General features: G+C 48.8%; 2 protein-coding genes across 2 annotated transcripts; one reads left to right on the forward strand and one right to left on the reverse strand.

Annotated features, from left to right (window-relative positions):
• Positions 1 to 2900: 2900 nt before the first annotated feature.
• Positions 2901 to 43614, reverse strand: tbkbp1 (TBK1 binding protein 1). The gene is made up of 10 exons (XM_088906467.1): positions 43422 to 43614; positions 28457 to 28697; positions 27680 to 27805; positions 26557 to 26661; positions 25548 to 25698; positions 20681 to 20883; positions 20531 to 20592; positions 7833 to 7948; positions 4608 to 5356; positions 2901 to 4216 (listed from the first exon to the last, which is right to left on the reverse strand). Exons 2-10 carry the CDS (start codon positions 28676 to 28678, stop codon positions 4088 to 4090), a joined length of 1863 nt encoding a protein of 620 aa, XP_088762593.1. The 5' UTR covers positions 28679 to 28697; positions 43422 to 43614; the 3' UTR covers positions 2901 to 4087.
• A 12415-nt stretch (positions 43615 to 56029) lies between these two features.
• On the forward strand, positions 56030 to 69015 carry pdk2a (pyruvate dehydrogenase kinase 2a). Its single transcript, XM_088906052.1, has 11 exons — positions 56030 to 56298; positions 58874 to 59015; positions 61463 to 61534; positions 61817 to 62001; positions 62739 to 62828; positions 63111 to 63188; positions 64179 to 64255; positions 64352 to 64450; positions 65381 to 65488; positions 66044 to 66157; positions 66588 to 69015. Exons 1-11 carry the CDS (start codon positions 56181 to 56183, stop codon positions 66729 to 66731), a joined length of 1227 nt encoding a protein of 408 aa, XP_088762178.1. The 5' UTR covers positions 56030 to 56180; the 3' UTR covers positions 66732 to 69015.
• Positions 69016 to 71175: the final 2160 nt, after the last annotated feature.

Raw genomic sequence — 71175 nt, forward strand, 5'->3', positions numbered from 1 at the left:
GATTCTTCAGAAGAATACAGTGACGATATTAAACTAATACCTGCACGGGGCTTTCCGGATCTTCACGACTTCGTTTGCTTTTTACAAACGGAAGATAAATACCGATGTCACAGGTGGAGATGTGGCAACCACATAACATAACACTCTAATGCAGTGGAATTCATTGACGCAGTCTGTACAAACTTATTATCTGTGCGCTCCTGGAAACTTCAAACCCAGAAATCCCATATAGTTCTCTTTGGGTTTTGGGGTTTATTGCGGACGTTAATTGAAAGCAACAGGCCGCTTCAAAAGCTATTGAGGAAGGCCGTCTTGTTTTCGCTGTAAATAACAACAGGTCACTGTTTTATATTGTACGGATAAACTAGACGGGTTTCACGGGGATCTCAGGGCGAGACTGCAGCCCTGAAACTCTGCCGTCCTGAATTCTCACCGCAGCCGAGGCGATCAGGAGGTGCTACATTGGAGCTCAAATCCACGTTAATTAATTCTCATTAATTATACAAGCGAGGCGATTCATATTAGCACCCTTGTCCGCGAAACTGTCAGTTCGCACTTCTTGTCGGTAGCGAGCTTCGTACTTGCCACCTCTGGGACTGTCTTCACAGGAGGAGGTGGTCAGGCTCCGGGGGTCAGGCGATGGTGGTGGTGGGGGGGGGGGACAGTTTCACTCACAGTGGTCACCCCCGGACAAGGCGCGTGATTCCCGTCTTCTATAGGTGTCGAAGGCCTTTGTTGTCAACCAGAAAACGGGTAAAAACAACCAATCTTGATTTGAGAGACATAAAAGTACCAGAAGCGCCTGTTCAGTTAGCATCTCCGGACTCTTACACAATCAGTGTCTTAGAAAGCCCGTCGACACTGGGAAACTACCCGCTAGCCCTCACCCGACCTCACCTACACATTTTAATTTTAAGTCATGAAGCATTTCTTTCAAAACTGAACAATAAAATCTTTTTCTAAATTCGTTCCAGCAAATGCCTGAACGCATTTTACGCAGCTAGCAAGGTGCTAAGTTTTGGGAATGATGAAAAATATCAGAAAGGATTTACATTTTGGCTGTACCCCCGCCTCGATGTCTGCGGGCATGGATGAGACTTAATTTAATAGCACACTACCGGTACTGGCTACCACTGCGCCACGTTTACATGAAATTTCTGAAGTTACATTTGTCCTCAAGTCTGTGGGCTGCCGTTGCAGTTCTTAAGGTGTTGCTACACTACACATACTGTGCAAACATCTTGGAAAATGTACATTCACGTAAAACCAATGAGAACGCATGTATGAAAAAAACCCCATCTCGTGTTGAATACAAACGCGAGCTAGACAAGATAAGTGTTTCCCCACGTCAGAAGAAAAAAAAGGAAACTCGCTTAGGAAGCTTCTGCGCGCCACGTGTACTACAAGACCTAGTTCAGCGGGCTGAATCCTCTGCGAAATGACCCGAACCGAGCCGGTCCCGTAGTGTAGAAACCACAAGCGTTTCCCTTTGCAAAGACACGCTCTGCGAGTCGAGCCACGAGTTTATTACCTTTACAGTACAGTCCGGTAGGAAAATAGCTCTCGTGCATGTGAGGCAGCTCAGTGCAAGTTATAACAGTATTTACAACATAATTACAAGCTTTTTTTTATATATACATGTTTTATATTACAAAATAGTTGTACTGTTCTTTTGAGCATTATTGTAGTCAAACCACGACATGGTCCCTTTGGGGTTTCACATCCCTTCTGAAAGAGAGGAGCCACATTCACAAAGCTTTTCCCCTGAGTTATTTAAGCGCAGAGCGTTAATTGGTACACGCAGCGTGACTTCTATTATTTTAACACGCTCTGCTTTTTGTCAGGCGTTGTAATCTGACATTGTTTCTAGGGCCGTTAAAACAGGAGCCTGTTTTTTGTTTTGCTTATTAGGAACAAGTAAAGGTTTATTCCACGCTGAAAAGAGAAGAAGAAGGCTCCACGGCCGAAACGTTGCGTTTCTTTTCTCCTCTTTCCAGCGCGGAATAAACCTTCACTCGTTCCTTTGCAGCCCACGCACGCTGACGCGGCTGCCTACTCGAACCCCTTTTTCATTACTGGCGCGTGAAGGTCCGGCTGCCGTGAAGAAGTCGTCGGAGAAAAGGCGGTCGTTAAATAACTCCTGAGTGGACTCGGTGAATAGTGGCAGCGGCGCCTCTCCGAGCGCGCGGGTGGGTTTGCTCGTGGGGGGGGGGGGGATGGCTGATGCGCGCGAGCGCGGCGCCACGGGAGACAGATTTCCCGGAGGCTCACGGGAGACGGGACGCGTCCCTTCCCGACTGCAAGGACCAGTCAATGTTAGTGAGAGCCATCTCTCAAAACGCCCCGGGTGTGAAACCTCGTCTAAGCAGAGACCAGCGCTCAACGGAAACGGGAAGACTCGCTTATTCCAAACAGCTCCTGTCTGGCTCACACCGGCTTCTTAATATCACTCTTCTGTTAAGCATGCTGTACTATATTACTTTACCGTGGTAACAAAAAAAAAAAAACTTCAATCCTTTTTTGATATCCCACAAAAAGTGACATTTTCCAGCCTTTAGAAGACTACAAACAAAATACTACAAACGTTTACAATGCAGCGCTTCTTTAAGATTCGCGTTGCGGTAAAAGGCGCACAGATCACCCTCACATTCCTCGGCAGGGCCCCCAAAAGAAATATGTCTAGACCGAAAGCTGGCTTTTTTGGATCATCCTGGATATTTAGTCGACGTACTTTTTTATCAGTTTGAAATGCTTTTTGTATTTATACCGCTACGGACCCGATCGATGTATTGAACAGATTTTCACATTCAACGCGGTATTTCGCTTGACCGTATACTTGCCAAATACAAATCCACGCCTTCGAGGGAAGACGAGGCCGAGCGAGCAACATCAAAGTGAAGAATTCTAAACGCGGGCCTTTAATCATTTCGATTTCCATGTGTCTCATTAGCAGGAGAACTAGACGAGAGGGCAGCCCTGGAGGAGGTGGAGGTCAAGTACAACAGGGCTTTTATAAACTGCTGGACAGGCGTGTGTCCACTGGTGTGTCCTCTGAATAGGTCCACAGGGTGTGTCCTCTGACAGCTGAGTGTGTGTCCACTGGTGTGTTCTCATAATCTGTCCATTGGTGTGTCCACTGGTGTTTCTTCATAATGTGTCCATTGGTGTGTCCACTGAGTGTGTCCATTGGTGTGTCCACTGAGTGTGTCCACTGGTGTTTCTTCATAATGTGTCCATTGGTGTGCCCACTGGAGTTTCTTCATAATGCGTCCACTGGATGTGTCCTTGGGTGTGTCCACTGGGTGTGTCCAATGGCTGTGTCCACTGGGTGTGTCGTCTGGATGTGTCCCCTGGCTGCGTCCATTGGGTGTGTCCACTGGCTGTGTCCACTGGGTGGGTCTGTTGGGTGTGTCCATTGGGTGGGTCTGTTGGGTGGGTCCACTGGGTGTGTCCACTGGGTGTGTCCACTGGGTGGGTCGTCTGGATGGGTTCTTTCTCATGCCAGCTCCTTGCCTCCCCGGCTCCAGTACCACCCCCCCCAGCCAGTGAAACCCAGAGTCACAGAGTCCAGCCCCAGGGCAAACACAGGGAACACGCGGGGACAGAAGCCAGCCGCCTGTGCAGCTTCCCCGTTTCCAAGAAGTCAGCTTCCCTCTGCATCATCCGCGCCAGTCCCAGGACTCCGGGAGACACGCCGACGGCACGACACGGAACGATCTGATTGCATGTTACATGCCTGCTAGACATATTTCAGGTCGCCCTGCTGGTTGCCAAACTGTATCAACCCAGTTCGGGCCTTTTTTTAAAAAAAAAACACACATAGCAAAGCTGTTTAAAAAAAAACACACACGTTCGTTAGTGAAATGCATCAACGGACTGCTTTTTCCAGCCTGCGCTGTCGACCCTCTCTGTTCCTGTCAGGGCCCGCTGTGGCAGAACACGTCTCGGGTCTTAAGGTAGGCGCAAGGACAGATGGAAATGAAAGTCCTGTTCAGCGTTCATCCTGCTTCTCGCCTTTTAGTCCGCCTGGATTTCCGGCGCTATTCAGTTCCCCGATGATCCCGTGACCGGGGTAGGGCAGCGACCGTCAGATCTTGCTGTTCTCCAGGTGGGTGTCGATGTGCTTGATCAGGGCGTCGTCGGGATAGCCGATGGGGAAGGCCAGCTGGCACAGCGGGCAGCTCCGGATGTCGTTGTCCTCGGTCTCCATCCACAGCTGCGGCCAATCAAAACAACAGGACCGAAAGTTAGCCAAGCGCCCGGCGGAGTGTCTCACAGCACCGGCAGCCCGGTACCGCAAAAACCTCGACTGAAAAGTTTCTCTAGTCTCACGTTGTTGCAGCAGAGCACTCTCGCACTGTGGAGGATGTGGTAAAAAAAGAAAAATACCGAATTATTGCTTGTTGGGGTTCATATGGCGCCACAGGCTAACACTGTCGGCCAGAGCAGATGTACTGTAGGAGCAGGAATAAGCTGCAGGTAACTGGGCCAGTGTGAAAACTGCCAGCTCCGCTGGGATACAACTGCATCCCCCTACTGCAGGATTAGGATTCAGCAATAAGAACAACAGTAGTGTCCCCTGTGACAGCCGGGAGGGGGGTACTCACGTTGATGGAGGGCCAGGACTGGGCGTGCTCAGCCTGCAGGTACCCGGGGGCGTGGCAGCTGAGGGCGCCGGGGCCGGCGGGGATGGGGAAGGCGGCGCAGGTCGAGGTCCCCCGGACGACGGCGGCGGCTCCGGCCCCGGCTCCCAGCGAGCCCGGGGGCGTCTCGGGGGGGCACACCCACTCCTCCTCGTCCTCGGAGGACTGGGGGGCCGGGGCGGGCGCGGGCGGCCCGGCCTGCTCGAAGCGCAGGTGCGGGACCTCGGAGAGCGGGAAGGGCACCTCCCTGGCGTGCCGCGGGCTGCCGCCCCCCCCGGGTCCCGGCAGGGCCGGGGGGCTCTGGTGAGGAGGCGGCGGCGGCGGTGGGGGTGGCAGCGGGGACGGCGGCGGCTGCTGCTGCTGCTGCTGCTGCTGCTTGAGGTAGCCCTCCCCGTACGGGCGCGGCTTGGGCAGCGTGGACACCGGGTCCGGCGGGAACCGGGCCGGCCGCTGGTAGGCCGACGGGTCGCTGACCTCGGAGTAGCTGCGCCGCCCCTGGAAGCTGGCGCGCAGGTGGTGGCTGGCGGGGCGGCAGGAGTAGGAGGCGGGGCCGTCGCTGATCTCGGGCAGCGGCGAGCGGCGGTGCACGTCCGGCGACAGGCGCTGCGGTACCGGCGATCGCCTCTGGGGGGCGGGAGAGTGCCGCTGGGGGACAGGGGAGTGGCGCTGGGGGACAGGGGAGTGGCGCTGGGGGACAGGAGAGTGGCGCTGGACTAAGAAGGAAGAGAGAGGAGATTACTGGCTAGTTCTGGGTAAGAAAAAGCTACTTCAAAAGAGAAGCAAAAAGCCCTGCCTATTCCCTCCCTGGTTTGCTCATCGATTGCAGTTTCCCCTGTTAAAGCACGGTTGTGAGATCCCACTCATGGTGAAAAACTTCTCTCTATAAAATACAACCACTGGATGCAGTGATCCACTGGAGCATCCAGGGAGACAGAAAAAATCAATCCAGTTGGGGAGTCTGCCTTAAATAATAATAATAATAAACTTTATTTTATATAGCGCCTTTAAAGGTGGCTTCTCAAAGCGCTTTACAGGATGACAATAACAATAAATAAGAAGACTACAACAATAAATAAGAAGATTTCACAAGATAGGAGACAATTATAATTACAACAATACAACAATAACAATAGAGGAGACCGTGGAAGGTGGTATTAAGAAGAGCAGAGGGGTGAAGAATGGAACCAGTTAGGTAAAGGCTTTTCTGAAGAAGAAGGTTTTGAGTCTGGATTTGAAGGAGTTTAGAGAAGGTGACTCTCTAATATCCTTGGGCAAAGAGTTCCAGAGCTTGGGGGCACAGCAGGAGAAGGCCCTGTCGCCCATACAATGTAGACGGGCTTGGGGGACAGTAAGGAGGGCAGAATTTGAAGAGCGGAGGTTGCGAGGTGGGGAGTAGGGCGATAAAAGTTCAGACAGGTATTGAGGTGCCAAGCCATGTAAAGCCTTATAGGTGAGCATGAGGATTTTAAAGTGTACGCGGAATTTGACCGGAAGCCAGTGCAAGGACTCCAGGATAGGAGTAATGTGAACACTTGCACTAGACCTAAAGAATTAAAGAATTCTTGCTGCAGCCCCTGGCCCACAGTCTTGTTCTGATGCCCTTCAAGCCGTCTGTTTTAAAGAGAAAGAACGATTCGAGCTCAGAAACGTTTCCCTTTTTCCAACAGTTTGCACACTGTCTGGGGAGTGAGGTCTGCCTGTCTGGAGTTAAAAGCAGAGAGTTGCACAATGCACGTTGAAAAACTCAAATCATGTGCTCTGGTGTCTCGTTTTCGTGATGCGTACCCGTCCGATGTTTTGTCTTTAATTGTTGTGCGTTAGAATGTGTAATTTTGCTCGCAATGCTCCAGTTTGGGTAGTTCCATGAAAACGGTTCGAAGCACAGAACCTGGCTGTCGGAGCCGTTTGCACAGAATCGCAGCTCTGCTGCCCTACATCCTGCTTCTGCCAGGTCCTCCTTTTCATTAACCCGACAAAAGATTTAAAGAGTTTCATCTGCGAGGCCTGAATCTTTATAGCCCTATTCATTTTGGGTGTGCACAAACGGACCTGTAATGTCAGGTTATTTGCAAGCACAAACTCACCCAGTTAAAAAAAACAAACAAAAAACAATTGATCTTCAGCAATAAGTTCCGAAGGCCCAAGCTTTTGCAGAGCAGACTGCTGTGTGCGTGCTTTCAGAGTACTGTCACACTGCAGCTCAACACAGCACACTGAATGCATGTCCAGGCTTATTGTACCATCAACACAGCAGAACATGGGAAGTCATGGAGAGGAAGCTACAGTAAAAAAACTGTTAAGTTTCCATGCAGTTTTAGTGTTACAGGGGCTCGGTGTGGAATTACCAGTGGTTTTGAGATGGGGCTTTACAGTGACAACCTCACTTCACGGGTGACAGAGGACAGACGCACATGAGCCTGTCTTGTGCTGAGACGCTGTCAGCTCCACAGCTCTGAGAGGACAGTGCGTCTCTCACTGGGCAGTGGCAAGCTTGCAGGCAGCTAGCTGATACCCACCCTGTGCCAGCACAGCTTCCCTGCTAGAGGAATCTAGGTCACAGTGGGCTAATGATGAGGACCCCGACCTGTGAGTGCTAGAGCTCCACCCGCAATCCCAGCTGAGCGCCTTATTCAGGGTGCTTGCTCTTTTCCCCTAAACAACTGAACTCGCAAACTGGAAATGCACTCTTAACACAGGCAGATTTCAGTTTGACTGCCTTGGCCCCTTCCTGCCACCCAGACAACTGCTGTCTCAAATGCATGTGGATCACGACTGTTCAGGAGGCTTGCTTCAGCAACACGCAGTTAGGTTGTGTGTTAGTTTGGTTTAACACCAGTATATTTGTGTGTAGTGAACTTCTTTTGCTCAGCATTATTATGATGTTATGATTTCTATACTTTTTCCGAACTTCTCCAGGTCTGGAAATCAGTCATTCTTAATTCCCGACCTTTCCCGACCTTTCCAGACCTGTGCACGCACCCCTTTATTGGTTTAGACACTCGGGGACCCCTTCAGAAATGTACTGTGCGGTAATGCTGTGGTCGTGCCACTGAGACGATTGGGACTCTATAAAACACAACCACTGAACTGAATGCATTGATCAACTGGAGCATCCAGGGACAAAGGAGTTCAAATGAATCCAGTGTGGGCTGCTCTCTGCCCGGCTCTCAGGGGTGTTGGGGAGCTCACCTGGGCTGCTCTGCTCCTGGGACACCCTCCTCAGGATCTCCGTCTGCCTGGCGCACAAAGTCTGCAGGCGACACAGCTCCTCCGTCAGCTCTGTGTAGGCCAGCGCCAGGTTCACCCTGACGGGAAGCAATAGCACACAGTTAAACGAGAGGGGGGGGTGGGTCTAATTCGGGAGAGACGCGGGTCGCAGCAAGGCACAGTGGTTAATGGCTTCACAGCCCCTTGCAGAAGCTGCTGCTGAGCTCTTCTGCAAACTACCCCACCTGGGTCACGCCAAGCATGGCCCTATCCTGTATATAAATTAGTACAAGCACTGGTGACCCAGCCAGAGAGCCCTATACAGGACACTGATTGTTCCAAACTCCAGCCTGAGAGCAAAGGTTGGGCCTAACGACTAGGAATGAAATGAGCGAGACAGGCCTGACACTCTTGAGACAAGTCCCACACTGACATTTTCCTTGCCAAGCCCTCACTTGATTAAGCTGATCTATGGATTTAGTGCAAAAAAAACATGTCCAGGTACAGTACGCACATGAGAGCCTGGTGATCTCAACATACTGTTAACTGAAGTTCAGGTGAGCAAACCGTCTGCAAATTCACAAGCCCTGAAAGTAGATCCCAACCGATTGGCTGCAAATCTGTAAAACATCACCCTAGTCTCTGCAACAGATACGCTGCTGAAGAGGGAGGAATGATGGGCAAAGGCTGGTGTTGAGTGGGAAGATGTTGCTGCTGTTGGAAGAAAGAGTGGAAAATGTAGTGAAATGCTGTAGTGAGCACACCCACATGTTGCAAGGGCGCTCAAATGGAATGCAAGAGGCTACAGACAGAAAATGGGAGGCAGTTCTTTACACAAAGCGGGGCAGGAGTCTGGAACAAGCTGCCCGGTCATGTTGTGGAAGATGATGTCCTGGAATTCGTCATAAACAGCTGGATGACAGTCTGCCTAGGTCAATAAACTGTCACGCTCGTAAACCCCTGCTCTTAAGGATGCTCCAGCCCTTCCTTGTTTGGTGTTTATCTCCTGCAGCTGCCCCCTGTGCTATAAAAGCCAGGCGTTCCTGCCAATCTGGGCTCAGCCTTGGAAGATGGACACCCGGAAGCCCACCTACCCGCGAGTCCAGGAGCGACTCGACGGCATCGGCTTCACCACGGCCTCCTGACCATCTGGGTCCGGGGCTGGAAGCGCCTGGTCCCGTTCCCCCCTTTTATTTCCCAGACCCTCTGCCGGATCCCACTCCGGCTTTTAACTCTGTTTGTGTCTGGATGGATCTCCCGGTTTTGGACATCGGATCATTCTTGGATTTGCTACGGACTCCCTTGGACTTGTTTGCCTCAGACATCCCCCCCCTGAGTCCTTTCTTTCTAATGCACCACTAACTTAAACCAGGTGTTTCAAATTTAAAATCAGTATGCTATTAAGAATCTGGAAGACTGTAAAGGCATTTGGAGTTTTACTTCAATTGTGTTTGAACTCTTGCATTTCTAGGATGTTTAATTTGAACAGTTTATAATTGTTCTTGTACACTCTGATGGTTTTACAGCAGTATGAGACGAGTGTGGAACACACAATATAAATATCGTTGTTGCTGCTCAAGTTCCAAACTGCTTCTAATTCTAGGATTCTTATATGAGGAATCCTGTGAAGATTGAGATCAGACTTCATACACTTGATCTGGATCCTTCATTTTCATCAGAACAATATGTCCTTGCTATGAAAATGTTTTTGAAGCTCGTAAAGGATGCTTAGAGCTAATCCCATAACTGTATTTGAATATGCATGAATATATGAGCAGAGGCAGGGAAATTTACAGTTTAAAGTAACATGTTAATTTAAAGTAAAAGTATTCCACTGCAGCTACAAGTTACTTGTGTAAACAATTACTTTAAAATTAAAATAAGTAATATATTGTTTCACATGGTAATTACATATACTTCATACTGTAGATCACTATATTTAAAAATCCCCCTTACACAAGTAACTACAATTAATTATTTTTTTAAAGTAGCTTTTACCAAATTTCTATTTAAAATTGTGGAGAAAAAATGTTCTATTTAAAATAATGGAAGAACCCACTTTATGTCGTATCAGAAAGGCAGATTATTGTTGTTCGGACGGGTTTTCATAATCCCTGTGCAGGACATGTTAGAGTATGTTCAGGCCTGGGTATGAGGAATTCATGGGTTTGAGAACAAACACCAAGCTTCTAAAAACTGGCATGTTGATTGTTTAAAAGCAAACTGCTATCCAACAGGGCACAGCGGCAACACAGGTAAATTAACCATCAAGCCAAATAAGTGTGAAAAGAGTAAAGACCATTACCATTTTTTAGATGTTGTCAAGAACTGTGATAAGGTGCTGTCTGCTATTCAACCCAGTTAACGCATCTGTTAAAGATACGAAACAAGGTGATGTTTTTAATAACCTTTAACGCTAGCATGATACCCTCTGTCTTTAAGCGTCACTCCCAAAGCACAGAGCAGGCCTTAAAGGACGGAGCCAGTGAGGATGTAACTGGCTCAAAACCTGGCGTTGCCTGCAGTCCCAGTTCAGATGCACAGTCCCAGCTGAACCTCGCACCCACCCTTGAAGAAACCCACTTCTAAAAACGGACAAAGCTGAGAACGAGCCGAGTTAGAATCGGCACAGCCGTGTTCAAGTGAGCTGTTTTAGTTTTCCCAAATGTACCAGCTACCTAAAGATCAAATCACACACAAAACGGGAATATCTGAAACTGGATATGTGCCAGGCTGTAAGAAAACACTGAATCATTTTCTGTTCTTGGGGAATCATTCGTGTGCCTGTTCACAGTGTGTGCTGGAATTGTGGACAGGACAGGAGAGACCTTAAAATGTCAATTCCTGGTGTGCCGATCATGCAAGCAAGTAATCTGTTCAATTAGGAGATAACCTATAAACCCTGCAGGACTGGAGCTACTGAACACCCAGGGGGTTCATCCCTGATTTAAAGAATCCGATAAAATAAAAATATAAAAATACAACACACCAGTGAAGACATAATTCCCTACCCTGTTTTCAATTTGAAAGCATGCAAAACCAGTGATCTTAATTTTTGCACCAGGACACGTTTATTGAATTAAAAAAAAATAAAATTTAAGAAATGTTTCAAATTTGTATTTTATTTTGGAAGTTTATTTATTTTTTATTTCTTCATCACACGAGGCAGCCATTAATGCTCACGGAAAAAGCTGCTAGATTCCCCGACTCTTCAGTGCCCCCAAGTCCTCTCTGCCCTTAAGGTCTTTAGTTTTGCAATGTAGTCAGGTGTAATGCAAGCTGTGCAGAAAACCAGACATGGCTAATTACAGCTTCCACTAGTTTAATTCTGACTAATCTTTTCCTGTGCACCATGTCCCTCCTAACAAGTAAAAGTGATTTTTACTTGTAACTATTCTTAAATGAAGAATATTTGCACACGTTTACACAAAAGGCATGTTTTGCTGCCATTTCATGATTCAAAATGATCACTCATCTAATTTTTTTTTCTCTTTTGCAAATGATGAGGCAAGTCCGCTATCAGTCTATCTGTGGAGGGAGACAGAGGTAGGTGGAATGCGTGATAGAGACAAGCACACCGATAATGACTTGCTCAGCCTCGATAAGCACTTTCTTATCTGATCGCTCAAACCAATTTCAGAAAACATGCTTGTATTTTATTATAACCTGACTCAATCTGCCTAATTGTGCCTCTGAAACCAAGATATTTCACTCGATAAGGACAGCGAGCAGCCAAGCGTCGCCTGAAAATGGAATAAAAACATATCGTGATGTCTCGTTACAAAAACCACCGCTGGATTTTACATGAAAAAAAGAGCGAGAGAGGGGAAAAAGTGCCTGGAGTAGGCAGTCTATCTCCGTTTGTATATGCCCTTACAAAACACACATACCGCTGATTCATCCTGAACACTTTTGGGCCAAGAGAGAAAATTGCTCAGATATCATACTTGATTTAAAATAAGGAGACAAACTCCTGGATCAGCTACATCAGTAAGAGAAAATGACACAAAGAGAAGTTCTCCGATTTGGACAGCATTTCTTTTTGAGAAACAAGGATGAGATGTCCAGTAAATCCTCCAGATAATGATTTATTTCTACTCTCCTGGTTGAATTTAAGGGAAACATTATCCCTTGCTATTATTTTTACTTAATAACAGGTAAATGTTTTGTAACAGCATGATGAATGCCTGCCGCCTCGATCTTGGGATGTTATCGAAAGCCCCTGATTGATCAGACTGAGGAAGAGTGTAGTTAGAGAGGGCAGACCAACGTCCTCCACGAGTATATCCGCCCAGGGGTCAGTCTCATCATCTGAGACATTTTCAAGTCTCAGCTTTATTCAGGAAGCAAAACCTTGAAAACCAATAAACACCTCTAAAGCTACTGAAAATGAACGACTGGTGTTATAAATAAATTCAGAAATGTACCCAGCCCTCTTTTTTTAAGCAAAGCACGTGCCTTGCTCAATTTAGTGTCTTTAAAAGAAATTGACCTTTGTGTCCTCGTCGTCTGTGTGCTGTGAATAAGTGCAATATTTTCATTAAATTCACCTTACAGTAAATCTAAATAATTAAGACCTTGACTCTGGCATGTCTTATTTACTGGGTTTCTAAATATTTAAACAATATTTGTATTCACATATGCAAAAAAAAGAACAATCCTAACAGCAATCACAAAATAAACGTTATAAAGACGATAAAATGCACACAGGGCACTGAACTGCTCATGGGTCTGCTCAAGCATGACGGTCTTATTGACAGTCTGGGAAAGATTGCAGACAAGTACTGCAGGAAACAATCAGAAAAGAATATAGAACACAAAACACTTGGATTATCTTCAAAATGAACCAAGATGTTGTCCCAGCTTGAGGATTACATTGCCTGTAACTCTCAAGAACAAGGGCTGGTTTCGAAGTGTGAATGATGGGGTCTTGGTTCTGACGTACCGGTTCGGGGGAAGCAGGTCCTTTTTGGAGGACGGGCACCGCTCAGCGGGCCGAGCCGAAGCGTCTGTGAACTGCAGAGCCTCCCCTTTCGCTGTGAGGACTGAGTGTGCACCACAGCGGCAGATCTGCTGGCTTCTCCGGGCTCAGCAGGCGAGAGACGAGCCCCACTCCGACACCCAGCGCATCAGCGGGGAGGCCGCGGGTGTGCGGGAGTGCGCGGCGCGGGGGCGAGCGCGCCGGAGAGGGAGGTATGGAGCGTGTGCGCGCAGACGCGAGCCAGAGAGGGCTGAAGCCGGCTTCAAATACACAGCAATCACAAAATAAACGTTACAGGAATTTTATGGCAAAATGGCAAAATGCTGTTTTTTTTGTAAGGGATAAACATTCAGATCAGATGAATCACAGCTTTGTTGTTGTTTTTTTCCACGCTCACAAAGCGCCACAGGAGGAAGCGTCTTCGAGGGCTGAGCTCGGTTATGACACATCTCTGTAACGGATTTAAGAAAGCCGCGACTCGGTATTGCTGATGAGATTCATTCTGCTGTTATTTCTCCGCGTTCTTTTTTTTCTGCATTGACTGCCGGGGTGACTGAATCATCAACAGCCTACTCTGAAAAAACACCCCCCACAACCACCAAAAAAAAAGTTCATTTATATGCGAATTGCAGAAATTAGGCGCGCTATAAACTCTGGATCTCTCCTGCTTCTCTGTTGCAAACGGCCCAGCCTTTCTCCCTTTCTCCCCCACGAACACCAGCACCACTCGCTGACCGATCCACCCGGGAACCCCGTGGAGACAAACGGCAGCTGTGAGCTTTCCTCCCGTTTTCCTGCTCCATCCGGAACGTCAGAGCTGAGCCAAGCCGTGCTGATGGGACAGTCACAGGCAGAATACAGCCCTTTTACTGAAAACACCACATCTGCATTTGTGCGAACTAAAGAACAGATGTATCACCTTTTATTAGTATTCTAATTATTTTTGAATTAGGCATGCCAATCGGCTCAATTGCACTGCTCACACAGAGTTCTCCGATTCCCCGTCTACAATAATTGATCACACTATTTCCTAGTATTTTTTTTTAAAACAACTTGGGGACTGGATTCCTGTTTGTCACACTTGAGTAAAGCCAGATTACTCATGACTGTAAGCAAATGAGCAAGATCAACCACAATACTGCATCTTCAAATGAACTTTGCCTGCCAAGAAATATTTTAATCTTTGCCAAAACATGTAGAGGAAACTGCACAATCTTTCAGAGCAGCACATTAACCCTGATATGTTTCCTAACACACAAGGCTCTTTCTTCTGTCTTGCAACATTTGCTTCAGGTTGCTGATGTATTAGATGTATTCAAAATCAGCCAGGTGTTACCAAGAAAAACGTTAACAATATGCCCCAGGTTTAAGCAAAGCCAGCTCTATATTAAATACTATTAGCACAGGAAAGGCTGAAGTATTACAGGCATTTATTAAAAGCACTTGAGACAATTCTCCTCAGCCTGATGGTCTTCAACTGGTTGCAGTTAAGAAAACAAGAGACGTTATCTTTAGGCTAAAAGAGGTCTTCCAAAAAAGGTGTAATAACCCACTGACTGCAAAATTGCTCATGTACTTCCCATCTACAAAAATACTGAAGTAAAGTCATTAGTGACCTATAAGTATCACTTCCTTTATATGTAATGTTATAAAGGAATGATTAAATGAGAAGATCTGTAGGGGTATAATTAACTAACTTGTTTGATCACCCCAACAAGCAGTAACGGGTACAAACAGAGCATGCGATGTACAGTGATGTACTGATTCAATCAGAAGGTTACAGGATGAAGGCCCTCATAAAGGATTCATTTTCCAATTGCATTCAAGGTAAGGCATGTTTCGGGATTGAGAACTGGTTAATGGACAGGAAACAGTAGAGATAATGGGTATATGATCTGGTATAGATGTAAGACTGGTGAAGTTTGCTTACAGCCAGGTGGACCAACTGGGGTAAAGTACCTGACTCAAGGTACAGCTGCAGGGACTCGAACCCGCAACCCACCAGCTATGGGTCCAGAGCCTTACCCACTTGTCCTAATGAACTACATACACGGGCCAAAGGGCCTCCTCTCCTTTAAAACGGCTTTTGTTCTTCTATTCAGTTTGCCTCTCTAGACAACATCCATCCAGAATTGCAAAGCCAGCCACCCAAGTGTTGTGTACAGACTATAAATTTGCATCTTTAGCCTTATGGTTATTTTAAGAGAATTAGTTTAGCACTTCTCAATGGGCTAAGCTGTTGCTGGTAAACAGAGCCCTTGGCACAACTCAAACAAACCACACACTCAAATGCCCTGTAAAAATAAAATTATTGACAGTTTTTGAAGTGCAAATGAGTATGTGGTTTGCTCTCCGCTACCACCAGTTTGACTGCAGAGCAAGAGAACTGCACAGGAAAATTACTGCTGATAGAGACGGTAATTCGCTTTCTGCTAGATCATACTATCACACTGTTTTTGATCAATCCCTAACCTAACAGGACAAGAACACACAATGCCCTGATAGGAAACAACATCAAAGAAAACTACCCGACGAGAAACGCGACTATTCATCTATCTGTTCTGAATTTAAAAGTGGAGAATGACAGTTTCTCTTAACAAGTTCCCAGCTCCAATATGAGCCTCCATTATGATTCCAAAGGACCAATTCATACACAATTCAGAAATTCCCCCATTGTGATTTATACATTCTGTGCTTGAGATAACAGTAACGTAGATCAAAATCACAAAGCCATTTATTCTTCTAAACTGGAAACACAACAAAAAAAAACATTGCTGAAACATTTCTCGGAAAAAAAGAATGACAGAATTGTCGGTCGATCAGTTATATACGATTTAATGGACCAAACTACAATATCTTAATCAGATCAGTCTCTGTACAGTCAGCGAGTTATTTATATACGCAATGACGTGTACATTTTCTGGAACGTACTGAGATTATTTCACTTTTCTGGAGAGAATCACATACAGCAACACAGCTAATATGCCCCCTTTAAAAAAACAGACTCAGTGCTCAATTATTTCATGGACGTTTGTAGGAGAAATTATGTAATGCAGACAGGTCTTCCATTGAAACGAAGATGCCTTGGTCTGGAAAAGATATTCAGCACACAGCGTCTGTTGTCATTTCTCTGAAAGGAGTGTCAGACTATCAGGTGGAATTCCAAACTGTGCTCCTATTTAAGGTTTCCCTGAAAGCAGTTTTGTTTCAAATGAGGTATGGAGAAAGTGGATTTTTGTTTTTAAACATGGAGCAAGTGGAGCAACAGGGTGAAGGAAGCTGTCCCGTTGTCCTGTAAGTGCTGTGTGCTGTAATTACAGCCTTTCATTTATTCAACTGTAATCGGTTCTCCAAAAATTCAGTCTACATCCTGTTTCTGCCGATTTTGTCTCCTTTAACACATTTCGATGAGCTCGCCAATTTGCAAACCCCTAATTCTTCCTGAGCAGCACTATCAGAGCCACTCCTACATCCCTGCAGGCTCTCCAGCACACAGTTTCTAGAAGTGCAGCGTGCTTCCTGGGCAAAGTCACCCCTAGGCTATGCACAAGCACCCCTGACACGGGGCTTCAGCACAAACCCAGTGCTGCCGCCTCCCACAGCAAAAGACAAGAGCACCCCTGCCCCTGGTCGCCCCCGGTCGCCCCCGTCCCCGAAGAGGAGCAGTGGCAAGCTGGTTTCCCTTGCTCGGCCCTGTCGCGCATCCCGCCACTGTCGCTCTGCCCCTCCCCCTCGCCTGCCACCAGCACGGCTCGAGACACTGGTTCGCTGTTCCTGGAAAAGCCGCCTCTCCAACTCGCACCATCTCCGCACGTTCCATGTGAAAACAGACACGCACCACCATCTGTACTTACAGCTCAGCGCCCCTGGGTCCGTAGCTGGCGCAGAGAGAGAGGAGCAGGCCTGTGCCCCCCCTGCCCTCTTAATCGGGGTAACCAAACCACTGCAGGAGCAGGAGGTCTCTTGCCTGTCCTACCCAGGGAGCGTTTGCACTCTCAGCCCGAGTGGAGTTCAGGGAGACAGTTTTAACTCTGAGCCTGCTCGGTGCTGCTATTTATTGACCAGATGTTTGAGCTGTCAACTGTTCATTTTCACACTTCTCTTCTCACCCCCCACCAACACTCCCTAAAAGATCCTGATTGAGCAACACCGAATGCTATGTACTGCACTCTGCATTATATCACACGTGTGAACACCTATTCTGAGCGTGTTACTGCCTGCTAGCACACACCTTCCGCTGGGGAGCAGAGAGCTAGGCAGCCTTCCTCCTGCTGATCAATTGCTGCAACGACCCGGGGAGGCTGTCGCACTCTTCAGTGTGTGTGTGTGATTCAAGCACGTGAAAGAGATGTCCTTGTGCTGGGCAAAGGTTATAGAAGGGGAGGAATGGGTTACCTTGAAGGAAGGGAGATGATAGCATTGCTCACTTCAGATGCAAGCGCTCTTGCGTTTGTTTTGCACTGGTTCAGCAGTGAGGTTTGCACAGCTGGCCTGGTGCTACACATCAGTCATCAGTGCACAAAGCTGCCGTCACACTGCCTTCAATAACTCTCCGTTCCCTGAGCCTGCTGTAACACTGCTCATCGGGTTACAAGTGGGTGACACAGCGACTGTACAGCAACAGATCTTTCAAGAGACCTACAATGCTCGCAGGAAGGCTGTGCTCAATAATCACACCATGGATCGGGCTTCTTCATTGACTTCCTGAACCCGAACCCCTTTCCTGAACCAGCCGAGAGCCAGGCCTGCTCTGTGTCATTCTCCTGGCACGTCAGAAAGCCTTCACGCAGAGCAGCCCACACACGCTCGCAGGCATTATTGTGTCTGGGTGACGGGCGCGGAGTCTCGTGACCACCTGCACTGTACCCAGCAGCGTTTTCGCATTCGACCACAGAGCCACCACGAACTGGCAAGGCAGTGGCAGGGACTGTGACAGGGCACTGAGCTAGACCCAGGGCTGACTGATCGCCTGCCATTTCTTATCTCGCGGTGGGGAGGTATGTAATATAGCAACCGAAAAACAACTCATGAGCCAGTCAAAATCTGGGTGCTCATCCCACGTGTCTGACACCTCAATGCCAGTGGTGCCAATTTAAAAAAAAGAAAGCAAAGTTCTCAAAACTGAACTGAGAAACACAAATGGAACAAACCAATTTTTTTTTTAAAAAGCGGCTCTTACTCTCCAGTCAAAGGCTCAAATAAAGACCGATGTTTGTCTGATAGACTGGTTGAGAGTGAAACTTACAGGGCTTTCTTTTTTGCAGAAAATCAATACGATTTAATTTTGATCTCCCTGCTATCTCTCCTTCCCTTTATGAGGTCTTGATGGCTTATCACAACTACCTCCTAAACAAATACAGTTCTTTCAAGAACATACAAAGAAGAGGAGGCTATCCAACCCATTGAGCCCATTCGGTTGCTAGTAGCTTACTGACCTGATGGTGCCATCTAGCTGTTTCTTCAATGTTACAGCTGACACCCTGCGGACAACATGGTTTGGCAACTTGTTCCCGACACCTACCACCCTTTGCGTAAATAAGTGCTGCCAGTTTGCCTTTTTCCCCACTTGTGTCCATATGTTCTTATTTTACCCCTGGGTTCTGGGTTTTTCCAGTCAATTGTGTTGGCAAAAATACAAAAAACACCAGGGAGATACTGAAAAAGGCAAGTCCTCTCAATCAATGCACGCTCAATACCGAGGAGCCTCAGTTTCTTTAACCTATGTGCATGACATTCCTGTTTGACTTGGAATCATACTGGCTGATCCTTTTTGAAAGTGTAATAGCAAAGAGATAGTCGTTTTGATAATGTTGGGATCAAAACAGCACACGATATTCTAACCAAGGTCTATCGAGTGCTCTGTATGACCTTAACATTACTTTTGCAATATTACATTACTTTTTCTGTTGTCTATAAGGGGGTGACAAACTGAATGCTGGGATACTTTCTAAAAGACAACCTAACCAGTAGTAGAGTCCACCTCTTCAATCCTCTACAAACTCAAAAGCTCTAAATGCCGGCAAGACAACTGCTTGAAAGAGAAAGACATACGTCAGAACCCGCATCTCCATTCAGAGCCCCACGCATTCTGACAGAGCTCCACTCCCTACCGTGGAGCATTTTCCTCTCCTCACTGCTATCATTCACTTCTAAAAAACGACCGTGCTTACAAGAACTGCAAAACAACAATAAAAACGCTCAGACAGAAAACACAAAGTCAGGGGGAGGGGAACTAGCCAGTTTCCTCCTCAAATAAAAAATGACTCACTTCTGGAAAGAGTGATTGTCTGAGTGCAGCCCGAACAAGGATATGTGGCGTGTTTCATTGCGTCAGATCGCTCAGTCTACGACTTCTAGACTTTTTTTTTTGCATGGGGCTTTTAAGCCCACCCCCCAATCTCTTTCTCCACATTTTTGTCTTCTGTCTGTAAGCCACAAGGAACTGGATGTGCCACCTGATAAGCAAAAAGTTCAGTGACAGTACGATAGCAGAGGTGTCATTTCCTCCTTCCCATGAGAACCGAAGTCTCACCAGTACCGGTCGGCTCTCCTTCACACACAGAGAGCCGTGCATCGTGGGACTGCACTGTAAAAGCAAAAAAAAATCTCAGCCAGGCACTCCTTTTCACACATTCAGGTGCCGACTAAACCGAGCCACAGAGGAAAAGCTCAGCAAAGCACTGCGTCAAGGTGCGTTTTGATGTGTACAACGGGCTACTTTTCACAGACCCTAGTTGCCAGAGTCTTTAAGACTTCGCTCATCTAAGCCAGCCTTAGGTGGTCCAAGATGAGGGATGATGTGGAAGTCAAAGTCCAGCTGTCAGAAATAATGTTTCAAAATGTCCAAAGACTGAACGCACTCTAGTTCTAAAACCAAAAACGCATCACAAACGAGAGGAGGCAACTGGTAACTGAAGGGCCGGAGGACCTCATCCAGCTGTCTTTAACTGAAAGATTCCCGGATATCGGATTCTATCAAATGGCTTGTTCCAGACTCCCACACCCCTTTGTGTAAAGAAACGGCTCTTGTTTTCAGTCTTCCTCTTGATTCCCCCTAGTTTACACCTGTGCCCGCTGGTCCGTACATCACTTCTGATCCAGACGACGTCCTCTGTGTTAACGTTGACAGCAATATCAAGGAGCTTGAGCATCAGAGTCAGGTAGCCTAACTGTTCAAGGTCATAGACTAGAGGAACAGGCTGAGCCCTGTGACCCAGATGTTGCCTCTCTGAGCCAGAACTGTATCCCTTCCCTAGCAGTCATATACTAATGGGAACAGAGCTGCTGTTATACGACGGATCACAGCCGGCCCGGGTTGCTGAGCTTGCAGTGCATCAAAAAACGAACAGCTCAGATAGGTGGGTATGTCAGGGGGGTGTCAGCAGACCCTCAATCTCCCTCTGCAGTGCATAGGGTGGATATTCAACAGTAATTGACGAGTCCAAATTTATTTGAAATGACTGGCTGTATGCAAGCAAGATGAGGTGTGTTTACTTTACAGATTCGTGGCCTTAAAAGGGTCTGAGCTACAGAGTTGGGCTCTCACACATCTCCCTGTTAAAACCGGGCAGGAAAACCAACGAGCTGAATGCTGAAGAATGTTTCTCGGGGGCTGCGGTCTGGGGAGAGCCTGCCGCACGTGCGCTAACTACAGGGGGTCTGCAAGGTGGTGGAAGAGTGGGGTTTTTTTTCCACTTACTGCTCATCTCCAGCTTTCTTTATCCACTCCACATCGCACTGCTCGCACGGGCCCGCCAGCTCCTGCAGGGACAGCACAAGGCAAGCCGAGGTTGCGGTCCCATCCCGCCTACGACGGTGGCCGGCGGCGGAGACGCTCCCCGGGTCTCACCTGCTGCCTCTGCGCCTCCTGCAGGCGCCGGAGCTCCTCCTGCAGCCGCTCGCACTCCGCCTTCAGCTCCGCCTCCCGCCGGCACGCCCCCTGCGCCTCGTGCCGCGCCCCCTCCAGCTCCGCCTCCAGGCGCTGCAGCTTCAGGTCCGAGAGGGCGTCCAGGCTGCGGGAGGTCTGCAGCATCAGGGACGGGCAGTCGAGCACTGAGGACACACCCAGCAGCGCCACACGGCTCAGAACCCGCGCTCAAGGGAGTCACGCGACGGCGACCACACGCGGAGATTAACCATCTGGGCTGGGCGGCACGGTGGGGCAGTGGTTAGCCCTGCTGCCTTGCAGAGCCAGGGCCCTGGGTTCAATTGAGGACGCGGGGTACTGTCTGTGTGGAGTTTGCATGTTCTCCCCAGGTTCAAGTAGGTTTCCTCGAGGCGCTCTGGTTTCCTCCCACAGCCCAAATAATACGCTGGCCTGGTGAATTGGCTGTGGTGTGTCTGTGTCTGGGTGTGCCCTGCGATGAAGTGGCGTCCTGTCCAGGGTGTGCCCTGCCTAGTGCTCTTCGCTTGCTGGGATAGGCTCCGTCTCCTCTGCCACCTTGGATTCGATGACATGCTTAGAAAACGGCTGTTTCCATACCACCAAACAACTGATGAAACCTCCAACGAGCTGCAGTTCTTGTGAAAAACAAGTGTATGTTTTGACGCGTGCAACCCTGCTGTCACCTGAACCCATTCTGTTCCTGAGCAAATGGCTATCCCTGTCTGCACCAAGCATTTAAGACAGAGTTTTTACACAGCGGGTAGGCAAGGCTGTTTGTCGTCAGTAAGACGGCTGGGTTCCCTGCCTCCTTCAAAGCACTGCCACCTACTTCTGCCTGGGCTCAGTCTGTTTGCTTAAGGATCTGACAGCGCAGCTGGGCTCGGCAGCAGAGTGCCAGCAGAACAGCACATCTTCAGACAACAAGAGAGGGCTGGGCATGACAGAACTCTGCAGCTGAAGCTGCCTGCCCGAAATACCGGAGATTTGAAACATTTAAAAGAGACGGTGGACTGCTTGGGGCTTAAAACTCAAAACACCACTCAGAGCGCACCAGAGGACAGAGCGGGACGTGGATTGAAGGCTGAGAAGAGGAGACCCTTATTCGTGCACAGGGTTGTGGACATAGGGCAACACTGTGGAAGCTGGGATCATTAGGTCTGTTAGCTACATGCAACCAAACCAGCTACACAGGCTCAATGCCCCCCCTCCTCATTAACAACTCATTCACTTTTGCAGTCCTTATGTTTTTAAATGAACGGGCAGGGCGTAAAAGTTCAAATATTAATCTGTACAACAGTTTGTGGCACACAGTGGCACAGTGGATAGTTCACAGAGCCCCGGGTTCGATTCCAGACCCGGGGTGCTGTCTGCGTGTGTGTACTCTCCCTGTGTTCGTGTGGGTTTCCTCCAGGTGCGCCGGTGTCCACCCACAGTCCAAAGACATGCTGGAGTTAACTGGCTTGTGGGGAAAAAACTGGCCCGGGTGTGAGCATGTGCGTGCTTGTGTGTGCGTGTCTGTCCTGTCCAGGGCGTCTGCTACCTGGTGGCTGTGGCTTACTGGGATAGGGTGGATGAAGGGGTTAGAAAATGGATAGGTGGGCAACACATTTGCAACCTTTGCTCATGCACAATAACCCTGTTATAGCAGCCTCAGTGCCCTGGGTCATTGTGGGTCAAGGGTCCAATGATTTGATGCCGATTTGAGCCGCGTGGCTCTGGCACTCCGAGGTGTGCTTGAAACCAGTCCGGAACCATGTGGTGGACCAAGCTTCCGGGGAAAACTGGAGCTCTGACTCACTGCACCACAGCAGCAAACAGCGAAGGAGCACTGCAGCAGACAGGGGTACTGCTCCTGCTCCAAGATTTTGAGAGCCATCAGACAGCTGTTTGGAATTTTGCAGGAGGCTGAAAGGCACCAGGAAAAGCTTCGGTCCGCGAGCTGTTGCTGGATTTGACAGCTAGCTATTCAAGACGGATCCAGAAAAGGTTTGACTTCTACGCAAGGGGAGAGGGCTGAAGTTACACAACATCCCAAGCCATTTACCTGGCTGGTGAGCTCTCTTGCACCAAGGCTGCAGGTTTAAAACCAATAACTTAAAAGGTATATAACCTGTAACCACCACAGGGTGGTTAAACACAGGGAATCCTCAGCAACATCAGACCTGCACTGCTGTCAGTAATAAGAGTATTGTTACTAGTGAGATAAAAGTTGTGTTAGAAGTTGTAAGTGAATAAATTGAGCTCTAACTTTAAAGGAGAGGATTGGGAAGTTATATTGGGCAGGTTGCGGGTGTGAGAGGGTAGTAGATGCAGCCAAGATGGCATTTCCTGTCTATCTGGATCTCTCCATTCCCCAGGAAAGGCAAATTATACCATACAGAATTCAGAAGTGAAATTTGTTCCTGCTAGTTACAGCAGCTAGACAAGCTAAAAAAACACCGAAACTAGAGATCAGAAAACATTAAGATGCCAGGCTGCAGGGTTAATTAATTGTTTGATTAACTAATGAGCTTCTCTGAAACAAAAGCCACAAGTTACTGCAGTCAGAAAGATAGACAGTGAAAAACTGTATTCTACATTCAATCTGGGAAGAACAACAGACCTTTATCAAGCAAGTGACCTGCAGATAATCGCTGCCCCCTAGTGGCTCCAGCTTTCATTGCAGCTGCCGTAGATAGTTCACAGGAAAGAGATCGACGTTATTATTCCCAAAGGGCATTGTTTTTAAATGGTATATTCTGGAAAACCACAATCCTGCAAGAGTTGCAGCATGAAACTCTTAAAGTCCTTAGAGACTTAAATCAGAAACACTTTAACTGGCTAAACTGATTTTTTTTTTCATTTTTGGAGCTTAGCTAGAACTTCACAGTGCTAGGGTGAGATATCCAGCCATTTTCTAACCACTATTTCCAGCTCAGGGTCTCAGGTGAGCCAGGCACAAGGTAAGGGAGAGAGAGACATAACTGACCAAACTGAACACACCTTTGCCAGACTTTTGCCTTGAAACAAATAAGATAGATCCCTGTATTGGCCATATACAATTTCTTGTATTAGGAATTTGTCTTTTCACAGACCCCAGCTTGCTCTCCATGAGTCACACAGACAGGGAGAGAAGCTTGGGGTCAGAGCGCCATTTATACGGCGCCCCTGGAGCAGCTGGGGTTAAGGGGCCTTGCTCAGGGGCCCAATGGAGTAGGATTCCTCTGTCGGCCACGCGATTCGAACCAACCAGCAGTCTTCCAGCCACAGGCGCAGATCCTTAGCCATAGAGCCACTGCACCACCCCAATTGTAACCCAAATTGTAACCCAAAATGTAACCCAATTTTGACCAAACTGGCTTTGAATGCCCGGACTTTAGTTACACTGCATGTCTGGTTTTCTATTTCCCTCTGGCCAGCAAAAATGCAAACAGCCTTTGAAAGAGTGTTTAATGCAAGAGAGCTGAGGAGGTACAGAGCTGCATTATGATGTGCTGTTTCTATACCCATCCTGCACTGATAAGCCAGTGGTGCTTGAAAAAACCGAAGACCAAATTCTTAGATTAAAAAAAGAAATGATGGGAACTCTCAACCCAGCTAACAAGTACTGGAGAGATCTATACATTAAGAGGTACGGGTTCACTTAATAATATTAGGGAGGACTATTCATTTTCGGGACAAGATGCTGGAGCTATTCGTGAGCATCGGAACACTGTGCCACACTGCCTGTCTCCCCCCAGCATTCAAGAGCAGGCCTGCGGGGATACAGAACAACTATGAAGTTCAGAGGAGCTGAGTTACTCCTTCGAATCCATCTGCGCCTTGGCTGACATTTAGAGGAGAACAAACCACAGGAGCTGTGTTTGTTCTGTCAACAGCTGCTGCTCAGGGCTCTTTCCACTCTGCGCTATAGTGCCTTGTCTTCACAAAGAGAAACGCATGCGGGGGTGTAGCGCAACAGTACAGCCAGAACCCATGTGTAGGAAAAGGTCAGCTCGAAACAGGAGCACTGCAGCTTGCAGAAGCATGTCTATGGGGACATGCTGCGGGTCTGCTGTTGGTGCAGAGGATGAACAGCCTGCTCTCCTTGGTCACTTTCTCTATCTTCTGGTTGCCCCGACAGGGGAACTTCACAGAGGCCACAAGTCAGGAGATGCTAGTCGGTCTACTCAGATCATTTGGTTGTGGAGCGCTGGAGTCAGTGCTGGTGGGAATGGGAAAATATCCCCTAATCCCCCCCACCCTCCCCCCACCACTGCAAAGGGACGAAGGGACATCCTCAAGAGGTGCCAGGAACCTGGAATACCCAGTGAAAACCTATACAAACTCTAGTGAGAACACGCAAACTCCACACAGACAGCACACCAGGCTGGAATCAAACCCCAAGCCCTGGAGCAGTGCAGGTAGCAGAGCTGACCACCAAGCAGCCCGCAGCTCAGCACCACAAAGAGAAAGCGTGGTGGGAACTGTCCATTCCCTGACACCAGAACCAGCTCAGCCTGATAAAACCTGGACCTCAACCTGATGCAGAAAGCCAGATGATTCCTAAAGCATCAGGGCAATGGTTATGTTTTACAGTGAAGCCGTGTGAGCATGTTGCGTCAATGTTTTTTAGTATGGCCAAGGAATAAGCATGAACTAAATGTTTGCTTCCCCTGAGAAGACACTCTGCTTTATTTCCCCCTTCGGAACAGAGGCTTTTGAAGAGTCTGGTCTCTGGGCTGTGGTTACGATGCCCAGATTGTGCCGGCAGGCAGGCAGAGAGACAGAAGGAGCTGGTGAGCAGGCAGAGAGCGAGAGAGGCCCGGACAGCGCGGCAGGGGAAGGGAAGAAGGGGCTCGGCCAGACTCACAGTGCGAGATGTCGGGGCTGGCGTGCAGCTGCAGGTATTGCACCTCCTTGCTGTGCAGCTGGGAGTTGAGCTTCTGCAGAGAGCCATCCCGCTGCCTCAGCGCCGCCTCCAGGCCGCGGATCCGCTCCACGTGCTTCTCCGCCAGCGTGGTCTGGGGGCAGAGACAGAGAAGCACAGCCCCAGTGAGCAAGCCCATTCCCTGCTCTCCCTCTCCCACCATCTCCAGGGCCCGGGCCGACCACTGCACAGCACCCAGGCAGATCTGCTGGAGGAACGGCACATCGGCCGTACTGACAGACCACTCTGCATCTGTGCCTGCCTCCAGGGACTTCTGAAAGAGGCTCCACATTTAAGCACAGGAAGCCAAAAAAAAAAAAACAGCAGTGAAGAGCCAAGTACAAAGAATGACAACTGTTCAGCATCTTTGTTGAATCCGACGCTTGGGAATCCTTCAAAAGGCAGCTGAACAGGACTGTGGGATCCAGCAGCTGCTGGGAATGAATTTTCTTTTTTGATCATGCGATAGCAAGGACTTAGATATGGCCAGTCCGGGACACACAACCAGAAAGCAGGCAATTCTCCGGGGAGGCCCCAGTCTCCTGAGGTTATCACAGTGCAGCTGGTCCAGAATGACCATGCACTCCAGGCCTTCAGTGGGGTATTATTTAAGGCAGCTGGAGCCCTAGAGGGCCACAGTCTGGCAAGGTCTGTAGGTCTCTTTAATCAAGCCTCTAGAACTTAGAAAAGGGTATAAAATAATGCAATTAACCAATTACGTGGTCAGAAACAGTTGTGCAAAACTGACTCAGAGGTACTTCTTATACTGTACCTGGTCAGCTGCAGGGTTGGCCTCTATTCCATCTCTTTCCAGCTGTTTGACTCTCACTTACCTGTTCCGTGAATACACCTCGCCTTCTAGACACAGGACAGGTGTCTCCCTGCTGTCCTAGCACACGGTAGACAGCTGTGCTGGCCCAGATCACGCAGGAGCCCCCCCCCCCCCACTCACCATCTTGTCCAGGTCCCTCTGCAGGTTGCTCTTCTCCATGTGGATCTTCTCGTAGGCCTGGATGACGTCCTCCAGCTGCTCCTCGCGCTCCTTGCTCTTCTGGAGCTGGGGACGGGGGGCGGGCGAGGGGGGTGGGCGAGGGCAGAGAAGGGGGACACGAGCAAGGGGGTCCAGGAGAGACAGGGAGCGAGAGAGAGAGAGAGAGACGGGGGTGAAAAGGCATGGGGGCAGAGACCGGTGGGGACGTGAGAAACGGAGCTGAGAAACAGCCTGAGAGAAAGAGAGAGCACGCGGAGATTGAGCAAGAGATTTTGCAAGTGCCGTGTGGTTTGTGGAGTGAGATTCAGTGCAATTACCACCAGCATGCTGAGAGCACTGCAGGTCTGTTACATTACAGTGGAGCATGTGGATTCCCTCTGTGCTTAATTGATTAATTGACCTTCAATTAGGTAATCAAACTGCCTGTAATAGCTCAGGGGTGAAGCAGCTTTCCAAGTTACGTCACTGTAAATGCATTTAGTGCGAGACATCTGGGTTCAGATGACTGGCACCGGGACTGAGCTCAGATGAAATCAGCCGGTGAGCTGCAGATTCCTAAAGCACCAGCAGATGGCGGATTTTCACGACCGTCGCCCTGGGCTCGCTGACCAACAGGGCCGATGTCCTGCGACTGACCCAGTCAATCGGGCCGGGCCGGAGCGCCGGGCCCGCTGGCCAACAGGGCCGATGTCCTGCGACTGACCCGGTCCGTCGGGCCAGCCCGGAGAGCTGGGTTCTCTGGCCAACAGGGCCGATGTCCTGCGACTGACCCGGTCCATCGGGCCAGGCTGGAGCGCTGGGCCTGCTGGCCAGCAGGGCCGATGTCCTGCGACTGACCCGGTCCATCGGGCCGGGCCGGAGCGCTGGGTTCTCTGGCCAACAGGGCCGATGTCCTGCGACTGACCCGGTCCATCGGGCCGGGCCAGAGCACTGGGCCCGCTGGCCAACAGGGCCGATGTCCTGCGACTGACCCGGTCCGTCGGGCCGGGCCGGAGCGCTGGGCCCGCTGGCCAACAGGGCCGATGTCCTGCGACTGACCCGGTCCGTCGGGCCAGGCCGGAGCGCTGGGCTCTCGCCCGCTCACCTCGTGCGTCAGCTGGTTGACCTGTCGCTGCAGGCTGCCGTTCTCCGACTGCAGCAGAGCCGTCTCCTTGGATTCGAAGGAGCAGTAGGAGTTCCTCTCCTCTCCGAAGTCGCTGATGGTGGGGAACTGGGGAACAGGAGGCTGGCTGTGAGTCCAGCTGACACAGGGCTCTTTCCTCCTCTGCGTTCGACTCCTCCAAGCTGGGTTTTGACCCTCCCCTTTGCACTCAATTCCATGCATCTCAGCACTAACTGCTCGGCACTTAGAAAACCACAAACGGACCACGCTTTCATAAATGACAAGAACACTCATGTAAATGACGAACACTAAAAATTCCACTCAATACATCTGGACTGATAGAAATAATAACATTCAATCCTGCGGGCCGATTTCTTTTACAATACGCAATTCGCCGCACTGTGAAATTTTTGTGGGGGTGCGAACTCGAGTATTCAATGCTCACATTAGTGATGAATCAGCTCCCGCAACCCAGCATGCTTGACCTTCAATATCCATCTGCGTTGCTTACATGCATTTTCATATTTAGCAGTTTATTTTAGTTAAATGTGCATCAGGGACAGCTTTCCGACAGGAGATGGACAGAACTCGGTGAGCTAACTTGAGTTGTGCACCACGTGAAGCCACTGGAGCTCTGTATGTACCTGTATACTACTAATACAGTAGAGCTGGCTGAGCAATATGGAATATGGAAGCCAACGTATTCACCAACCCCTGACCCCTGCAGATCCCCCATGCGATCCCCGCTGACCCCCTGACCTTGATCTCGTAGATCTTGAGCTTCCTCTTCAGGCTGGAGTTCTCGCGCTCCAGGCCGGCCAGCCGAGTCTTGATGTCGTGGTAGGCCGTGATGAGGGCGAAGTGCGAGGCGGAGTACACGTCGTCGGGCAGGGGGGAGCCCGGCCAGCCCACCCGGCAGCCGTCCTCCTTCAGCCCCTCGCCCCCCAGCAGTCCCATCTCGCCCCCGAACAAGGACTCCATCAGGGCTCTCACTGGCAGCCTGGGGACGGAGTGGGACAGTCACGCTCACGCTCACACGCGCGCACACACACACGCGCGCACACACACACGCACACACACACGCACACACACGCACACACACACGCACACACACACGCACACACACACACACAGAGAGAGATAGAGAGAGATCGCCGCGCAGAAGAAACAGATTCACACAGACGCACAGGCCTGCCTGGATCGGAGCTGTAAAAACGGTACAAGAGCACTGCGATTAAATAAAGCTTCTTCCGCTTTCAAATTTAAAGTGCTCTTTCTTCTGGGCTACATTATGAAAAAGCCTACATGTTCAATTGCAGGATGGCCCGCGGTGCACAGGGAGTCTGATCTTTCTCCCGGAGGTCTCTGGAGAGCTGTGGGTTCCTGTCCCACGCGCGGGTCTCCGGGCTTGTTTATCGCGACCGGGAAGAGTTTTAACGGCCCTGGGGTCTCTGCGTGGAGCAGCTTCTCCCAGGCAGGATCCGGCAGCTCTGGGAAGGCGCTCGCTAGAGGCAGGAGCTACTCTGGCACATCGGCTCAGCAGGAAACTGTGTGGAAGATGCGGAGCTCCAGACCGAGATATATATAGCCTTTACCCGGTCCTCTGGGACAGACGCTCACTCAGAGAGAGCTCCACATGCTCACCAGCATCGAGGGCAACGGAGGTGAGGAAGAAAATGTTTTCTGCTTCATCAACCTCCCCCCACTGCTTGGGCTCAAACTGGCCAGGTGCTCTTTACTTTACTGAGCTTTGACCACAGTACGTCGAAGGCAGAAGGGAGGGGCTGAGGGGAGCAGAGAGAGACCTACAGTAGTTAAAGCGCCAGCTGAGGAAAAAAATTCACGTTTCCTAAAACCGCCTGGACAGCCTTCGTTCTGCCTAATCCTGCCGTGCTACAGTGTACACTCCTCAGGACACAGCCTGGCTGTCCCTAGTAACCGAGGAGCAGCACGAAGGGCAGCGAACACCCTAAAAACACAGGGAGCTGTAGTAAAACGCACACGGTACCACTGTAAAGCACAATGCATGCAATATGCTGTGGTAAGACCAAGTGAGAGGAGAAATAGGTCACAATCTTACCAGGGTAAATTTTGATAAGGGTGTTGCATTCAATAATCAGTCTAATTCCTCCAGTAAATAAAAATAAATAAAGAGCAGAAAACGTGGTTCAAATTTCTTGGCTTTCTGCTACACCTCTAAGTATTTCATGGTACAAACAATGGCCGTACTCTGAATGTAGATTTTTCTGTTCTTTTTTTACTGGGCTTCAGGATAAATACTCCCACACGCAGCAGTGCTGTACAACGCTGCAGATCTCTGTATAGCTGCAGGCACTGGAAGGCATCTTACCAATCTAGCACTAGGAACAGCAAAAGGTGGAAACGAGTCCAGCGTTCGTTACCCCCAGATTTTGAAATATTACTCTCTGACGTCCTCACTTTGTCCGCTCACAGCTCTGTAAGACAACAGATGTCAGCTGAAAACTAGACAGGCCCTGCTGGCTCGCTAACACCTGATGTCGTCCTTCCTGTGGAGCGGCCGGGCCTGGGGCCAGCACTCAGCACAGTGACAGGGCAGGCCGCAGAGAGCATGCTGGGAATGTGCCACAGGACGGCATCTCTCATGTCAGGAGAGGAGGAGAAGCTATGCAATGAGAGAGGATCCTGCTCTGCTTGGGAAAAGAGTAAAACGTTAAAACAAAGGACGCTTTGAATAAGCTCCCCTCCGCCTTTCCTTATGGGATATTAATGGAAAATCGGATTCACAGAAAATAAACGAATTAAACGAAAATCAACTGAACATCCGTGCACATTATGCTAATGCAATGCACGGTTCAATTGTTTGAATAGGGATCGGCAGTAAGTACATGCACAGGTTTTCTAATCTTCTGTTGCATAACAGTGGTCTAATTCAGATGTCAAAGAGGCAGCCTCTTTCTCCACTTCCTTTCCCCCCTGAGGTCACTGTCACTTCTGTAATTGGAGGAGACCCAGAGATTGCTTTCTGACCGGGACAGCGACCCGACAGTCACTGCACCTGTTTTCCCTGCAGGGGGCACTAAAGACAATGTAAATAGACCAGACGGCCAGAAACGGACTCTGGCTGGATCGTTAGGGAAGCTATTAACAAACTCATTAGGAGGCGCTTTGTTCTGCCAGTGCTGGGCAATGAGATGAGTGCCTGTTCAGACAGGCCAGTCGTTTTCAGACAGCCCCTGCAGCTCCCGATTAGGATGGATCTGAGAGAGGCCTGCCCACGCGCTTGTCCCGGTCTGGTCTGAAACTAGCGCAAGTGTGGAAAGGGCAGGATCGGCTGTTTTCACTCTTAACTTATCAATGCTAATCTCAGATCACTGTCTAAAAGTAGTAACTGGGTATGCATGGCAAGATATGAAATCAATGCACCCACCCAAACCCAACCTAGACCCAGTCCAGGCCCAAAACCTCAGCTAACCCTAACCCTCACCCACCATCCAGCTTTATTCCTACATCCCACGCAAGTATTGTTCTGTATACCAGGTTTATTAAATGAACGTTCGTATCCGTTTGAAGTACTGTGCACGATCAAGGCTAGTCATTACAGATCCCCGCGGCACAAGCGTTTGGAATCTCATTAAGCTCGCAATGGAGCTCGAAACGACTGGAGATCAAAACAACCCGATCTCATCAAAAGGAACGACAACAAGCAGAGCATTCGTGAGGATGCATTGCAGCGGCACCCCAGGTTGCGCGGCAGATACGGGAGACACTCACCCAGTTCTGTCAGCCTCCGGAAGGCCACTACAGCGGAAACAGCTCATCGGGGCTCTGAGGGAAGAACCCCAGAGCGAGAGCATGAGAGCAGGCTGGGCCGAATCCGGCTGAGCACAGGCGCACACAAGAGACCCAGACAAATCTGCCACAGCAGGTCCAGAGAGATGGAGACACAGGAGAAAATGTCAAGAGGCTGGAGCACAGAGCGCTAACACACTGGGGCTTCTACAAGCTGACTGTGCAGGGCTACTCTAGGTCACAGTGAGGCCAGCTAAAACGACAGGGAAACTATGGGAAGGGCACAGTGACGCATACGAGCAGTATGGTAAAGCATGAAAGAGTGCAGCAAAGTAAACGCAGGGGAAATCTGTGGGGAAAAGAGAAGATTGCAGATTTAAAATCTCACAGGGAGAGCACGTTTCCAGTTCCGCACATCAAAAAGCTGTACCTGTGCTTTGAGAATGGAAAGAAGAACATCGCCTTCGAAGACGTTCTCTTGAACCAGGATTTGTGCTTTGTGCTTTCATTCCAACTGAGCTCCCAGTTCTGTAATTCCCCCCTTCGTTGCACTAATAATGTGATTAAACTGAGTTCTTTCATAGTCATTTCTTAAACATGGCCTTTCAACTGTTAACATTTTGTTGGCAATTCAAAATCTCCAGCTTTGAGCAGATGGGAACCTTGCAAAAGGCTCCAATTAAGCCCCTTAGTTGAATTAATTGGGAACGCAGCTGGACGGAAAACGAGCAGGTGTGTGGATCTGGGAAGCCCAGTCTCAGACCAGCAGGCTTTGATACTGCAAGAATCACCTGGCAGCTCCGAGGCTGAGCGAAGGGGCTCCTGCATTTACACTTCTCTCCACCGAGAGCAACCAGCTGCAGCCGCGGCTTGGCTTGGCTTTCCTGCGCCTCACCCATCACCGGGACACGATCCCAGCTAATATCCGGAGCACAGCTGGAGCTTGGAAGCACACTCCGAAAACCTCTTTATTTCAAGGTGGCTTATCTGGTGCCAGCTGTGACAGGAGCGAGATTTATACGGCGCTCCTGTTGTGCTGAGCAGGGGGTGAGCTCGGTGCTCTAATGAACAGCACGCCAGGACTGCAGGCAGGTTTCAGTGTTAGCTTTTAGTGCAGCTGAGCAGTTCGTATGAATGGACAGTGTTTGGCCACAACAACAGGTTACGTGATCGTGCAAAACACACACCGACACCCCACCCAAACCCTCCAGAAGCACAGTGTGGCACCCTATTGGATATGCACACACAACCCCTGCTGCCACAAAAAGCATCCATCTTCCTCATGCTAGCCAGGTGTGCATAACTTTATCAGTCCAAGAAATGCATAAATCCATTTCACTTCTTTCTCATCTGTTGCTTTGAGGAGAGGCGCCCCAGCCCCTCACAACTGGTTCAAAACCAAATGTGGCTCTTAATGCAGTGTTGATGACCATGCCTGTGCTGATCCATGGCTTAGGTTAACAAGACCAGTGAAGTGTCCGTGTCTGACTAGGTTTCCAAGGTCTGATCAAAGTGTCTGCGGATGTGAAGAGCATTCGAACTCACGCAGCTGTATGGACGGGCTTTTCAGAGCAATAGGAGCTTATACGTGTGTTGAAGTCCTGGGGTCTCCTTACAGCCATGCATGAAAGGCAAGGCTATGCACGGTGCTCAGCGAGTGGGTGGTGTTCACTTGAAGAGGAGTGACTATAAAAAAGCGGCAATCAATCCATAAATATCTCGTTTTATTCCTGCCCTGCACGTTAAACCGCATAACAGCTCCTCAGGCTCCGCGCAGGGTCTATTGTCTCCCTTCTCCATCATTCTCGCCCGCGACACCCACAGACGCAAGGCTCTCCTTGGAAACGTTGTTCCCCCTCTCTACCGCAAAGCATGAATCACCGGCCCTTCCGCAGAGATTAACCCTCGGCACGCTGGAGCAGGACTGCCCTGCAGCGCTCCATGGCCAAGCGACATGGAAACTCCGCCACCCCCTCCGGCCCGCCAGCGACCGGCTGCTGTGGTACATCTCAGAGACACAGGGCCGCGCCGGAAAACATTACAAACAGTCCCTTTCCAACAGCGGATATCTGTGGGGAGGAAGCAAACGGGACACTTGCTTCGGGCACACAAAACACCCACTTGTACAGCAGGGTCCTGTCTGACTGCAGTCTTCACAGCGGGGTCCTGCTCGTCAGTATATCACCCGCCCAGAGGAGTGACAGAGTTAATCACCTCCTCCTGGTCCCCTGCCTCCTCGTTCTCACCACCGGCACGCAAACAGTACGCACATTTTACAAACGCACTGTGAGACGCCTCTACTACTGAGGTTTTGCAAATGTTTTGGGCAAGTAAAGATGGTCGAAATGTCTTTAAACCGGCAACAGCAGTCGTAAAGAAACACAGCCCTCCCCACCCCACCACCACCCCAGAGAAGGGAATTATTTTAACTCTGTGTCACGTGGCAGACTCATTTATTAATGCCAAACAGCACTTACAGTCAGCACAGTGCAGATCAGCCAGGCTGACAGACTCTAGCACTGCAGTCTCAAGTCCCTCAGTTGAAAAAACTGTATTAAGCGGTGACCGTCTTAATACACAACCACTCCAGCCTGACTGATACCACTCAAGACAGATGTAGCCTGGTTTTTTTCACATCTGAGAAGCATACAATGGTGGATAGAGAAACATTTGAGCCAAATACGTCTCGATTAATGAAGAATCTTATTTCCCTTTCATGTGTAAGAGAACCTTCAAGAATGCTCAGGAATGACTACAATCCATCCAAGAAAATTCAGAAAAAAAACCCCAGTAAATGACATATATGTTAAGCATCTGCATATTTTGGAGCAGGGAGCAATTTCAATTCAATAAAAAGAATGAATACACCAGTAAAAATAAATGATAAATTGTCTGATGGAGGAATGGAATGCACAGACGCCCAGGGCAGGCAGGCGATGTGAAGGACTGAAAAGATGATGCCCTGTTCTCTGTGAGAAAGCATGGCTTGTCCTTGCCAAGGACATTTTCGAGGGCAGGAAAGAGGGAGGAGAAGGAAGGAGAGGGGGGAGGGGGATGGGAAGAGAGGAGAAGTGTTAGTGGAAGAGGAGGAGGGCGCAGAAAGAGAGAGGAAGGGTCTGATTAGGAAAGGAAGGAAGAGATGGAGTAAGATCTCGCCGTGGAGGAGCAACAGCTGTCCTAACCCCAAACTGGAGAGACTCTGAGAGCGAGTCATTTTGACACACTGCAGAGCCCAGCCAGGGGGGCGACACACTGACTTCCACACAATCAGGAGCAGAGACACAGGCAAACACAGGCCACACTGGCAAGGAAGCAGACCAAAGAGACAAAAGAAGGGAGGGACAGACATGGACGACAGCATGTGCATTCCGAGGGCTGGCGTGGTGGCAGTGGACCCAGCGCAGACCCAGCCACCCGGAGCCCAGCTTGGCTGGCACACTGTCGACGCCTGCTGCTGTGAGAGGGGACTCAGCCTCACGGCTGTCGCAGCACAATCCTTAAGTAAACAACACTGTTTGAGCAATTTGTTAAGTGCTGGCCCTTCCAAGAAACGGTATCTCAAGGAAGAGACAAGGTGAATTGAGGATTCAGTGGCCTAACCTTTCAACATGATCAATGCCAACTGGCTACCAGGGTCTTTGAGAGCCTGATCAGAAGAAATTATCCTTCACTTTGCCAGCTTCAGATTGCCAGCTCTCCTCCCTCCCCCCAGACAAGGGGAGCAAGGCATACAAGCAAGATATTACTACTCTCAATACTGCAAATCCTCCAAAAACTGCTAACACCTCTACTCTTTATTACAGCTAGAAATACCAAAGTTGCTTCTGCTGCTCCTGCCATTTCTCCTGTGACAATACTACTACAACACTGACATGTGTTCTATCTCAGTGTCGTAGGCATTTTCTCTGCCTGCTTCACTTCATCCCGAGTTTCAGACTCGAGCTGTAAAAGTGCTGATGCGGTGCAGATTTGCACCCGCTGACTGATGGCTTCCATCTGAGAGCGTCATCCAGCATTGTGACAGGATATTCCAAGCAGGGACGGGCAGGAAGACAAGTGCCTCTGGAAGTATTTCAGCACCAAGGACAGAGGCGCTGGGACACCAGTTATGAAAGGACAGAGCACATAGAGCAGCTATCTGATGTTGCTCCAAGGTACTGGAAGTTTATTCTATAAAAAAAAAGATTCCTCTGCTTTCTCTCTCTCTTTCTCTGATCGCTAACTCAAGAGGGAAGCTTCACTGCTTGCGGTGACCGGGAGTTTCTAAGCCTGTCAGGCCAGGTTCAGAGCACATTCTTGCTCTGGTTGCGGATAGGTCACAAGCAGTGCTTTTTAACTTTGTTTGTACCCCCATCCTGGAATTGGAACCGCCAGTACCGCCCGGTGAGCAGGACGAGAGGCAGACAGGCTCCTCCAACCCATCCCCATCAGTGCCGCTGGTCTTTCTGGAGCACGGCAGCCTCTTCCATCAGTGCCTGACAGGAGAGTGGCAACAGCACAAGCCTTCCTGCAGTCAGGAGGCTTTGTCACGGAGATCCAAGACGTCCCTGGGCAACTTATCCCAAACCTAAACTTTGGGGGATCCCTCGGGAACAATCAGACGTAGTCTCGAACCGGCAACATCTGGGCTAATAGATCACGGAGAGCCCTTACTGGCTCTCACTTTTCAAATTGAATTCAATTCACTTCGTTTTACCTAAGCTCAGCTCAGACCAGTCAGGCTAGCAAACTGTTTCCCTGAACTGCCCCACAAGGGTGACGTTCAGGCAATGAAATTATAATTCACGCCTGATGTATAAACGCCATTGGATTTGGCTCAAGGCTGCCTGTTCTGGGTTAAGAGCAAGAGCTTATAAAAAAGCATATCCCAGGATCAGATTCCAACTGTGCTGCTCCTTCAGAAACTGATGACTAGTGCAAGTTTACAAAACGGCACCAAACCGCGATGTAACCCACGATGATGAGTATTGTGTTATTATGTAAGGCAGCTGCGCAATTGGAAAACTAATAGGAATTGGATGCGATGACAGGACAGAGGGCTGGTCAGTTCAGTAGCACTGTCCAGTGCAGCTGGCTGGCACACTGAGGCTGAGCTCGTGGAGCTTGCTCCAGATATTCTCAGCTGTACCTGGGCAAGAAAAGTGCAGGACATGCAGGTAACCTCCTTTTCCAGCACCCAGCATGTCCCTGTGAATCCCCGAGCACAAAGGAGTACCTTCTGTCTGGCGTGTGGCTCTTCCGACGGGTGCTGCCCTCCCTCCGACTCCCCCGTCCTGCCCCCCCCCCCCCCAAGAGATCTGGACACCTGCTGTGTTAGTGAGCAGCCTGAGTCATGAGAAAGCAAAGCTTCCTTAACCCCTTGGGTCCAGCCTCCAAGTTAGATCGAGATTTTTGATATCCCTGGTATTTTCAATCAGTGTTTCATGTTCTATTCAGAACTTGCATGCAAAAAAAATAATGAGAATGGTTTGAACAAAACTAGAATGGTTGCCATTGTGCAAGCTGTAGTTTTTTTGGCACAGGTTCGGGAAACTGGAACTCTGGACCTCTGCACTCGGTTGTTTGTCAAAGACCAGAGGGGTGATGGAGAGATATGGAGCCCTGTAGCCCAGGCTCACGGACAGAAGCAGGGTGCTTTGCACAACCCCTCTCACACCCGAGATCTTTACACATCCAGTGAGGAGAGCAGGAGATCCTAGTGGATATTTGGGACTCCTGGCTCCCAGTGTAGGGCCCAAGTTGGACAGCAGGCTTAAACTGCCATCCCAGGTTTCTCCTGGCATGGAGGATGCAATAAGACTTGGGAGAGCAGGCAAAGTCATCGTGTAACAGTTCATCACACACAGTGACTCCTATTGCATCAGAAGCCTCTAGCCCAGCAGCAGAATGAGACACAGAGGTGAAAAGCAAAGTAGGATCACGCACTTGAAGCTCGGCACTGACTTAGCAAGCTCACAATACAACCCCTACTGATGCATGCTCATCTTCTAATGCATCTCTTAACACAATCTGTCATGATCTTTTGCCAGGCAGTTCCTTCAAATTTTTTTTCCAGCAACAAGGATAAATGAGTTTGCATTTTTCCAAATAGTACCAGGCACACAAAAATGCACCAACAGAAAATGCCCATGCAGTGTTATGATCACAGCGAGAATAAATCATTTCTAGTACTGGCTTAGTCATTTTGTCACAGGCACAGAGAAGCACATTCTGAATTTTCTGGGAGAACATTCGGCGTCTCTCAGAAGAAAAAAAACAACAGGCCACCTCCCTCTATGCAATCCCATGCCTTTGCTTGGGAATCAAGCACAGCACACTGCCCCGAGAACTGGCTCATGAATATTCACACTGGCAAAATAACATTTCGCACCAACACTCACACAAGCCCCACGCTCCAGTGCATCAGACTGATAGCCCTTGATTGTCCAGAGCTTTAAGTGGCTTGCATAATAGTACAAAGTCTAATCCGGCACAGCTTAAAATTTGGGAGAGAATAAAGAAAAGGTGAAATTAGTTTCACCTTTTACATTAAGCACACTTTGCTAAGTGCTTTCTGGTGGCTGACGAAAGCATTGCAGGGGCATCTGCAACAGGAGAGGCCAAGACACGTTCTATGGCCAGATGGAACACCTTAAGGTACGGTTTCTCTTAAGTGTTTCCTGAGTTGAAAGATGCACAGAGATCCTTTGCATATTTAGGTCATTAAGTTAAGGGGAAAAAGATCCATAGGTAGACCTGGGACTGATCCACCAGATGAGACGGAGAATCCTGGTGTTGGAATAAGCTACCCCAGCCATGTTGTTGCTGAAGCCAGCACCCGGGTTTTGTTCAAGAAAAGGGCAGACGAGATCTTTGGATCAGTTACCTCCTAGCAACCAGGCAAGCTAGTCTCTTCTCGTTTGTAATGCTTCTTGTGTTCTTACGTCTTCGTGGGTCGAGTCCAAATCTCACTGGCTCTTCTGTCTCAGGAGGAAGGTCAGCCTGAAGAGCCACACCTCTTAGGCGTGTGGCCAGCAGACTCTTCCCTCTCTTAGGAGGCAACAGGAAATGGCCAGTGGACAAGCTTCACGCAAGGACCTGGACTGGACGGCAGGAGAGGTCGCCCAGTCTCCTCAGGGATGAAATAGCTCAGTCTCGAAAAGCTGCACCCAGAAAAGAGGGAGGAGGGAAATCCTTTTTACTCAGGGCTCTGAAGCTCTCTGGCCTCTCAAAGCAAATGGAGGAGGAGGCTAGGGCATCAAACGGGGATCAGAACAGAATCAATGATATCATCCGGTCCAGGAAATCATCCAAAAAAGAGCATCAGAAATTGCAGGGATCTTCAAAACCACACAATCCCGATGCTGTGGAGGCAGCTGGTAATAAAACTGCGTTTTCCTGAAGATGTGCCTAAGATGGACCTTTTCACAAGAGCGCACAAGACACTGCCACGCTCCTTTCGGTCTGGCTTGGCACTGCTGCTGCTTTGAGCTCTGCTAGGTTAAGGTATCCCTTCATTATTCAGGATAACCTTGTTTGCGCATTCAGCCAGAACAGAGCCCTTTCAGCAGTGAATTATTTAAGCGGCAACATAAAAACTTTTGTTCGGTGTTCGCGGCTGTCCACCCTGTTGGGCCATCATCCCCACTGCGGCGGCCCTCGTCCATGTTCCGATGTCTTTCCCATGGGACAGCTAACGGACGTCTAATTGGCCATTTTTCATTGGCTGTCCCACAGTTCCGTGCTGCTTTGTCATTGGGCGTCTTACTCCGCATCCTGGTTTATACAGGTAACTCCGCACTTTGTCCATGGTAATCCATAATTCGGGTCCAGTGGTTCACAACATCTCCCAGCCTCCCTCAAAGTCTGTACACATATCGGCTTGAGATTTATAGCATTGTCTGATCCAACAACGTTGGTTGGAATAATTGAGCTTGTAACAGATCCTTGAATTAAGACAAAACATAGTGTTTGTGTAGGCGAGACAGTAAGTTATAGAGCATTACATGGCTCATGGAATATTCATAGCCTTCCTCCGACTCCTGCCCTGCTTTGTTAATTAAAGATCCAAGAGGAATTCTGAATTCAAGCAAAAATCACAACCGAAACAAGCTTGCTATTGTACCTCTGGTTAGCTAAAACGTGCATCATTGGCATTTGACGGTGTTCCCAGAGTGCCTTGCTCCATGCACGGGCCTCTGGGAACTGTGCTGACGTTTCTCTGCCTGGGAGGTGTCTTGTTAGGCATGGCGTTGCCCTGCTGGAGAGGAACTGTCAGCTGGCACCACGGATTCGCGATGGACCCCCCTAACCCCTGCCGCGCGATGTCGACAGCCTCCTTGCGCTTGTAAATGAGGGCAAACCGTGAGGCAGGGGCAAATCCGGGCCACCACGTCAGGGCTGTCCAGAAACACAGACCCCGACTCAAATCTGCCCCAGCTCATTTGCTTGCTGGTTCCGTTCTGCCATGAATGACTCTGCTCTCACGGAGAACCTGGAGGTCCACTGTCAGAGAGAAAGACTGCCACCATGACTGGCCCCTGCATTGTTGATACGGGCTTCCTGATGCTAAGCGCAGCTGTTAAACGTGCTGGAAGTTGCCTTCTTATGACCGCATCTCGTCGTAAGAAAATTCCAGCTTTTCATTAGGAACAAAGCAAACGTTCCAATCAGGCAACTTGTTAGTTCAACTGTGGCTTCAGTGAAGCTGTGGAGCTGCGATGAAAACAAGCAGGCGTGCAGGCTTTTGGAGCCCAGAATTAGTGTACATGACACAGAGGTAAGAACTCGTCAAATTACAAATTACTGGGTCCTCCAGCAGGGCCACCAGTCCAGCCCCATAGTGTACCCCATCTTCAAGGCCACTCCGCTGAGCCTGATGCGCTACTCCCCACCTCGGGGTGCCTTCTGCTCAGCACCACCCGCACCCCCACTGCAACGTTGCTGAAGAGGCTCCCTGCTAGGTCAGGGAAGATGGGATAAAGTCATCAGCCTTTCCCCCGAGTGCTTCTTCCACAGAACAGGAGATCTTGAAAGTGCAGTAAACCCACGACTAGCGTAGTGTGATCTCAAAGACTGGCTTGAAAATGCGCCGTCTGCGTTCCTTCCTTGGAGACCAAGTTAATCCTAGAGGATTCTTGAGGAGCTGCTGCTTTTGTGTTGACTCCTGCTCTGCTCCAGTGTTTTACATTCTAAAGCCCTCCTTCCAGGTGGGCTCAGCAGCTAATCACAAAAAGAGCACACTGCCAGACTGCAGATAGCACTGAACCACTCCCAGCAGAGTCGTGCTGAAGTCCAACAGCATGAAACTGGCACTACCGCTGAGAGACCAGTATGTAAGATCACTGCAGAGCTCTATACTGGCACTACTGCTGAGAGGCCAGTCCGTAAGATCACTGCACAGCTCTATACTGGCACTACCGCTGAGAGGCCAGTCCGTAAGATCACTGCACAGCTCTATACTGGCACTACCGCTGAGAGACCAGTATGTAAGATCACTGCAGAGCTCTATACTGGCACTACTGCTGAGAGGCCAGTGCGTAAGATCACTGCACAGCTCTATACTGGCTCTACCGCTGAGAGGCCAGTCCGTAAGATCACTACACAGCTCTATACTGGCACTACCGCTGAGAGGCCAGTGTGTAAGATCACTGCACAGCTCTATACTGGCACTACCGCTGAGAGGCCAGTGTGTAAGATCACTGCACAGCTCTATACTGGCACTACCGCTGAGAGGCCAGTGTGTAAGATCACTGCAGAGCTCTATACTGGCTCTACCGCTGAGAGGCCAGTGCGTAAGATCACTGCACAGCTCTATACTGGCTCTACCGCTGAGAGGCCAGTGTGTAAGATCACTGCACAGCTCTATACTGGCACTACCGCTGAGAGGCCAGTGTGTAAGATCACTGCACAGCTCTATACTGGCTCTACCGCTGAGAGGCCAGTGTGTAAGATCACTGCAGAGCTCTATACTGGCTCTACCGCTGAGAGGCCAGTCCGTAAGATCACTACACAGCTCTATACTGGCACTACCGCTGAGAGGCCAGTGCGTAAGATCACTGCACAGCTCTATACTGGCTCTACCGCTGAGAGGCCAGTCCGTAAGATCACTACACAGCTCTATACTGGCACTACCGCTGAGAGGCCAGTGTGTAAGATCACTGCACAGCTCTATACTGGCACTACCGCTGAGAGGCCAGTGTGTAAGATCACTGCACAGCTCTATACTGGCACTACCGCTGAGAGGCCAGTGTGTAAGATCACTGCACAGCTCTATACTGGCTCTACCGCTGAGAGGCCAGTGTGTAAGATCACTGCAGAGCTCTATACTGGCTCTACCGCTGAGAGGCCAGTGCGTAAGATCACTGCACAGCTCTATACTGGCTCTACCGCTGAGAGGCCAGTCCGTAAGATCACTACACAGCTCTATACTGGCACTACCGCTGAGAGGCCAGTGTGTAAGATCACTGCACAGCTCTATACTGGCACTACCGCTGAGAGGCCAGTGTGTAAGATCACTACACAGCTCTATACTGGCACTACCGCTGAGAGGCCAGTGTGTAAGATCACTGCACAGCTCTATACTGGCACTACCGCTGAGAGGCCAGTGTGTAAGATCACTGCACAGCTCTATACTGGCACTACCGCTGAGAGGCCAGTGTGTAAGATCACTGGCACAGCTCTATACTGGCACTACCGCTGAGAGGCCAGTGTGTAAGATCACTGGCACAGCTCTATACTGGCACTACCGCTGAGAGGCCAGTGTGTAAGATCACTGCACAGCTCTATACTGGCACTACTGCTGGGAAACCAGTGTACAAAATACAGATTAGAAAAGTTGCCTAGCTGATAATAACAAGTTGTCGACAAAGCAGTACATAACTACAAGCCCGTTAGCCGGGCACGATCTTTTACAGCAGCAGGACAGCGAGAGAGCACGTCAGCCGACCCCAGCTCTCTGGGTTAAAGAGAGGCGGTTGTGTTCGCTGTTCCCCGGCTAATGGACCGAGCTGACGTGTTGAATCGATCAACGGGCAATTAATTACTTACTGTCTGGTTGCCATTATGGAACTGGGGACAGTGTACAGATACGCATCGTGTACATATCCGACACGTCCACGCGTTTTCATTAGAACTGCGCTCGACGCGGAGTATTAATTCAGATTTTTCCCCAGTTATCATTAATAGAAATTACCGTACACAATAGAAACTCGCCACGGACAAAGGCTATAGTCGAAATCGATTTCTCATTTTATAAAAGACGGCATTGGCCGTGCAATTAGATCACATAACCTGTCTTCTGATGAAGAGCACCCTTTGAATTTATATCTAAAAAATGAAAAAGACACCATCTCGAATGGAAATCACTTACTGTACGTCTTGCGATACTTTGGTAGATATTAATCAGGTTATTACAAGCGTAATAGAATCAGATATTATATATATGACTAAAGAACAAGCCGATTCGAGCATCAAGAATTGAAGAGACTGAAGCCTGTTTAGCTAAAGTTTGCGTTATTTCTGTCGGCTGGCACAGAAACTCACTAGCTAACCGCCTTTAAGCGATCACCTCAGCTTTTTCCAAAACTGAGACCGATAGACTGGCTATTTCCCACGTACAAAAAAAGGTTTATCACCGCCGTCCAAGCTGTCTCCCTCCCTAGAGCAGAGATGGCGTGTAAGAATACACAGCGCACAGCCCCGTAATAGGATCCGGTATTTTCCGTACCTATGTTATGCATTTGTGATGCCACGAGTAAAACATGGCTGTAGCGTGCAGACGGGGAGCATTTCTTATCTTGCTTGGGGAGGGGGGGGGAAGAGAAACCAAGCATCGGTTCTAACGGTAACGACGTGTCTTATCATTCCTCGAAATGAGGCACACACACACCCATCTTTTGTCTCCCGCAACCCTGTCCCACTCCTGAGAGGACAAGTCATGCTCACATGAACGCAAAACCGAGGGGCTACTCACGTTCTGCCATCGAGCTGTCCTCCTCCGCCTTCTCTTCCCCCCCACCCAGCGAAGCGCTCACGGGGACGGGATAAAAGCCGTCCTCAGCCCCTGTTCGCTCGGCGGCTGTGCGGCAGGCAGGCAGCTCGCTGGCTCGCTCCCTCCGGCTGGCTGGCTGGCTGACTGGCGATACTCCCGTCCACAACTCCTCTCCAGCGGCGCAGGCTGGGGGCGAGCTCAGGAGGCTCCGCTGGCTGATGGGCGTGGAATCGGACGGGACGAGATCGGGAGGAGGAGAGGGGGGTCGCGGCGGATGGCGACCTCCGGAAAAAAAGCTCGTGGTCGCGAGGCAGCGCACACCTTCTACACGCCCCTGCGCGTAGGCTACAAAACAGGCAAATAAATAAATCAAAACGGCTCGTCTGTTTCCTAGCCCACTTACGTATGGCATTGCATAACTTCCTGAGCACCAATGCCGGCGACGGAGAAAACAGTTGGGAGGGGGGAAAGGCGCTATATAGCTACGTCCTGGGGTGAGCGGCGCTCTGAAAAAAACTGAAGAAATTGGTCTTAATCAAACCCCAGTGTTTGCCAAGACTGTCCTTTTTCTGCGGTTGCGGTTCAAGTTGTGAATCCCTTCATCAGCAGATTTAGATTAACTTTCATATTGGGGACTCGGCCGGATATCAAACAGGCGCACGATGACGACAGCGGTGACCGGCCGTCGGTTCCTCCGCTGGACCCCAGGTCTCTCCCGCTAGAAACGAAAGAGAAAGAGGGAAGGCAGAGTGTGACTGCTTCGGGCACCCGGAAGGAGGAAACGTCACTAGTGGGCCAAGCAAACGTTTCGTGAAGACGCTGTGTGAGTAACCTGGGGGTTTACAGGACACACTGAAGACAGGAGCGTCTCGGACGCACGCCACTCTAGCGGGCGAAACCCACCCGATACAATCCATGTGAATAAAAAGCCTGCTTTTTTATAAATAAAATACCATTTATGCAAACATTGCGCTTTAAGTTATTTTTTTTATTATATGGACTTAAAAAATGCGAAAAGTATGTTGTTGTTTTTTTAAAAAAATGATCTTTAGCAGGAGTGCGCTCTGAACGTGTGGGTAGAAGAACGAGGAGGACCGATTCGCTAATGCAGTTAGCTGGAAAACAGAAGAAGGAAACTGAATATCTTTTTTTTTTTTAAATGTATTGCTGACTCTCTGCGGTCGTTAAAAATCCCAGGGCGTTTCTCAAAAAGCGTAGGGGTGTAACCCCGGTGTCCTGGCCAAATTTCCCCCTGGCCTTTACCAATCATGGCCTCCTAATAATCCCCCTCTCTGAACTGGCCTCATCACTCTGCTCTCCTCCCCCCTGAGAGCTGGTGTGGGGGGAGCGGACTGGAGCATCATCCAGGTGGGGGTACACACTTGTTGTGGAGGGGATCCCCATTACCTGTAAAGCGCTTTGAGTGTCCAGAAAAGTGCTATATAAGTGTGAGGAATTATTATTATTATTATTATTATTATTACAGCATGATGCAAACAAAACCCTTGGCATTAACAACAGAAAACAGGGGGGTAAATGGCACATTCTTGTGAACATTCTTGTGAACTTTTTTTAGGGTGAAAGGACGAATGAATGAGTTTCTTAACATGCACAGAACGAGCATTGCTGGAAATGTGAAGGAGAAGGAAGAAAGGAGAAGAAAGTCTCTCCTTTTGGGACATCTGCAGAGGCAGGCATCTCTCCTCCTCACAACACAGCACGAAGGAAAGGAGAAGATTGCCCAGCCTGCAGCAAGACAAGACACCCCAGTGACACTGTCCTGTGTGACAATAACCTGAGTGACATTGACCTGTGTGACGCTGTCTTGCATGATGTTGTCCTGCGTGACACTGTCCTCTGTGACTCTGTCCTGCGTGATGTTGTCCTGCGTGACGCTGTCCTCTGTGACTCTGTCCTGCGTGATGCTGTCCTCTGTGACTCTGTCCTGCATGATGTTGTCCTGGGTGATGCTGTCCTCTGTGACTCTGTCCTGCGTGATGCTGTCCTCTGTGACTCTGTCCTGCGTGACACTGTCCTCTGTGACTCTGCCCTGCGTAATGTTGTCCTGTGTGACGCTGTCCTCTGTGACTCTGTCCTGCGTGACGCTGACTTCTGTGACTCTGTCTTGCATGATGTTGTCTTGCATGATGCTGTCCTCTGTGACTCTGTCCTGCGTGATGTTGTCCTGCGTGACGCTGTCCTCTGTGACTCAGTCCTGCGTGATGTTGTCCTGTCAGGAGCCAGGCCCGCAGAGAGAGGTGGGAGCAGCTCAGCTTCCAGCCCGATTGGCAATAAAATAATAACAAGAAAAAAAAGGAGACAGAAGGAGACGAGCTGACACTAAATCAGTGCTAATTAGGGAGAGCTCACTGGGATGTGTAGGAGGGCAGTGGAGCGGGAGGCAGGCAGCACCTATCCCAGGTTTGAGAAAGCAATTCTTTTTCAGGAGGCAAAATTGCAACCCCCCCAGTCCCACACAGACTGAGCCCCCTTTGCCCTGCTCGCCTGCACAGACCTGACACCCCCACCGAACCAGCAGTCAACAGGGCAGGAAATTCTCCAAGGGGACCGGTTCCTCTTATCGAGGAGGACTGAACTCTGACAGTCTATTAAGAAGACAAATTAGATGAAGAGGAGAGTAATTCTGTTGAAGCCCCCCTCCTCCACGTCTGTCTAATGCCCTGTCCTCCTCCACATGTGCCGACAGCTGCTGGAAAATGGAACTTATCTTTTGCTGCTGAAATAGGAATCAGGAATGGCGACCTGGGAGGCTGAAGAGGAGAGCCAGGACTGAATTAAAAGCAGATGAAACAGGTAACCCGCCGCTTGCTGGAATTAATGAATTTTGTCAAATATGTCCTTAGTTTATTTCATAAATCTCTTCTGTTGCCTCAGTTCACAGATGTGTGTGTAAAGCCAGCAGCTCTATCACCCCACAACTCACAGCTTGTAGCCCACTGGAGCTCAGCAGGTGTGAGCCTGGTCAGTACCTGGATGGGAGACTCCTGGGAAAGGTAAGGGTGCTGCTTGAAGAGGTGTTAGATGGACCAGCAGGGGGTGCTCACCCTGCGATCTGTGTGGGTCCTAATGCCCCAGTATAGTGACGGGGACACTATACTGTAAACAGGTGCCGTCCATCAGATGAGATGTAGAACCGAGGTCCTGACTCTCCGTGGTCATTAAAAATCCCAGGGCGTTTCTTGAAAAGAGTAGGGGGGATACTCCAGTTTTCTAACCAAATTTCCCCCTGGCCTTTACCAATCATGGCCTCCTAATAATCCCCATCTCTGAACTGGCTTCATCACTCTCTTCTCCTCCCCACTGAGAGCTGGTGTGTGGTGAGTGTACTGGTGCACTATAGCTGCCCTTGTATCATCCAGGTGGACACTGGTGGTGGAGGGGATCCCCATTACCTGTAAAGCACTTTGAGTGGAGTGTCCAGGAGAGCACTATATAAGTGTGAGGAATTATTATTTATTATTAAAGTTTGGAAAGCTTTGATATTCAGTGCTATGCAACTATTACCACTGGGGTTATTCTCACAGTGATGCTTGTCACCTCATTTCAAATGGATTGTCACAGCTGACGAAGGATGACTTCGTCTCCCAGATTCTCTCACCATGGGCAACAGGATCACATATTCCTCCGTTCACACACACACACACACACACACACGCCCTTTCCCCTCCCACACACACATGGCACACACCATGCGTTCCCAGAGAAGGCCATGTGCTTTGCGCATGACCTCATTTACCCACATGCACATCCACGCAGTTCTAGAGCACGGTCTCACACTGCACCGCACATGTGTACGGACAAACACTGTGGAGTACAGCATGCGTCCGCTGTCGCCTGCAGAAACCATCACAAGCCCAACATCCGTGTCTGTGTCCTCTCAGCCTCCCGGACACACAGTTGGTAACAAGCGTGTTGATGTCCCTGCGGGCGTGAGACTGCAAAGAGGTATATCAAAAGTTCCAGGAGACAATAATGCACCCAAACAGGTAACTGGGCTCCTAGGTGAGCTGTGTCTTTAAGGAAGGAAGAAGTTCTGCTCAGTGGCCAGCTGAGACTGCAAGTGAGCAGACGAGCACAGAAACTTGTAAGCTTTGTAAACTAGTCAGGCTGTATCGACTGATAGATCTGCTTCTTGCACTCAGCCAAGTCAATACTGCAGAAACCAGGACAGCCACTGGCTTGTGAAAGACTTATCGAGCAGAAGCCGGCTTAACCCTGAAGTGGAGTCCACTGTACTGCTGGGGATTTCACTGAGGTATGTGATCCTTTACTTAACCAGGTAAGTGAAGACGGAAGAAGTTCTCGTTGACGATAACGTACAGAGTGCCATCTCATACAGCAGCACATTTACTGGTGCAGTTTGAGAGAAGCGCCTTGCTCAGTTGGATCTGGACACCTGACCATTTCTTTCCCTGCTTGTCATTCTGCTGCAGCCACCCCAGTTACATTTTTGTCTTAATTAGGGCAAGTAAGGGTGGCTGTTAGTGCTGCTCATACCTGATGCTCATATCCTGGGCTCAGATCTGCAATAGGACACAGACTGTGCGAGCTGGCATGTTCCCATGTGTTTATCTGTGATCTGCGACAGACTTCCATAGCAATCCATCTGTGACAGACATCCCTTCCATAGCAAGAGCAATCATGTCCTCTCAGTCCCATCTCACACCCAGCGCTCCCAGCACAGGCTCAGAGGACGTTCGCCAGGCTCTCTGATAACCAACAGATGGGCCAGTTGAACATCGTTTTCCCAAGTCTCTGATGTGTGAACCAGGCCTTCAGATCCTGTCCAGAGTCCAGACAAGCAGGCTCAACTCTGAACTGCAGAGGAAGCTGTCCTTTTTAAAAAAGCCTAAAAGGTGCCCCCCCAAAAAGATACTCAAGCTTGCCTGGAAAGGTCAGCCTAAAACATAGGATCCTTCTGACATGTACTGCTTAACACCCATGGAATCATTTCCCACGCTCCAAGCTTTCAGGGCGCTCTCAGAATGTCGGAGTGTTACACCCCTGTACTGCAGGTATAATCTCCCCAGACCCAGCCACGTCATGTGTGTGAAACTGGCACAACTAATCTGTATATCTGCTCATTCTGCTGTCTGATTTAGAACAGCCCCCTTGTAATTACCATTAAGAGGGAGCTTTAAATATCCTACAGATAATAAATCACACCCGATAGAAAGGGAAATGTAGGTCAGGCTCCTCCTGAAGGTGGAACAGCAGCTGGGGAGCTCTGACTAGTGGAGAGATAACACAGGACTCCAGGTGCCCGGAGGCTACCACTATACCCACACACACACGTGTGTGTCTGACCGGAAGGCGTTATCATGTCAGCCCAGTCCATCACTGGAGTACTGCTCCCCTCTATTGTGGACTCACTGTTCTCAGGAAGGCTGGAAGTATCGTTAAAGATCATCCTGGTTTCTCTCTCTTTTTCCCCCTTCCCTCTGGTAAGCGTTATAGGAGCATAAAGGCACGAACTTCCAGATTAAGGGACAGTGTCTTCCCGCAAGCTGTCAGATTACTGAATTCAACCCCTTCCACTGACTCACACTGATGGGTTTTTTTTTCTCACACTGCTTGTCTGACTTTTTTAAAAAAATTGTATGTTATTTAACTTGTTGTTGTTGCTGCTGTTCCGTGTTTATGTCGTTGGTGATTCCTTTAATGTTTTTGTATTGCAGCATACATGCAAATAAGCATTTCATTGCACAAACTGAACTGAAAGTGTTTTAGTGGTCAGGGTTCGAGACTTGTATGTTGGAGGCTGTGGGTTTGATTTCTCTGTGAGACACAGCTGTTGTCCCTTCCAATGAGGTGCTTCACCTGAGTCACTTCAGTAAAACACCCAGCTGTGTAAATATAAGCTGCTCTGGATAAAAGCATATCTTTTTGCATGAACTTGATTGAAGCTTGATCGATTGACAGAGTGGGGAGAGGTGCAGGTGACACAGACGTAGAGTTCCAAATATACTGAAGATTCAGAACACATTACAAATGAACAGCACAGCGATTCAGACAACTTTTAAATATTTTTTTTCAGATGTTCATTCTCCTTCTACCAAACAAACATCACACTGATCCAAGCTTAAAGGTGATCCTGAGGAGGTTCCCATTAACGACCATACAGTCTGGACACTAAACTCAGGATGGGACGCTGTGAGCAAAGCTCTTTAATTAGGGCAGGGGTCCCTCAGGGCTGCTGTCCAGTACGTTTTATAGGTCTCCTGCTTCTTAAGATCAAAGATAATTTTCAAAGTCTCCAATTAAGTCAATGAGTTCAATTTGGTAATCAAGGTCCCATGTAATAATAATAACAATAATAATAATAATTGCTTACACTTATATAGCGCTTTTCTGGACACTCCACTCAAAGCACTTTACAGGTAATGGGGATCCCCTCCACCACCCCCAGTGTGCAGCATCCACCTGGATGATGCGCCAGTCAGCTCCCCACACACCAGCTCTCACTTGGGAGGAGAACAGAGAATAGAGGCCATGATTGGTAAAGGCCAGAAAAGTGCTATGTAAGTGTAAGCAATTATTATTATTACTATTACTGTGGTGACCCAGAGCCAAAAGCAGCAGGGCACGGACTGCATAGGGATGCCAGTTCATTACAGAGCACACACACACACAGACTCGCACATGTGGGGGACGTTTTGGAGAAACCAAATAACCTAGACAGTATATCAGACAGCATGCAAACTCCTTACGGAAGGCTCCTCACGCCAGACGCAAACTCAGGTCCCAGGAACTGTTGAGTCCACAGCGCTAACGTCCCTGCCACCCCACAGCCACTTCAGCAAGCCTGAGAAAAGTGAGGTAAGTCCAGATAAATCCCTGCTTTCATTCTGCTCACATACAGATGAGCCATGAGAAAGAGTTTACTATTGAAGGGACAAGTGAGACAATGGTATTATTTCTGTATGTTTGCAAATCAATGCAGTCTTGTGTGGTCTAATGTTGGCTTTATACCCAGAACATAAAGCGGAATTAGTTAAAGCTAAGAGAGAGGATTTAAGATATAAGATGCTCATTCTACATGTTTATTATGAACTTTTCGCTCAGACATTTATACAGGGAAATTCTGCTTATTTGTATATTGGAGCAGTTTGTCCTGTATTACTAGGTAAGCTCATTGAGACACAGTTATATGGACTGTGCGCTAAACAGTTTGCTTCACTAATCTTTGCATGAACGTTATGTGATGTATACCCATTGTAGAACCAAGCTGTTCTCCCATATGCATACGAAATAAAGAGACTTCTACTACATAGACACCAAGACTTTGTCATCTGTATGACACAACACTATGATGAGCTGAAACTATTTCAGTGTTTCTCAAAATGCTGTTATGAAGGCATTAACGGATCTGCTACCCAGAGAGGCAGAGAGAGGTCAAGAGGAAATAGGACAGACTAAAATCATCCACTGCAGTAGTAACGCCTCCTGGTTTGGAGCCCAGAGCTCATCTAAACCAACATCATTTACTGTCAGCACTAGAGGCACTTGATAGTGTCAGAGTATGAGACTAACAACACAATTGGCTGTGCAGAGTCTGCCTCTCTTCCCAGACTGAGAGACTGTGTTAACACCTGAGTGATTGGATTAAAATACTTTGGACTAAATGTATCAGATCACTACTCTGGACCTGACTAACGAGTGGTCCATTGATCCTTGATTAGAAGGCATTTGTAACACTCCATCTGAATATTTGCAGATACAATTATGTAGGCGTTTTCTTTGTGTTTTTATCGCACATTTTCAGTTCTGTCTTCAGCAAACAGTCAGCTGAGAGATATGCCCAGAGGCCAAATTTTTGGGAGCAGAAACTGACAGAGCTCTGGCTTACCAAAGTGTTAGGATGATCATACTGCCTTGTTAAATTAAAATAATCCAAGTTTTTCTATGGTCATATGCAAATATACCCTTCACTCCTTAAGGATGAGTAATTAATCTACTTGACAGTTCCATCCACGAACAGATGTTTTATTTTTGCTCCTAGACTGTTAAAAAACGCTTGTGCAAGCAATAATTTAAATCACCCAAACCATTTATCAAAACCATGCCTGTTACATAGGAATAAAAACGAATGAAAAGATTCTTAACTAGCCTGTATTAATTAATAACTTTTAATGTAATGAGCTGTAATGCACATAATATCCACATGGTGGGGCAGGATGGCCTTGGAATGAAATAGAATGTATTTGTATTAACAGAGTCTGGATGAAAATAAGCATTCAAGCTAAAGGAAATGTAGCAGTACACTAAAATGATTTTTGTTTCCTTTTCCCAAAGGGAAAAAAAACGTGGACAAACTCAGGTGTGAGGAAAACAGGAATAAGCTGTCCAGTGTGCGATTGACCAGAAACTGTACATGTCCGCCCTTTCAGAGGATAGGCAGATCTGGAGTATGAAGCTCTCAGGGGTGTTACAAAACAAGCAAGAGACTTTCCAGCTAAATGTGCTCTTTTTTCAACCTACTATCTGTGCAGCCTGCAAAACAGGCTACAGTATTTGTATCATATCATAAAAAGCTTATTTTCTTTTTTGGAGTGGATGTGGGTGGGTTTGCTAACCCACTCGTTATATGTGGGAAAGGGGTCTGAGAATCAGAACAGTTTGACAATTACTGGCGTACCGCTGTATGCCGTGTGCTTTTTTCCAGCAGCCTGGGGAGAGATCTAGAGCGTTTTTAGCAATCTGCCTGCATCCCCCACTGCTTGGGCGCACAGTGAAGAGGGAGCTGCACAGCCCTCTCTTACCGGCACAGGCCAATGTGTCTTTTGTGAACATCAGAGGCAGCACATCATCCTGGGACATTAAGGTGCGGTGTCTGAGCTCGTCCCCAGAGGGGAGCATAAGAACATGAAAGTGTTGCAAACAAGAGGAGGAGCATATAGCTCCTTTGGCTGCTCGGAGGTTCTAATCCAGCAGCTTCCGGAAAGCAGCCAGGATGTCGACTTCGACAACATGGCTGGGCAGCCTGTTGCAGACTCCCACAACTCTTTGTGTAAAAAAAAAACATGCCTCCCAATCTCAGTTTTCCTTAAAGCACTTGGCCTTAGTCGCCTCTTGGTGCCTTCGAGGATTGTGAACACAGTACTGTGCTTGTCTCAGACACCCTCGTAATCTTCCCTGTTCAAGTCTAAAAAGATTCAGGGCTTTTATTTAGTCTGTGAGAGTAAGGCAGCCCTTTAATAATAATATCAACACGAATTCATTGCATTTATACAATACTCTTTATCCAAACACATCCCAAAGTGCTTTATATGTAGGAGAGGGCACATGTTCCTGACACTGAAATGCAGTACCTACCTGAGTGATGTGTGCACTCTGCTCTAGACAGATTCTAGAGCAGCAATATCTCTAGTGCAATGAATTGAATACAATTAGACACAAAATTTGAAATCACTGCTTACTAGTGTTTTATAATGTTAATATTATCCTTTTATTTAGGTTATACACTTTCAGCTACTATATATATATTAATGCTGCACATTGCCAGGAGGGTGTACATGATGTATCAACATGAAAGGTGTTTTAATAAATTCTTGATGCACAGTGTTTCACATTTTATGTCTACCTATTTTTGCAATACTCTACCCTTAAACTGAACTAGCCAGGTGTTTGCCCAGTCTTGAATTTCACCTAAGTCCTTCTGAATTTCGATTGCAGTTTTTTACAATGTTTGCTAATCCTCCTATTCTTGTGTGATCGGTGATCTGGGATTTTTAATGACCACAGAGAGTGGGGACCTCGGTTGTACGTCTCATCCGAAGAACAGAGATTTTTTTTACAGTATAGTGTCCCCGTCACTATACTGGGGCATTAAGACCCGCACAGACCACAAAGGTGAGCGCCCCCTGCTGGCCCCACTAACACCTCTTCCTGACTGCCAACACAAACTGTAGATTTGAAGTAGTGGTCCTCACAGAGACCCCTGTGCTACTCCACTAATTAACATCACTTTATCAGCCATATACAATTTCTTGCATTAGGAATTTGTCTTTTTGCAGACCCTAGCTTGCTCTCCATGAGACACACAGACAGGGAGAGAAGCTGGGGGTCAGAGCGCAGGGTCAGCCATTGTACAGCGCCCCTGGAGCAGCTGGAGTTAAGGGCCTTGCTCAGGGGCCCAACGGAGTAGGATTCCTCTGCCAGCTGCGGGATTTGAACCGGCAACCTTCCAGCCACAGACACAGATCCTGAGCCACAGAGCCACCGTTAATTATATCACCCCTGTCTGAGCAGTCACCCCTCATCTCAAATCCACCCGTTTCCTATACATTAACCTCTTCTCAGAATTATCCTTTTATAATTAAACTGCACTCACAACCATCACTTATTTGAGTGTTTATATTTCCAGAGTGGAATCATGTTGAGTGAGAATTCTGCTTCAGTCCTTAGCCATTTACAGATAAATAAGTAAGAGATAGAGCTGTGTATGACTACACTACTAACGTTGACACTGTAAACAAGTGTTGTGAAAAATAACTTGGAGGTTAATGACCAAGGAAGATCAGCCCCTGGAGATACAGGGACAGGCAGATGGCTAACTCATACAGTAGATGTTTTTTAGCACAGATAGCTGTGACAGAGGGATGTCAGTGTCAATGGTACTGTAAAAACAGCCCCCAGGTGCACACCAGAACACGATTTTCCATTCTTATTGTTTCAGAGTAGGTGCTCTCGTTCTGTATTTAGTTTAGTAACGCCTCATGTCCTTAAACAGTATCACCTGGAGAGAACTGTCAAGTCCATTGTCAAGGGAGGAGTCTCATGATGGGTCTCAAGCAGTCTCAATCACCACCGTTGTCACCTCGCACTTTAGGGAAAGGGTTAGAAATCAATGAAAAATAAAGAAAACCGGTGTCTCCCTCCACTTCTTGCATTCATTTGGACTTAATCTGTGCCCGTAAAAAGCTTGAAATGCTCGCGGCAGCGCACAATCATGCGGATGGCTGTGGGCATCACTGTGCGCCACTTGGAAGGACAACACCTCTGGGGGGGGGGTGTATTTGATACATTAGCAAAACATGGTAGGTAATCGCTCCATGACCCCCCTGCGCGGTGAGTTCAAAGGGCAACCTGCGTGTCTGGACGCACGTACAGCCGCGTTACGCCCTTAAGTGCACGTCTCGCCTACCGCAAGTGTAAACCACGCAAAGGACCCGTCTCGGTTATTGAAATCGGCACGTAAGAGCCCGAGGCCTATATCTAAATGGCTCGTGGTGTAAATAACAAACAGGAGCAGATGGAAGTACACTGTTGTGAGCTTCTGCTATCTGGGGGGAGTTGCTGTATCACCCACCCCCATCAACAAGTTGCGCAACATGACATGCGCAGCTAACTACATCACCTCGGGCGCGACAAAGATGCTTAACACCTAAAGATTAAATACTTTGGAAGCGAAAAGGGAAATTTCGTGGAGAACTGCCTCACTCCAATGAAGGGTGTCCGGCAGATCTCGTCAGTGGGGCTAATTTCATTAGTGTATTTAGCAAGCACGGCTGTATTTTACCCCTTTGAAACAAAATTCTGTAAAACGAAATTATTGATAGTAATTTTAATGGTTGATGGTTGTCATCTCGTCCCTTTAATTGTGAATAAATGCCAGTTTTGGTGGAATATGGTGTGGCACTGCTGCACTGTTTATGGCGTGATTGTGCAGCACCGTCTTCAACAGGCTTGCTGCGATGTAAGCGGTCAATACTCTTGTTCTGCAGGTAATCAATCCAGCGCCTGCTCTGTGCGTTATCAATATGTGTTTCAAATGAACAACAGAGGTTTGAATATACACGTTTCACAGCGGAAAGGAAAGTAAACCGCAGGCAAATATCATGCGAGCGGGCTCAAGGGCAACTTCGCGTACAGGACAGCCCTGGAGTTTTAAAAGACAAGACCCGGAATTTGCACGTCCTTTCTAGTACATGAGAAATTGCCCAGGGTGGCCAGATCAGACATCATGACATAAAACGTACCGGCTCCTGAATCAAAGCGCTTTTGACATGGTCAAGCTGACCATGGGAGCTGCGTCAGCGTGCGGTGACCCCAAAGGGTTACACGTACAAGCGCATTTCCACGCTGAAAAGCAGTAGAAGGTGGAAACACAATGACACCCCAAGAAGGCTGGGCAAACGAAACTTGGCGTTTCGCCTTTCTACCTTTCAGCTTGTTGTTAACTTTTACCTGTTGCTACGGTTTCTAGTTGTACACAAGGGACACTCGAGCTCGACATGTTTTCCACATCCTCCGACAGCTATCGGGTTTTAATGCGTGCGCGACACTTTCCGAGGGATGAGGTCAGGGAACACGCAGATTGCCAGCAGAGCACGACCCCCGGCTTAGGCAAACAGGCCAATTTCGAGGCGGTGCCAAGTAAAAAAAACCCACCCCCCGACCCGACCAAACTCCTGGTCCAAGAACAACACCACCCGCCCCGTGACTGGACAAGCTCCAGAAACACGCGGATCCCACTGGCCCCGCCCCCTGCCTCGTCCCATTGGCCAGAGCGGCGCAGTGACGTGGGCGAGGCGGCCCGCCATTGGTCGAGAGAAGAAAGACGTGCTGTTCGCTTGCAGCTCGCAACCCCAGAGATCAAGAGAGAGTTGTGGAAGAGGAAGATTTGATTTATCCAGCTGATCGGTGTTGCATCGCCTCTGCTTTTCTACCTCGGCTATTTTCGCAGTAGCAGAAAGTCGCAGCCTGCGTGTCTGCACCATGAAGTTTGTCAGGTTCCTGATGAAGAACGCCGCTTTGGCTAACGTGCCGAAGCACATTGACCACTTTTCGAAATTCTCGCCTTCTCCGCTGTCCATGAAGCAATTCCTGGATTTTGGTGAGTGTGCAATGGTTCGTCGTTCATTTACAGAACGCTCCACTCTTCGCCTTACAGCTCCGCGGGTCTAGCATCCAGATTTCCTGCGCATCTCCCGATAATATTCCGGTCTGTGTGTGGGTTTAATACCGATTTACTATGCACTTGCTGCTGACTGCTTTTTAATGGCAAAATCAGACTACGCCTGTGTTTACCCTCTCAAGACAAATGGCCATTAATGTGGCAGGCCACTCGGCTGTAGTGATGACTTTATCCCCACGGTCGGGCAGAGGTAACGAGGGAACACCAGCTGGTCACTTCACTGGTCTGGTGGAACGTGACTGCGTGGACAGCAAAGACAGTAGCTAACGCGCGACAGTGCTGGCTTGAGTGCATCTCTATTTTCGATATAATTCGGGGTAACAGACAATATACTCGTTTTCTGGCGTGTCTGCTTGCCAGGTATACGCTGATGACTCTTGTTTCGTTGCACAGAGAAGGTATGTTATTGTGAGGGTAGGTTTTACTTTCAGGTTTTAGCACATGCATGGCACCTCACCTAGGCCTTTGGGGCTTTTTCTGGGGGGGTTACTGGGGTTGCGGATGGGGGTAACCCTAGGAGCAAGGCAGTTGCACGCCCGTACAAGGCTGTCAGAAATTTTCCATTGAGGGAGTAACAGCCCGATCAGCTCGCCCAGCTGTCGGCTGTCCTGCAACCTGCCCGGGTGTTGCGTCAGTTTTGACTGGAATGCTGCGCGGACGAAAGGAGACCGCCCGTCCCCGGGGTAGTAGGGGGGCTGCCCGTGCTTACCGTCGAGCACATTACATCTTAACCCAAAACAAAGGGATTGCTCGGGAGTGTTGCAGGGAAGCTGTTGCGCCATTGCACGCGTTGTGGAACACGCCCGCGAAGCCTCAAAAACCTCGGTCTGTGCCCGCTATCTTTACATTGTTGCGGTTTTAACAGCCCGGGGCAGGTCTTCTGCAGAGCCATTCCTGTTTTTTTTTTTAACGTTTGTAACGTCCCCAAACTCTTGCAAATTGCGGGAATGCTATTTCCAAGACGTGCTGCCTGGGGAAGTCGGCGACGATGAGACTTCTCGATCCAAAAGAGATGTGTGCTCTGTGCACTGGGGCTTTCAATGGCGATACTCGCTGGGTGACGGGGGGCATCTGTTTATCGAAGGCTCAATCCTGAAGTTGAGCCTTTAGCCGCTGAATAACAATGGTGATTGAAATGCAGCTCTGGGACTGCCAGAGTACACTTGTTTACAGGGGGCCGTTGCTACACGGGGGGGGCTGTCTTTACTTAAAATGACTATACTGTCCTCCTCCTAAGATTCACGGGGAAAGTGCCCGGGGCTCAGATATTTAACACCTCAATAAGGGGATGAGTACAGGCATTTCCACTTCAAACTCGCCACCCGTGAAGGCAAAGGCACTGTGAAAACGGTGATCCGCATGCCAAGTACCAGCCCTTGGTACCACACAGTGTTTTTAGTACGGCTGCTGTTTTATTGAAATACTACATCACTGTAGCATTTCAAATGCTACATGGAAGTGCCTCTAAAACCGAGAACAGGGGGCACTTCCTTACACAAAGGGTGGTGGGGGTGTGGAACAAGCAATCCAGCTATGTAGTTTACTGCCAGCGTTCTGTTGTTTTTTCAAGACGTGGCTGGAAGAGATCCTGGGATTAAATAGTTACTAATTCCCAAATGGGTTTGATGGGCCGAAGGGTCTCCTCTCGTTAGTAACCATTCTTATGGCAGTTTCTGTGTGGCATGGCCCGTTTTGCAGTTATCTGGATTGGTGTTGATGGCATTGCACGCAGACATGGTGCCCTCTCTCTCGAAACCAGCCTCCCTGGGGCTTTTTAATGATTCTTAGCGAACCCGTTATTGACGAGAGCCCCGATATTGTAAGAGTAGTGTCCCTCCAAGTGATGGCTGTGCTGTAGTACAGAAAATTAAGGGGGAGCTGCAGTCCTGGTTTCTCAGATCAGTTGTTAAATCTCGGTGACAAAATAAATTCATTGACATTGCAGATAAACGTTGCTGATTTTGAGTGATTGAAGCACAGAATCGTGAAACGTTGTGAAAACGTGTCGTCACAAACCTCTGCCCTCGCCGTGGCCCACAGCGAGAGTTCCCACAAGTTGCGGCACGATGCTGCCCTTCCTGCTCACTAGTCACTGGAATGACCACTGTGACGCTGTGATGACTAATGGAACACGATGTACGAGCAAATTTAAGTGCTGGTAGTGCAGCAGGAAGTTTCCAGCGTGATGTGCGTGCAGAGTTAACAAGTCAATTAGGTTTATTGGGCAAAACTGTCCTGAAATCAAAAGCAGTATTTCTGTTGGATTAAAAGAGATGTTTTCACAAGCCTGCTTGTTTACATCTCACTGGAAGTTTTATAGAGCTGCGCATTCTTGGAAGTTTCGCCTACTTTGTGATGTAAATTGGGGGCTTTACAAGTTACTATGTACTGTATATACTTTTATTGTGGTTTGAATTGCACTCATCAATGGCGATTCTTTTGATTGACTCTATCCTCTCTCTCTCTCTGTCTGTCTGGGGGGGCTGTTTCTCAGGCTCGACGAACGCCTGCGAGAAGACCTCCTTCACCTTCCTGCGGCAGGAGCTGCCGGTGCGGCTGTCCAACATCATGAAGGAGATCAACCTCCTGCCCGACCGCCTGCTCAGCACCCCGTCCGTGCAGCTGGTGGAGAGCTGGTACGTGGGCTTGCCGCCTCTCCGGTCTCTCGTAACCCGCTGTCGTCCCGCTACTGGGCGTTCTCAGTCCGGGATTGTGACACTCCAGCCCCAGTCCTGTCCCTCTTCGGGACTCCCTTATCCTAACCAGCCCCTAACCTGCTCCATTAGGGGAACTTTGGTCCTTGAGGGTCTTGAACTAGATACATCCCCCCTGACTGATAACAGCCCAGCTGTACCACATCTTCAGCAATGGAGGATTTAATGGTGTCTTATGAAGCCTGCTGGGTTGGAGCTCAGCAAAGCCAGGACTGAAGATCACTGCTCTGGTACATGACTGAGAAGGGCACATCGCCAGCGCTGGCCTCTCGTTTCTTTTAGATTTAACTTGTTCTGCACCACCTGACAGATTTTTCCACAGACATCATTTTAAGAGATCCAAAGTTTGAAAGAGGGCCGATGTATATCTGCAAAAGCATCTGCATTTTCTGTATTGTCTGCCTGTGAGATTTACAGCTCAGAGATCAGTAGGAAGGGATTATTCTTCAGCATATAATTCCTGCAGCGAGTGTAAGAATAGCCTGACCTTTGTTCCACATGAAGATTCTCAGGCTGAGCAGCGGCGTGAACTTTGTCCCAGTTCCCTTCCCTGGTCACGTGATGTTGTTTTCGAGCGGCTGCTGGCGCACGATTGGCTCCTGATGTGAAAGTTGCACGCTTGCCAGCCTCAGCCCAAGAAAGAGGAACTAAGATTAGCTGAAGGCGAGTTACTGTAACAACAAAACACGTTGTTCTGAAACGCTGTTAGAGCGGAGGTAGCACCTCTTTCAGAAAGGCGATCGGAAGTGGTCGTTGGGGAACATCCCTTTGAATGTCTGCAGGCGTACACCTTGAACTGGCAATAATCTTGAAATGAGTTATTTTCTGCTGCAAAGACTGCAAATTCCTACAATTAATAAGGTGTTACGGGCTGGGAGAGCACCCTCAAATTTTAATACTCGATGGACAGTAACAGGTCTGGCAACCACTTTTCAACACCCATCTGCTGTGTCTGTCCACCTTACTGCTCTCGTTGGTCAAGCAGTTTGTTTGTGGTAGTAGTCAGCTCAATTGTAACAGAGGAAAATGAAAACAAATAGAGATTGTGTCCTTAAATATGTGACTAAAAGAAACGCACACAGAGATGGGTGTAGGAAGGTGTTCTGAAGTGTATCTCGACTGTACAGCCGCTGTGTTACTGTAGTGCTGACCTGGGTTGGAGAGAGGGGCTGCCGGTTGTGGCCAGTTTGGTTTGTGCGGGGAGGAGTGTAACATGAGCCCACAGAGACGGCTGGGGCCTCTGTTCCATGGAGCTGCTGTTGTTTTTGTACTCTGAGCGATTGGAACATTGAGTTCTTAGAGAAGGTACTTCAGAAAGAGTGTGTGCGAAGGGGAGGGGGGGGGGGGGGTGGCGGTTTACATTAAGTGTGAGGAGGTCAGATGACAACCATACAGCCGAAACAAACAACCAAGAGCAAATGCAAAGCTGCTGCTTCCGAAAATCCCACCAAAGAGCGACTCTGACCTTCACGCTGTACAGCTTAGGAGACGGCTCCTGTTTGAGAAGCCGTGCAGATTTAAGGTTCAGCCAAAGTTAATATTCCTGGACAGTTATTGAGGCCTGAGCTGCAATATGCTGTCCGGTGTATTGAAATAAATATGACTCGGTTTTCATTAGACATGTAAATGAGTGCAGCTCATTAGCTCAAAGGGAATCCAGAGGTGGAACTATTATTAAGTTACATCCAAACTATTATTAGTGTCGTCGCAGAATAGTTAACATGTTTCCATCTGTGGGCCTTTCTTATACACTGTGCCCTGACTTTTACGGTACATGAGGATATCAAACCAACCCTAATATGGCTGTTGCAATCCAGGAAACTGTGGAATCTCTTTTCCTCCTCGGTGTGCGGTGTTTTCGACAGGCTGTCCAGCACCTCTGAGGCGATTGGTGCAGAGAGGGGGTTGGTCTCTTGGGTAGGGGAGGAGACTACCCCTCTCTCAGCGGTTAAATATTTATTCTACCTCTTCAGGCTGCTCCTTGCTTGCAGCTGGCAGGACCTTGATGGCTTTCAAATACATATTTAACAGCATTATCAAAAAAGCAGGCTTCTCTTTCCCGAGCTTAAAGCGGAGGGGGGGGCGGGCAAAGATTTTATACAGCGCTTATGTCAAAAATAAATTCCTGGATGTACTTGTACATCCCTGAGCTTAAATATTTTTTAATCGGTCACTTTCATCGCTGATAGTGCATCTAATTCAGGTGTGTTTCAGCCTGCACGCCTGATTCTAGGCCAGTGCAAATCTTTACTCTGGCTGTAATGGCGTAGTCTCTGATCAAATTCATTCTCGCGGACAAAGTCAGGGTCTCTAGTGATGCAGTGCCCTGTGTCCGTGACTGAACTGCATGTTCCTCTCTGTGCACACAGGTATGTCCAGAGCCTGCTGGATCTTCTTGAATTCCTTGACAAGAGTCCAGAAGACCAGAGTATTTTGAGCAAGTAAGTGGGCTTCATCCTGAAAATCTATACTACTGTGCCTGTGTGCAGGTCTGTTGTAATATATTTTAGTGGCGAATGTATCATTTTCTTTAGGTGTGTAGACAGTGTTCTGGATGTATTCAGTTACAGCACTGTTTTTTTCCAAGCCATGGCTGTAAATGAAAACGGCAAGCAAGCTAAGTTCCTAGATGCATCCGGTTGTACTTCCCGGGCTGCTCTGCTGAAGGCGGTTTTCTGTGCCTGGCCATGTCAACACTCACCCCTCCCTTTCTCCTGGCGCAGCTTCACGGAGGCCCTGGTGAAGATCAGGAACCGGCACAACGAGGTGGTGCCCACCATGGCGCAGGGCATCATCGAGTACAAGGAGACCTTCGGCCAGGACCCGCTCACCAGCCAGAACATCCAGTACTTTCTGGACCGGTTCTACATGAGCCGCATCTCCATCCGCATGCTCATCAACCAGCACAGTAAGTCCCCTGGGCCGGCTGCCGGAGACGTCCCCCCTCGCTTCCTGGGCGGTGGGGGGGGTCCCAGTCCCGGGCCTGGTGACCCACACACTGTGTAACTGAGGGCTCTGCTGGCACAAAAGGCCAGGTGACCCCAATCAGACGCTTCATTGCCTTAATAATAAATCATGGGGTTAAGTTAAACAGCTCCCTCCCAGCTCTTATGCAAGTTGGAGTTATAACAGTTGCCTTTTAAGAGATAAGGAACAAGTAATAGGTTTATTCCATGCTGGAAAAAAAGAAGAAAGAAAACACTACGTTTCGGCCGTGGAGCCTTCTTCCTCACACCTGAAGAAGTCTCCACGGCCGAAACGTTGTGTTATCTTCTTCTTTTTCCAGCTGGAATAAACCTATTACTTGTTCCTTTACAGCCTATGCATGCTGACACAGCTACCCACCTGAATTTTTTAGAGATAAGATCACTTTATTGGCCATATACATATAATTTCTTGTATTAGGAATTTGTGACCCCAACTTGCTCTCCATGAGACACACAGGGGAAAAAAAAGGAAAGCAGTTCTTCCCCCATCTTGGGCTCTGGCAGTGCAGCCTCAGCCCTTTGCCAGTTGCCCCTCTGTGTGTCCTGCCTACTCCCTCGTGCCATTGCTCGTTCACCCACCTCCTGGCAGCAGCAGTAGCCGCCCTTGACCCACTCGTGTACCCTGGCTCACCCAGCCCGCCCCCCTCTGTCTCCGCAGCTCTGATCTTTGATGGCACGACAAACCCAGCGCACCCCAACACGATCGGGAGCATCGAACCCCACTGCCAGGTGGCTGAGGTGGTGAGAGGTGAGGGTTCTTCCTTCTCGGTGTGGAGGAGCCGTGCGAGAGCGAGCAGGGCTGGCACAGACCTCTGCCAGTCAGCACAGGGGAGGAAACTAGAGGCGCAAATTGGCGCACCTGTAATCTGGGTGGCATGGCCCTGAGCAGAGTGCAGAGTCTGATGCAGACGCTTGTTGCAGAAAGCAGGTTTATATACTGTGGGGCAGTGCATATTGTGGGATACTTGTTGGCCTTTACTGCTATTTTTTCATATTTTCTCATTTCTTGTCCTTTTCCGGTTGTTTCCAGATGCCTACGAAAGTGCCAAGATGCTCTGTGACCAGTACTACTTGGGCTCCCCGGAGCTGGAGTTGGCAGAAATTAACAGTACGTAAAGGAAGGGTCACCCAGGGCCTGTGGCACAGTCTCACACCCTGCTCTTCCTCGGTCTCCGCCTCAGCTGGCATTGAAACCTGTCTTTATTGACGGGGGAGCTGCGGTCCCAATTACTCAGACCCCTGATCGAGGCTTGTCAATATTAATTGACAGTAGGGGCAAACGTTTACAAATTTCGAATGAAGCACAAAATTGTCAACGCAGACCCCTGGTCTCTCCAGAGTTCACGAGAGTTGTACATGATGTTGCCCTTCCTGGTCACTAGTCACTGTAATGACTAAGATGTGCAGGTTATAATTAATGTGCAGCAGACATTTCAACTCTGAAATGTTCCAACATGATCTGCATGCTGAGATAAGTTTTTTTTTTGTTGCCAAGACCATCTCAAAGTTGAAAGCAATATTTCTATAGGGCCACTTCACCCCACTGGAAGTTTTGTTGCCTTGTTCTGAGTTGCATAGCATGGTGCTGAGCATACCTGGAAATGTAATCTATTTTGATGTAAATTGGTGGTTTCACTCGTTACTTATGTACATTTTACTTTCATTGTGGTTTGAAACGCACTCATCAGTGCTGATTCTTTCTAACCCCGAAATATAAAATTAGCATCCCTGTTCCCCTTTAAATAGGCTGCATGACGTTTTCATTCAGCACTGCAGGAACAGAAACAAAAGGACAGCCATGCACTTAGGGGAACTGCTTTTCTCAATGCAAAGCCTTAAATAAAGCAATTGCAAAATGCTAGAGGCTATAGAATCCTTCTTGGTACTGTAAATATTGGCTGTTGTGACACACTGCCTCATGATTTTAACACCGTATGCATGTAAACAGTACTTACGTAATAGCCTAAATGCAGGTCTGGGGAAGACTGAGGGTACAGAAAGACAGGACCAGTTTTCATCAAGAAATGTATTTGTGGTTGTTCATTGTACCTGGGCTTCTAGGTATAAAAGTAAACTTGGGTTTCCTTCCCTCTTCAAGCTAAAGATAAGAGGCAGCCCATTCAGATGGTCTATGTGCCCTCCCACCTCTACCACATGCTGTTTGAACTTTTCAAGGTAAGAACCTGTCTTCCTAACTCGGAAAGCCCAGGCCAGGAAGAGCCCTCTGTGCCCTGGAGGAAGTGGTGGTGACTTCCTGTTTCTCCTTGACAGAATTCCATGAGAGCCACTGTGGAGACCCACGAGGCCAGTCGCACCCTCCCACCCATCAAAGTCATGGTGGCCCTGGGTGGAGAGGACCTGTCAATCAAGGTAGGTGCAACCTGCTGTTGAATCCGATTGGCTCGGCGCAGTCCTGTAGCCCTACTGCTATGTACAGAGTTTTGAGTAGCACTGTCTGCATTGAGCACCAGTACAATAGATGTTCATGAAACGAGGACAGTCGTCTGTGAACATCGTATCAGATTGCAGAAGTGTGAATTGCTCAGTTAGTTGAACAATCCTACCTTTCCACATCTTACTGTTGCACTTTCATTTATCTGCTCCATGCTTTGGTCACAGTGCTCAATGGCTGGGAACCAGGGTGCCCTTTAAAAAACACAGAACTCTCCTTCAGTCTGACAGTGGTGCTGGGAGTCCAGTTAACGATCAGACAGGTTTCAAGGCATAGGGCTTGATGTTATCAGTATTCTCTTTCCATTGAGACAGGCATCACGGCTTTTTACAGCGATCTGGGTTGTCAGCCAAATGTTTGCAGCTCCACCTGCTTTTCAGAAACTTGGGTGATGTGCAAAAAGTTTGGAATGCTGTGGTTTTGTTTCACACGTTAAAAGGGACGTTGTGCTGGAATATTTTTTTCAGTGGCTCTATTGCAAAACTCTTGGTGAAAATTACCAAGTGCAGAGAGGCACCCGGGGTTAGACAAGGTTGTTGGAAGAGTGGAACCCTGGTGAAACTGGGTGCGAGTGGCCGGCGTCACTGGGCAGGCCTGTGCATGAGCAAACGGCAGCTCGGTCAAGAAGCCTCCAGCTCTGGGGGAGCAGGGAATTGTGGGTAGGGTCAAGCCCCAGGGGGGCACAGGGAATCATGGGGTCAGGGTCGGGCCCTGGGGGGGGGGGGGGAGCAAGGGATCATGGGAAGTATGTTTCCGTCATGTTGCAGATCTGCCAGGCAGGGCGATGCCTCCTGGACTGCTTAAGACCCACTTTCTCACCCCCGCCTCATTGATCTTTCTCTCTGCAGATGAGCGACAGAGGGGGCGGCGTTCCCCTCAGGAAGATCGAGCGGCTGTTCAGCTACATGTACTCCACTGCCCCCACCCCGCAGATCAGCTCTCAGCGCCCCCCGCTGGTGAGTTTATTATTTTTTTTTTTGTCCACCGTGCATCACAGCATTTGGTCTGTCCCCTCTGGGCTACAGCAGAAATTGGGGTTGAGCCCAGCAGTTCCCCTCGAGTTTTCACAAGCTGTAGGTCCTTGGGCAAATGGAAGTGATGAGGTGGGACAAGCAGCATCCAAGCTTCTGTCAACTCCATGTCAGCCTGCGTAAATGCGCCGCTGTTGACTTGCATGTCACTGGAGTGGAACTTCTGTCATGTGACTGAGTGCTGTGCTGTGAGGCGTTTCTATCCGTACGATTGATCACGGAGCGCTCTGGGGAGGACCCAGTGTCTGCTTGTGCACCCACACTCGCACACACCTACCTGCTGGAGCACACGGTCATGCAGACGCCAGTCCCAGGAGGTTTTTAGAGTCCCTCTCCAAGCCTCGATCAGTGAAAGGCTGTTCTGACCCTCTGGCGAGGTTTAGAATATCGGTGCAGATCACTGGCTCTTTCAGCTGGGCTTCCATCGAAGGAGTTGATCCTAGTGGGTGCCAGATGCCTGATCCCTCTGTCTGTCCGCAGGCCGGATTCGGATACGGGCTCCCCATCTCCCGCCTCTACGCGCAGTACTTCCAGGGGGACCTGCAGCTCTATTCGATGGAGGGTTACGGCACAGACGCCGTCATCTATTTGAAGGTAAATTCCGTTGCCGGACTTTGAATCCCGGAGCTGGGGGGGGGGGTGGGGGACATCTGATAGGTTAAGGAACACTTCCGAACGAAGAAGCCGAGGTCTCGAGAAGTTGAGAAATGCAAACGCAGCACAACACTTAGCATGAAACAGAGCAAGCACAAACATAGGAGTGCCTGGCTCTACTTCTAGTGTTACACTGCTTGGGAGTGGATGAATTGCCAGGGCTCTGTCTTGTGACGTTTCATGTACAAGGGGGCTGTTCTGTCAGTTCAGGATCTGTTCAGTCAGTTGACCTAGGGTGTACCATGGAGGAGTGCCAGTTTTGGAAGAGATTGTGATCTGTAGTTACTGCAGTACTGGTGTTGTCTGTTATTTCTCCCTGTGAAATCTGTGGAAGTTACATTACATCTGCTGCTTCCCTGTTTTCCACCAGGCCCTGTCGACAGACTCCATAGAGAAGCTGCCCGTCTACAATAAATCCGCCTGGAGACACTACAAAGTGAGCCTGGAAGCAGATGACTGGTGTATACCCAGCAAGGAGCCCCTCAACCTGGCTGGCAATAGGGCAGCAAAGTGAGGGCAGAGAGCAAGAGCATAGCGTGGCACCAACATACCCGTCACCTTGACAACTGAACTCTCACCCAGGAAGTAAACGGAGCCTACCACTCCTGACGGTTGGAAGAGACCAATCTCCAAAGTCACTGTGCGGCCCTCCTGACTGGCTGACCTAATAGGAAATCACACAGTAGCTTAGAAGGCCGCACATTCACAAGGAACAAACCTACCGCTAGAAAGAACGAAGACATTTGTCAAAGCCGAAGTTAAAAACGGGACAGCAAACTGTTCGCTTATCGTTACATGTCAACAACTGGCATTTTTAATTTCCCCAGAGCTGAGGGATCATTTTATTAATGTTTTGTTTTTTTAATCTAAGCAGAGCTTTGAGTTAAAGCCTTCGTGTTACCTTGCGCGAGCAGTGCAGGGACGGGCAGGGTGGCTGTTCCGCTCTGCGGTTCTGTCTGTGCTGCTTCGGAGAGGCGGTGGGTAGTGAACGTCTGAACGCCAGCAGCCAGAAAGTGCCGAAGGCCGGCGGACGTTGGCCTGTCGTGGGAGCGTTTCGGACCCTATGGGATCCGCGCTCAAGCCGGTTTTGGGGAGGACGGGGGTCGGCGTCTGTGTGAGCGGACCACAGCTCAGCTCTCGCGGAGGCAGAGGAAGGAGTCTGACCCAGACAGGCTCCGCCTTGCCATCCCGCGTTTTACCTGAATGAAGCCCAAAAGATGTTTTATTTCTGCAATGATCTGTAGTTTTTAGGTTTTAGCATTTTGTCTTTTTATCAGCTCTGGGCTTGGGTTTCCGAGTAAAGATTTTGTTTGTTTGTTTCAAAAGGGAGATCCGGTTGCCTTGTCGTGCTGTAATTCTCGGAATGTACTGTAAAATGCAGCCAAAGAAGTCACCTCTGGTGTGGTGGTGTTGGAAACCAAGTCACACTTACCATGAGGCCCAGGGGTTTAAGCCCAGCTGGTGCCTACCCTTCAGTGTTCCAGTCCTTTTCTGGAATTAGCAGGAGAGCAGGCAGATTGAGGGTTTGAGGTCAGTTGTGTAGAATATCCATCACCTCCGCTCCCTCTGTGTCTGGAAGTGGTGCCAGTTCAGCTCGTAGTGTGACCAGAAACTGAACGGGCTTTCCTCCTGCAATGCAAACCCCAGCTTACTGCCACACCAGCACGTGACCTGAGTTGCCATAGGTCGTGGTATTGATTTCTAAAGCTACAACACTTGTGGACTTTACATGGAATTATGTTCTGCACAGGTGTTTGATTGCCAGTATTGAATCTCCACTGTTGTAAAATCTGTTTCACAAGGTGTTTGAGATTGTTGGTTATTCAATAGACTTTTCTGGGTGCAGCCTAAGCTGTTCCAGAGTCCCAAGTCTATTATCAATGCAATTCTTTTTTGTTTTTAGAAGTGAGTGTGCTTGGAAATAATCGTGAGCAAATTAACAGAGTGCTAAATATTCAGTTCTGGGGCATTTTAACCTTCCTGATGGAAGTGTACTGATCGATGCTATTCCAGATTTCAGATAGGGTTGTAGCAGGGACCTTGCTCTTCTGTAAATGGGGGCTTCTTATGCACAGTTGCCTGAAAGTTTCACAGCAGTTCCACTCCCCTCTCCTGTGGTCGTTGTGCCAGCTGGAGTTCTTGCAGTTTGGATTGGAGGTGGGGGAGACAGTAATCAAACAGCCACTAGGCTTGACAACTGCCACCTTGTGTCTGGGTGTTAGCTGAAGTAAATTACACTTCCTTTATGGTGTGTGTCCCTAGGTGTGTAAGGCAAGTCTAATGGTAACTTTATTGGCTTAGCACACAAATCCCTTTTGCGGGCTGGCATACAATGGAGATTGATTTAAAGCATGTACAATGAACTATTGTGCAGTAGGGTAACATGGGGACAGGCCCTTAGAAAGTAAAGGAGCTTCAGCTTGTTTCTTAGCAAAGAAGTGGGGCCATTTTTGCTCAAATACTTAAAAAAGAGGCTCTATAACCCAACACCCGCAAGCTGCTTCACACAAACAAGCTTTAATAAATGTGGTTTCATTCGTCTTTATTCTGCTATGTCCTTTCATTCCACACCCTGCTGTGTTTGAGAGAGAGGTGTGTTCTGGAGCTGGAGGAGACCCTGTTGTAAGAGCCAGCGTCGGTCCCAGATTGCTAGAGCCTTTTTTTTTTAATGAGGTTCTCATTTCACTTTTAATGTATATTTTGAAATTTCATATTTTTGTAATGGATGTTTGAAGTGGGGGGGGGGGAAATACCTATAGAAGACCATAAGCTAATAAAGAAATACATTGGAAAGAAAAGTGTGGAGTTATTTTCTGCTTAGCGCCGCTGACCGATTTGAAAATTCTGGTTCGGAGAGAATGGCACCACCTATGGGCCGATCGGCACTGTTTCCGGAATTGAAAGCTGGGTGCTGCTGCGTCAGACTGGTTTTGCCTGCAAGTCCACCAGCCTTGGCCACAGACCAGGCCGCCTAACTGCCGAGACATCACAGAATCAGGTTACAAGATGGTAATCTAGTAGCAACTAATAACCTGCAGCTCTTATAAAGCAGGACTTTAGCCATTTTTAACACCGATGCAGCCGTGCTGTATGTACACCTTTATACATTTCCAGTAGGTAGCTGCGCCAACTTGTGTACGTTGTAAAGAGAAGAGACAACGTTTCGGCTGTGGAGCCTTCTTCAGCATGGAATAAACTTTTACACATTTCCTGTCTTTATCCAAGGTAAAGATAAAGATACCTTTACCAGCCAGCCAGATACACGCCGCGTGAGCTGAAACTAGTCGTGTTTTTGACGCAGTGAAATGTGACAAAGATCAATTCAGCAATACTCAGAAGGTAAGGACAGGTCAGGCGTGGGAGGCAGTAGATGAGTTTCTAATTCTACCACAGCCAAAGAAAACAGTGCTTTTGGGGCCTTTGAACTGTTTCCCCACACACCACCCTGCCAATCGCTTCAAGTTCAGCACCCCTCCAGTCCAATGTACTTTGAACCAGGTCTGGTTATTTCCCAACCTGCAGAAAATGTCCTCGTCTTACTCCTGTTGATCATCTCTGACACAGCTTCTTTTTTTCCTTTGATGAGGCATTTCTCAAGTTAACGCACACACCTGCTGATTAATGTTCTCAGAAACAATGGCACACTAATGCCTTTCAATGAGAAACTCAAAACAAGCTGAAATGAGGCAGAAATACATTTAAACCTAAAACAGGTGGCACTTTTTAATACAAAGGGGTTGTGGGGAGTCTGGAACAAGCTACCCTGCCACATTGTCAAAGCTGGACGAAATCCAAGTCAATCGCAAGTCCAGGTCTGTGCACACTGCAGTAAACAGAGTTTGGAAAACTGGAGCTTGACTTCCAAATCACATGCATATCTGACTTCTCCATAGGAATCCAAACATTCAACATTTCTGAGTGCCTTTCACATCAAATCAAATCTGAAACTTCATTATAGTCTGTTGTTAGGATGAAACCTAAAACTGAGGTGTTAGCATAGATCCGGATGACCAGAAGCTGTTGTTGATAGTGTAGTTCACCCTATAAATCTTAGCATGAGCGTTCTGCTTAACGTTTGTGCGTCTCCATCTGGTGTTGTACGTACGGGAGAGATAAAGGGATAGAATGCATGGAGAACTGCAGAAAAATAGCACAAGCTTTGCTCAATCAAGTCCCCCAGAGAACAGGACTCACCCCAGCCTTTGAGTCCCAGCTCTAGTTAATGAAAAACCCAAGGTCTCTGGGCTGAAATCCCAGAGTTCCTCCTTCTGGAAAGTTGCCAGGCTGGTGTAGCACAGACAGGGCGTGACAGTGCTGTGCAACTGAAGCTTGGAAGGGTACCTCATCACTTCTATTGATCCCTCCACTCATTTGTCCCAGCTGCCCATCCTACTGATCTGTAGTCCCGTATTTCTTCAGCGCTGCATCACCCTGCCACTTCCCATCCCTGCTCTGTGGTTGCTGTGACTGATAGCAATACAAAGCAATCTGAAAAGTGGCTCCACTACGCCCTCTATGTCCCAGTAGCACCACCGCAAGAGCTCGCTGCCAAGTGGGCGCAGAGGTCGTCTCACGGTCAACACTGGGTCACACGTTCTAACTGGTTTCCTGAGGAGAGAAAAGCACAACATGCACCCCCCCCCTGCACCTGGCCACTGTCCTGCAGTGTCCAGGTTTAAACAGCAACATCACAACAACATCAACAACCACGGAGACATCCTCTCCTCTGCATCACTCCTGTTTCTGATAAAAGAAGGATGACCAGGAGCTGCAGCAGGAACCTTTTAGAGCTCTGGCCCACCTCGTCTTCACTTGCTCAAACAAGGCTCAGTGATAAAACAGCAGCATCACGCTGGAGGCTGGTGCCTCGTCAGGCTCAAGTCAAACACGGTTTCTGTAATGTAAAAAGGACTGAGGCTTCTTCTATTGGATGGGACCCTAGTATGTCAAAGGGTTGC

This window comes from Atractosteus spatula, chromosome 26 (assembly GCF_055471065.1).
Source record: "Atractosteus spatula isolate fAtrSpa1 chromosome 26, fAtrSpa1.hap1, whole genome shotgun sequence".
Taxonomy (NCBI): domain Eukaryota; kingdom Metazoa; phylum Chordata; class Actinopteri; order Semionotiformes; family Lepisosteidae; genus Atractosteus; species Atractosteus spatula.

Coding starts and splice junctions, on each gene's coding strand:
- tbkbp1 (XM_088906467.1), bottom strand. CDS start 28,678: ATGGAGTCCTTGTTCGGGGGCGAGATGGGACTGCTGGGGGGCGAGGGG. Junction 27,806..28,456: donor TCAAGATCTACGAGATCAAG/GTCAGGGGGTCA, acceptor CCTGTTCCCCAG/TTCCCCACCATCAGCGACTT. Junction 26,662..27,679: donor TCAACCAGCTGACGCACGAG/GTGAGCGGGCGA, acceptor CCCCGTCCCCAG/CTCCAGAAGAGCAAGGAGCG.
- pdk2a (XM_088906052.1), top strand. CDS start 56,181: ATGAAGTTTGTCAGGTTCCTGATGAAGAACGCCGCTTTGGCTAACGTG. Junction 56,299..58,873: donor GAAGCAATTCCTGGATTTTG/GTGAGTGTGCAA, acceptor GCTGTTTCTCAG/GCTCGACGAACGCCTGCGAG. Junction 59,016..61,462: donor GTGCAGCTGGTGGAGAGCTG/GTACGTGGGCTT, acceptor CTGTGCACACAG/GTATGTCCAGAGCCTGCTGG.